At 38.4% G+C, this 67,100-nt stretch overlaps 3 protein-coding genes, 1 long non-coding RNA gene and 3 pseudogenes across 4 annotated transcripts; 2 read left to right on the forward strand and 5 right to left on the reverse strand.

Moving 5' to 3' along the window:
- Positions 1-1,361, forward strand: part of LOC126795778 (uncharacterized) — a 4,137-nt pseudogene extending 2,776 nt beyond the window's left edge.
- A 10,435-nt stretch (positions 1,362-11,796) lies between these two features.
- LOC126796072 (uncharacterized) lies at positions 11,797-14,702 on the forward strand. The gene is made up of 3 exons (XR_007672285.1): positions 11,797-11,840; positions 12,348-12,463; positions 14,661-14,702. It is a non-coding gene; the product is annotated as an uncharacterized LOC126796072 (long non-coding RNA).
- On the reverse strand, positions 13,698-22,715 carry LOC126796057 (12-oxophytodienoate reductase 2-like; annotated as a pseudogene).
- A 4,439-nt stretch (positions 22,716-27,154) lies between these two features.
- Positions 27,155-28,735, reverse strand: LOC126795779 (disease resistance protein RPM1-like). Its single transcript, XM_050522537.1, has one exon. The coding sequence runs from the start codon at positions 28,733-28,735 to the stop codon at positions 27,155-27,157; it is 1,581 nt and encodes a 526-aa protein (XP_050378494.1).
- Positions 28,736-29,877: 1,142 nt separating this feature from the next.
- Positions 29,878-32,375, reverse strand: LOC126796053 (uncharacterized). Its single transcript, XM_050522820.1, has 5 exons — positions 32,127-32,375; positions 31,841-32,042; positions 31,673-31,741; positions 31,456-31,588; positions 29,878-30,923 (listed from the first exon to the last, which is right to left on the reverse strand). The coding sequence occupies exons 1-5, from the start codon at positions 32,347-32,349 to the stop codon at positions 30,471-30,473; spliced, it is 1,080 nt and encodes a 359-aa protein (XP_050378777.1). The 5' UTR covers positions 32,350-32,375; the 3' UTR covers positions 29,878-30,470.
- Positions 32,376-42,058: 9,683 nt separating this feature from the next.
- Positions 42,059-46,434, reverse strand: LOC126796051 (12-oxophytodienoate reductase 1-like; annotated as a pseudogene).
- Positions 46,435-47,233: 799 nt separating this feature from the next.
- Positions 47,234-50,793, reverse strand: LOC126796050 (12-oxophytodienoate reductase 1-like). The gene is made up of 5 exons (XM_050522818.1): positions 50,508-50,793; positions 49,330-49,470; positions 49,093-49,223; positions 48,375-48,551; positions 47,234-48,115 (listed from the first exon to the last, which is right to left on the reverse strand). The coding sequence occupies exons 1-5, from the start codon at positions 50,576-50,578 to the stop codon at positions 47,523-47,525; spliced, it is 1,113 nt and encodes a 370-aa protein (XP_050378775.1). The 5' UTR covers positions 50,579-50,793; the 3' UTR covers positions 47,234-47,522.
- Between the last annotated feature and the right edge of the window lie 16,307 nt (positions 50,794-67,100).

Consider the following 67,100-nt stretch of genomic DNA (forward strand, 5'->3'; position numbering starts at 1 on the left):
ATTGGTGTCTTACGGGGACCAAAATTTGTCCTTGGGTGGAGGATTTTATGGAAGTTATGATTTTGATGCCGACTTGAAAAAAAGGTATAGGGAACAACTCCTACTTTTCAGTCTCATGGCAGAAAAATTTGAGCGCCGGAAGCTGGATATTCTCAGACAGATTGACAACATCTGCCAAGTATCCTTGGCTAATGCTGTATCTACGTTCAGATGCAACAGAAGGACCTAATGGTGGTTATCACTATGATGGCCGTGGCATCATGAGAAAGGTCGGTTCCTCATCTTTAATTTTTCCATGCAAGCATTAGAATTGTTCATTCCAATTCATTCTATTTCAAAGCAACAATTCCTGAATGTTGAATAACTGTAGCTGAAGATTAAATGTCTAATATGGTGTTTGCATTTCTGACTTGTGAAAATGGGTTATATCAGTTATTTAGTTGTAGGAAAAGTAGGAACGGTTTATACGATCTAGATATTTGTTACTAACTCTAGATTTTGCTTATAAGTTGACATCATTTATTCATGAACTATTCCTTACTTGATTCCTTATGGATGAATCATAGATATTTTGATGTTTGAAGTCACACGTCACTATGTCAGCAATATTTTATCTATTTGCTTTTCAGTTGCCAGTCTCCCCAGACTTTAGAGTAAGACTGAGACTTGATGTTAAGCAAGGGGGAGGTTCCAACAGTCAATTTTATCTCCTTGATATAGGAAGCTGCTGGAAGAACGATGGCAAGCCATGCGACGGTAATGTTTTGACAGACGTGACTAGATACAGTGAAATGATTATTAATCCAGCAACTACAAACTGGTGCCGACCAGATGACCTTGTCTCCTGCCCACCTTATCATGTTACTAAAGGTGGTGATAGGATATATAGAAATGAAACATCTCGGTTTCCATATGCTGCTTATCATCTCTACTGTGCTCCTGGTAATGCAAAATACTTGGAGAAACCAAATATGATATATGTGACCCATATAGCAACCCACAAGCACAAGAGTTGGTGCAAATTCTTCCCCACCCTGAGTGGTCTGTACATGGCTATCCTGAAAAGAAAGGAAATGGATGGATTGGAGATCCCAGGACATGGGAGCTTGATGTTGGTGCACTCTCCAGCCGGTCGTATTTCTACCAGGTATTGATTTTGTATTTTCCCTAAAAAGGTTCTTCAATTTTAAGAAGTAAAAAAACTTAACTATCGCCCTATATAACCCGAAATAATGCCAGCGGAAGGTTATATGTTCCTACTTAAGCTCACAAATTATCATTTCCATATCAATGATATAATCTCTTAGGTACTCTTGCTCACTGTACAGGACCCAGGAACAGAACCAGCAAAGAGAGTATAGTCTTTGTAACGTCCCCAAAATTTCGAACCTAAAAACTCAAAATTCTAAAGTCGTTAAACACAAATAATCTCAAATAAATCGAAATCAGTAAAGTGTAACAGCGGATCAATTCTGAGTTCTCAATACAACTCAGACAACCAATTATTACAACCCGAATTATAATCCATACACAAAATGGAAATGTAATAATCCTCACAAATCACTCACAAATCTCACAAATGAAAATACACAAATCCTCACACACGAGTCCATGCTAAAATCTCACCACAAGTAGGATCCGAACGACTTCGAGCCTCTGTAGTAGTCACTCAACCTCCACTAATCAGCACCTGCGGAATTATCCCCTACACCATCGAATTGGTGCACCGGGATTGTAAACACAAACCCGGTAAGCTTATAGCTCGTATGAGTAAAATCAAAAATATAATTCGCATATCAAAATATACGAAAGATCACAAACAACAAATATAAATGCCCTCATGAGTCAATGGTCAGCCCATCTGGTTGACCCAAAGAAATGTGAAACAAAACGCTCATGAGGAAATTAAGTAACCCTTCTGGTTACCCAATGCATTTATAATACGGGTACCAAGAACGCTGGTACACATCCGTTACCCCTCTCGTAATACACCGTTGATATTGGATAGCCACCCGCTACCCAACATCCAAAATAACTGAGTACCCATGAGCAGATAACCACCCGTTACCTCACATGCAGTACTAAGGCAGACAGACTAGAGATCTAACTGTATCGTAACTTTCGCCCGGCCAAAGGCTAGGTTTCGACTTGCCAAACACGTACAATAATCTCACATCATATTGTACCAAAAATCTGGTCCGAAGACAATTCACATTTTAACAATCTCAATGTTAAAAATCACGTACAATAATCTCACATCATATTGTACAATTTCAAATCACATGCTCAATATAATCACAATAAAATCATAACAGTATATTATATAGCAAACTATATATATTCGTACTTATTTACCATTTATACAATATATATATAGTCCACTATATCTTATACATATCATATTTCACCACACATGCTCAATTCACAAACTTCCGTCATCGAAATGACTATTTTTAATGAATTAATAATAGTACGTAATTTAATGAACTATATATATATATATGTACTTATTACCATTATACTGTATATATGTAGTCCACTAAATTATATACATGTTGTAATTCATTTGATAATCACACTTGCAAAAATGTTGAATCACCACGAGGGTAGATTCGTAATTCAGTGAGATTTTACTCACCTTATTGACTTGAGCGTAATCCCACAATTTCCCGAAGGTAATTCCTTTCCTTGATTTAACGATCACCTTGAAAAGATAAGAAAAGAATTTAGAATCGTTTCGTAAACCTTTAAATGCCGAAACAGTAATAATCGGTTACTGTTCAGCAATTTTCGGTTTTACGAAGTGACTGTTCAGTGGTACTATTCACTGTTACTATTCCCGGATACTGTACAAATATGCAATTAATACGTATTTCTGTACGTATAAATATTATATACGTATTTCTGTACGTATAAATATTATATACGTATTTCTGTACGTATAAATATTACTACGTATTTCTGTACGTATAAATATTAATACATATTTCTGTACGTATAAATATTAATACGTATTTCTGTACGTATAAATATTATATACGTATTTCTGTAAGTATAAATATTAATACGTATTTCTGTACGTATAAATATTAATACGTATTTCTGTACGTATACGTACGATTTAAATGTAAATACAAATTCAGTAAATAAAATTTACTAAATTACCCTTTTACAAAATTACTTTTTACATTTACTGAAAGTAATTTATATTTACATTTACCGAAGGTAAAATTTAATTACATTTACCGTAGTAAATAAAAATTACATTTACATTTACCGTACACAGTAAATTACCAAAATACCCTTATGTCAAAACTGTTCTCTCCGGCGGGCTGCGCGTGGGGCCCACGCGCCGAGGCTAACCACGGCGCGTATCACGCCACCGCCGCCTCCATAACCACCCTCTTCCTTCCCTCTCCCTCCCCACGGTTTCCCCGCCGTCCCTACCTCCCGCACGCACCCATACGCGCCACCTCTGGCGGCGGCATCTCCCCCCCAAAACCCTCCCCCTCCGATCTCCTCCAAAACTCCCTCAATCAAACCAAAACCAACTCAATTTCACACAACAAGCATCCAAACATCAAATTCGATGAAAACCTCACCTATTTCGGCCTTGAGAGCGTCGGAGTTCGTCGGAGTGTTTGGACCGACTGGGTTCGATGCTTGCGAGTCGCTCGAGGCTTCACGTCGGCACTGGAGAGCGTGGCTGGCTTGGAGGGGGGCTGCGTCGAGGTCGCGAGGCTGCTGGCGTCGGCGGTGAGGGACACGTCGGCCGGAGTTCGCCGGATTGGATCGACGAATTTTCTGAAGGAAGGGAAGAAGTTTCGGGGTGAGAGAGAGAGAGAGAGAGAGCGGCGGAAATGAAAGGGTTTCCTGTTATGGAAACCCTAATAAAAAAATTCCTTTTTATACTAGTTTCCAAATCGGAAACTAACTTCCGACGAGAATAACTTTTACGTACGATGTCCGTTTCGAACGCGTCACATACTCACGAACTCGTATCGACGAGCTCTACAACTTTCGTGAAGGAAGTTTTCGCGACCGATCGACTAAATAAAAGTCGATAAATTCGTACGGAAACGTAACGTTTTCTTAATAAACGTTCTCGGAACGTTTCCGTTTCCGTTTCGTAACGTTAGCAAACAATCAATTTCCTTTTAATTGAATTTCATAACTTTATAGAATTCAATTCAATTTTCAAATAACGTTTCAAAATCTAGGGTTATTACAATCTACCCCCCTTAAACGAATTTCGCCCCGAAATTCAAGCTCACTCAACAAACAACTGTGGATATCGGGTCATCATGTCTGACTCTAGTTCCCAAGATGCATTTCCCTCATCATGGTGACTCCACAGCACCTTGACTAGCTCAACTTCTCTCCTCCGAAGCTTCTTTGTGGATCTATCCAGGATACGAACCGGTTCGACAACAAAAGTGGCATTTTCCTTCACTTCAATGGTGCTATGATCGATCACATGTGACTCATCTGGTACATACTTCCTCAGCATGGAAATGTGGAAGACGTTGTGTACACCCGACATGCTAGTAGGCAAGGCTAGTCGATAAGCTAGTTCGCCCACCTTCTCAAGTATCTCGAAGGGCCCAACGTACCTTGGTGCCAACTTTCCCTTCTTGCCGAATCTCACAACACCCCTCATAGGCGAAACTTTCAAGAACACGTGATCACCAATCTCAAACTCCACATGTCTCCTCTTCAGGTCCGCATAGCTCTTCTGTCTACTCTGAGCAGTTCGGATTCTATCTCGGATGATCGAGATCTTTTCCGTGGTTTCCTGAACCACCTCTGGACCCATCAGTGCCTCATCACCAACTTCGGCCCAACAGATCGGTGAACGACATGGTCTACCATAAAGTGCCTCATAAGGTGCCATGCCGATGCTAGAATGGTAGCTGTTGTTGTAGGCAAACTCAATCAATCTCAAATGATCTTCCCAGCTACCCTTGAAATCCAACACACATGCTCTCAACATGTCTTCCATCACCTGATTCACCCTCTCTGTCTGTCCATCCGTCTGAGGGTGAAAAGCTGTACTCATATCCAAGGTAGTGCCCATCGCCTTCTGCAAACCACCCCAGAACTTCGAAGAGAAACGTGCATCTCTATCGGAAACAATAGAAACTGGAGCACCATGAAGTCTCACTACCTCATCCACATATAGTTTCCCAACCACGTCCACTGAGTACTTCATCGACACTGGGAGAAAATGAGCCGACTTCGTCAATCGATCGACAATAACCCATATGGCATCGTGACCCTTCTTCGATCTAGGCAACCCGGTCACAAAATCCATAGATATCTGCTCCCACTTCCAAAGAGGAATAATCAGTGGTTTCAACATGCCAGCTGGTCGTTGATGTTCTGCTTTAACTTGCTGACATGTAAGGCACTTCGATACAAACTCTGCTACATCTTTCTTCATACCGTTCCACCAGAATTGTCTGCATAGGTCCTTGTACATCTTAGTGTTCCCTGGATGGACGGTATAGCGTGAACGATGTGTCGTACGAAGTACCTCCTCCCGAAGATCATCACAATCTGGGACACACAATCTTGCCCCAAACCTCAACCCTCCATCGGGTCCAACTCTCCACTCAGAAGGACACTCATCAAGCGTATCAACTACAAGATCCGCCAACTTAGCTCGTGAGTGTCTATCCTGCGCCTGACCCTGTATGATCCTCGTGATCAATGTGGGTTGCACTGTGACACTACCAAGAAAGACCCTTGGTTCTCCTCCCGATGGTACCAAATCAAACTCTGATGCAGCTTCTAGCATGAACCATTCCTGGACCATAAGTGAAGCTACTACGCCTCTCGGTTTCCTGCTTAAGGCATCAGCCACCACATTTGCCTTCCCCGGGTGGTACTCTAATGTGAAGTCATAGTCCTTGAGGAGTTCCATCCATCTCCTCTGCCTCATATTCAGCTCCTTCTGTGAGAACAAGTACTTCAAGCTCTTATGATCTGAAAAGAGTTGAAATTTCTCACCATACAAGTAATGTCTCCAAATCTTCAGGGCAAATACAACTGCCGCAAGCTCTAGGTCGTGTGTCGGATAATTCTTCTCATGAATCTTCAACTGTCTCGAGCCATAAGCAACAACTCCTCCATGCTGCATCAACACACAACCCAAACCTTGGAGCGAAGCATCACTGTAAATGACATAACCACCACCACTAGAAGGAATCGTCAACACTGGAGCTGTGGTCAGTCTAGTCTTTAGTTTGCTGAATGCTTCCTCACATGCATCCGTCCACACGAACGGAGTATCTTTCTTGGTCAACTTGGTCAATGAAGATGCAATACTAGAAAACCCCTCGATAAACCTCCTGTAGTATCCTGCCAAACCGAGGGAACTACGTATCTCTGTAGGGTTCTTTGGACGACTCCAAATCTTTACTGCCTCTACCTTTGCCGGGTCCACTAGTACTCCATCTTTTGAGACAACATGACCGAGGAATTTGACCTCTTCTTTCCAGAACTCACACTTCTCTAGCTTGGCATACAGTCTCGCCTCCTTCAAGGTCTGCAACACTGTTCTCAGGTGCACCACATGTTCTTCTTGTGTCTTGGAGTATATCAGAATGTCATCCACAAACACCACAACAAACTCATCCAAGTACGGGCTAAATACTTGGTTCATCAAACTCATAAAGACAGCTGGTGCATTCGTTAGACCAAATGGCATGACGACAAACTCATAATGTCCATACCGGGTCCTGAAGGCTGTCTTCGATATATCTTCTTCCTTCACTCTGAATTGATGATAACCGGATCTCAAATCAATCTTAGAGAACACCGTAGCACCTTTGAGTTGATCGAACAAGTCATCAATCCTAGGTAAGGGATACCTATTCTTGATGGTCACCTTGTTCAGCTCTCTGTAGTCCACACATAACCGCAGAGAACCATCTTTCTTCTTTACGAACAAAACAGGTGCTCCCCAAGGTGAAACACTAGGTCTAATGAATCCTTGGTCTAATAGCTCATCGATCTGCACCTTCAGCTCCTTAAGTTCATTCTGCCCCATTCTATATGGCGCCTTTGACACAGGTGCTATACCGGGTACTACATCAATGCAGAAATCTACCACTCTTCGAGGAGGTAGCCCCGGTATCTCTTGGAACACTTCACCAAACTCAGATACTACCACAATGTCTGCGATAGATACTTTCTGATCCACTGACTCCACATGTGCCAAAACTCCTGATCTCATGGCGTTATCCGACTTGAGACAACGATAATGAAACACTGGCTCTCCGGGTCTATGAAAGGACACCACCATGTCAAAACAATCAATCACAGCATGCTGTGGTCTCAACCAATCAATCCCCAAGATCACATCATAAGTGTGGTCCGGAATCACAATCAACGAAGCAGAGAACTCTCTACTTCCAATCAAAATAGGACAAGCTTTGCAGATTGTCTCTAACTCAAGTGACACTCTAAGGGGTGAAGTGACACATAAGGCGTCCCCAAGAGGTGTAGGAATCAATCCTAGCATCTCTACTACCGAACTAGCAATGAATGAATGCGATGCTCCCGTATCGAACAGTACTCTAGCAAGGTAGTCAAAAAGTGATAATGTACCTTCCACCCCTGTGTCTCGCTGACCCACTGCGAACACTCTAGCTTGGCCCGCTGGTAGCTGTCTCTGCGGCCGTTCCTGTCTACCCGGAAGTGGTCAGGTATAATCTCGAGCTATGTGTCCCACTTGCCCGCACCGGTGGCAGCCTGCTCTCTTCGGTTTCGGACATGCTGAGGCGTAATGTCCCATCTCATTGCAGCTATAACACCTCACTGCTGCTAATGGTCTGACTGGTGCTGCTCTGATAGCTAGGGATGGCGCCCTTGTCGGGGCCTGATAGTGGGGTCTTGGCCTCTTCCATGACCTATCCTTCGGCCTTGAGTGCTCGCTGCCTGTATAGACCGCCTTGCCTTTCCCCTTTGCATCTCTGTTCCCCACATCACCTGCTTGAGTCTTCTCTGCTTGCTCCAAACTCATAGCACTCTCAAATATCTGCTCCCGTGACGTCAGGCAAAGGACTGATATCATGGTCTTGTACTCTTGTTTCAGCCCACGTAGATACTTCTGAGCTAAAGCAGTCGTACCCATAGGTCTGACATACCGATACAGTTGCGAGAATCGAGCATCATACTCTCTAATGGTCATGTCTCCCTGTATCAATGCCAGAAACTCCAACTCTAAGTCCTCCTGTACTGAGGCTGGAAAATACTTCTCTCGGAATATGGTGGTGAAACCTCCCCATGTGAATGTAGACACATCCACAGTCTGTCTCATGCTCTTCCACCAATCTAGAGCATCACCCTTGAGAAAGAATGTAGCTATCTTTCTCTTCTCAATCTCTGTGCACTCTATCATCTCAAAATAAGTCTCCATACCCTCGATCCAATGGTCAGCTACCATATGATCTAGTCCCCCATGAAATGTCGGAGCTGACAGTGCACTAATATCCTTGATCAGCTTCAACACTCGACCGTCATCTCTAACCGCAGGAGCTGGCTCATCCTGCTCCTCCTGCGGAGCAGCCTCCTCATAGAGGTTCTCCACGTTGCGGACTCGACCTGTGGCCCTACCTCGACCTCGGCCTCTCGCCCGTCCTCGGCCCTTATCAGCGTTCATCACCTTCAAACAACGAAACACTTAGTCAATACTTGTGAAATCTCGAATTCAACTAAAACAGATTCAATAGGTATTAACATGAAACTTCAGAATAAGATGAATCATCGAAGTATCATCACGATACTTCTCGGAGGACCAAACCATTAGGTATGGCTCCTAAAACACTCTCGCGTACCCGACGACATATCTATACCGAGGAGCATGTGATGGGAGCCCGCCTGCAGTCGGATCATCGCTCCCGGATGGTATTGATAATCGCCAAATACGCACTTAGGCTCTGATACCAACTGTAACGTCCCCAAAATTTCGAGCCTAAAAACTCAAAATTATAAAGTCGTTAAACACAAATAATCTCAAATAAATCGAAATCAGTAAAGTGTAACAGCGGATCAATTCTGAGTTCTCAATACAACTCAGACAACCAATTATTACAACCCGAATTATAATCCATACACAAAATAGAAATGTAATAATCCTCACAAATCACTCACAAATCTCACAAATGAAAATACACAAATCCTCACACACGAGTCCATGCTAAAATCTCACCACAAGTAGGATCCGAACGACTTCGAGCCTCTATAGTAGTCACTCAACCTCCACTAATCAGCACCTGCGGAATTATCCCCTACACCATCGAATTGGTGCACCGGGATTGTAAACACAAACCCGGTAAGCTTATAGCTCGTATGAGTAAAATCAAAAATATAATTCGCATATCAAAATATACGAAAGATCACAAACAACAAATATAAATGCCCTCATGAGTCAATGGTCAGCCCATCTGGTTGACCCAAAGAAATGTGAAACAAAACGCTCATGAGGAAATTAAGTAACCCTTCTGGTTACCCAATGCATTTATAATACGGGTACCAAGAACGCTGGTACACATCCGTTACCCCTCTCGTAATACACCGTTGATATTGGATAGCCACCCGCTACCCAACATCCAAAATAACTGAGTACCCATGAGCAGATAACCACCCGTTACCTCACATGCAGTACTAAGGCAGACAGACTAGAGATCTAACTGTATCTTAACTTTCGCCCGGCCAAAGGCTAGGTTTCGACTTGCCAAACACGTACAATAATCTCACATCATATTGTACCAAAAATCTGGTCCGAAGACAATTCACATTTTAACAATCTCAATGTTAAAAATCACGTACAATAATCTCACATCATATTGTACAATTTCAAATCACATGCTCAATATAATCACAATAAAATCATAACAGTATATTATATAGCAAACTATATATATTCGTACTTATTTACCATTTATACAATATATATATAGTCCACTATATCTTATACATATCATATTTCACCACACATGCTCAATTCACAAACTTCCGTCATCGAAATGACTATTTTTAATGAATTAATAATAGTACGTAATTTAATGAACTATATATATATATATGTACTTATTACCATTATACTGTATATATGTAGTCCACTAAATTATATACATGTTGTAATTCATTTGATAATCACACTTGCAAAAATGTTGAATCACCACGAGGGTAGATTCGTAATTCAGTGAGATTTTACTCACCTTATTGACTTGAGCGTAATCCCACAATTTCCCGAAGGTAATTCCTTTCCTTGATTTAACGATCACCTTGAAAAGATAAGAAAAGAATTTAGAATCGTTTCGTAAACCTTTAAATGCCGAAACAGTAATAATCGGTTACTGTTCAGCAATTTTCGGTTTTACGAAGTGACTGTTCAGTGGTACTATTCACTGTTACTATTCCCGGATACTGTACAAATATGCAATTAATACGTATTTCTGTACGTATAAATATTATATACGTATTTCTGTACGTATAAATATTATATACGTATTTCTGTACGTATAAATATTACTACGTATTTCTGTACGTATAAATATTAATACGTATTTCTGTACGTATAAATATTAATACGTATTTCTGTACGTATAAATATTATATACGTATTTCTGTAAGTATAAATATTAATACGTATTTCTGTACGTATAAATATTAATACGTATTTCTGTACGTATACGTACGATTTAAATGTAAATACAAATTCAGTAAATAAAATTTACTAAATTACCCTTTTACAAAATTACTTTTTACATTTACTGAAAGTAATTTATATTTACATTTACCGAAGGTAAAATTTAATTACATTTACCGTAGTAAATAAAAATTACATTTACATTTACCGTACACAGTAAATTACCAAAATACCCTTATGTCAAAACTGTTCTCTCCGGCGGGCTGCGCGTGGGGCCCACGCGCCGAGGCTAACCACGGCGCGTATCACGCCACCGCCGCCTCCATAACCACCCTCTTCCTTCCCTCTCCCTCCCCACGGTTTCCCCGCCGTCCCTACCTCCCGCACGCACCCATACGCGCCACCTCTGGCGGCGGCATCTCCCCCGCAAAACCCTCCCCCTCCGATCTCCTCGAAAACTCCCTCAATCAAACCAAAACCAACTGAATTTCACACAACAAGCATCCAAACATCAAATTCGATGAAAACCTCACCTATTTCGGCCTTGAGAGCGTTGGAGTTCGTCAGAGTGTTTGGACCGACTGGGTTCGATGCTTGCGAGTCGCTCGAGGCTTCACGTCGGCACTGGAGAGCGTGGCTGGCTTGGAGGGGGGCTGCGTCGAGGTCGCGAGGCTGCTGGCGTCGGCGGTGAGGGACACGTCGGCCGGAGTTCGCCGGATTGGATCGACGAATTTTCTGAAGGAAGGGAAGAAGTTTCGGGGTGAGAGAGAGAGAGAGAGAGCGGCGGAAATGAAAGGGTTTCCATAACCTTTTTATACTAGTTTCCAAATCGGAAACTAACTTCCGACGAGAATAACTTTTACGTACGATGTCCATTTCGAACGCGTCACATACTCACGAACTCGTATCGACGAGCTCTACAACTTTCGTGAAGGAAGTTTTCGCGACCGATCGACCAAATAAAAGTCGATAAATTCGTACGGAAACGTAACGTTTTCTTAATAAACGTTCTCGGAACGTTTCCGTTTCCGTTTCGTAACGTTAGCAAACAATCAATTTCCTTTTAATTGAATTTCATAACTTTATAGAATTCAATTCAATTTTCAAATAACGTTTCAAAATCTAGGGTTATTACAGTCTTCACTTAATGTGGGTACAGAAATACATGTCAGTCACCCAGGTGAGACCGCGGAATGGACTGTAAGTGAATTTGATGTATTAGTTCCTGGAGGTGTTGGAGATATTACTGGCACTATGCTTTATTGAATCTCTCTTAAGTTTTAGAAGATAAACATGTGCATACATAGATATCTATAAGGTGTTACAAATGATGTATGACCTGCATTAGTTTATCATACATGAGTTTATTGTTTTCATTGTAGTAACTTAATACTGGAGAGCACAAACAACATGATTCTGATTTCTCATTCATGGAATCATAGATTCGTCTTATTTCTCTTCTGATTGCTTAAACTGAATTTTCGTTACCTTAAAACAAACAAAAAAACAAAGAGTAACAGCACAGCTGTCTTGAAACATAGTAATTGTGAGTTCATCTCAGTTCTGTAGAAGATCCCTCGATCTACAACACTTATGCTACATAACAGATTAACAGTACTCTCTTAGATTGGTTTTGTTAAACATACAGTTTCTGTGTAATATTCATTTGATTGAAAATTCATTACAGGTGGCTCGGTTCAATTCAATCTATCCAGGTGGTCTGGCATAACACATCAAAATTGCTAGAGAATAATTAGCTGATTCAAAAGGAGTCCATGAAATAATTTGATGGCTTTACATTCTGTAAGTCAATAAAGGTCTCATATGTTTGTGAATGAATTTATATGAATTTGTGTGTGTTCGCATTGAATCAAGGTGATATATGCATCCCCATCATTCCATTTCATGCCTAACTTATGGTATTTTGACTAATCAGTTCCCTAAGCACGTACAATACTATTTTCATATAAAGTTTATTTAAAGTGTTTCTGTTCATAAAGTTTTTTTGTTTTGGTTTTTTTGTTCATGAAGTCATGTTCAAATAATTCATTTGGTAGTTGAGTGTAATCTTCTAGTTTAACCTGGGAATGAAGTCTTTTTTTATTTCCATACACTTGATTTATAGGAAAATCTTAAGAATGGTACATCAAGTTTCTTCCATTGATGATTAAGGTGTCACAACTTTCTCAAATAACACATTAGTACATGAAATATCAATTCCGATATCTTATGTGTACATCGTTAACTCCTTAACAGAGTTAAATGAAGGAGGGTAAATTAGTATTTTCCAATAATCTCATCCTTATCAAGATATTTAAGAGAATACTACCGGGTAGTACAAATGCTTTTCTCTTATCTTTTTTTGAAGGGGAATGAAAAATACATTGGCAATATCGCCATCATAGACACACTAAATGCATGTTAAAACTAAACACATGTAATGCGAAAAAAGACGCTTATTAAATAGATAAAAAACTAAATCAAAGTTTGTAAAAAAATAAAAAGTCCAAACAAAGATGACCTAAACAACTCACTTCCTAAACCCTACAAAGATCAACACATTATTGGAATGCCTCACGCATCAGTTGTGTACTCTCAAAGAATGAATTAATCAAAACAGGGTTTAAGAAGGTTCTTTCCTGAAGCAACTAGGAGATAGTACGTACTCCCCCACTACCTCGTCAACGAGGCCTATCGCATCACCATCTGAAGCACCTACCAAAACCTCCGAATCTGCATGCCGTTCAGCCCCTGGCTTTGATCCCGACCCAATCAGCCAATTCAAAGTCATATCAAACTTCGCCGAAGTCTCCATATAGAGCAGTTTAACTCGTCCATAATAAACAAAGGAGACAACTATCACTTGTTTGCCAACCTCACGCTCTACTAAAACTTTGCTTCACTTTTATCCGATCTAAGTATCCATATCTATGCTGACTATGCATAGTTGCATACCACATAACAAAAGTAATTCTGTCATACTTGAGCAGATTGTACTCATACAAGTCTATTGAAGCCTCCAAAGACTGCTGCAGTGTTAAGCAGGGGAGTCGAGAAATGGATAATCAGTGTAACCAACAACTGGATCAGAAGTATAGAAAGTACTTCTGTCATACTTGTTTAAAGGAGCATTGAGCTCAAATCTCTTTGGCAAATCTGGATTTGCCAAGAACCAACGACCATAAGCTATAAGATCTGCACGACCCTCAGCAACTGCATTGTTCCCATCTTCTCTGTCAAAACCACCACTAGCAATGAAGGTACCACCAAAAGTTTCTCTCATTGGAAGAAGACTGAAGGCAGTGTCACTTTTTACTGCAACTTCCTTCATTCTTGGCTCAATAACATGGCAGTACAGAATCCCATATTTGTTTAAGGATTGAACCATATAAAGGCCTAATGCTTCAGGGTTTGAATCACCTGATTCCATATAGTCGCCAAATGGAGATAGTCTGATTCCAACTCTATCTGCTCCTATTCGGTTTACAACAGCTTCAGTAATTTTCAGAGCAAATCGGTGGCGATTCTCTAGTGATCCACCATACTGGTCTGTCCGATCATTCACTTGGTCTTTGAGGAATTGATCAATAAGGTAACCATATGCTCCATGAATTTCGACCCCATCAAAACCAATACATACAAATAAAGTACAAATTATATCAGCTACTTAAAGTTTATATGATCGATTAGCATATAAACCATGCTTGTAATACACTTACACAAGGAAAGAGTTACAACTCCTGATTCTATTTTCAAAGGGTGGGAACAAAGATACACGTTTCTTCTTTCTCATGGGAAGAGTCGAATATAATTGATGCCATTTTGTGTTTATGTAGTTTCAACTTTCTACTAGACCTATGGGACTAATCTGCATGTAACTATTTGAGTAAGTTGATCCAATAATTACATTGTAAATGTTTATTGAGCTTAAATCAATATCCTGAGTGCGTTTACATAATCAAGTTGGAGGAATATTAAGCTTCAATTGCGTTTTTCGCAGCAAGTCTAAAGTCGTTGACAATCTGTGGGATTTCATCTGTCCTTAATCGCCTTGGAGGTGTGTAATCAGCATCATCAAGAGTATTAGTTAGATAGTACTTGAGGGGTTAGCGGCTTGTCAGTACAAGAGATTGGAGCTTGTCCATTTCGTTGAAAAGCTGAAAGAGTAAGAGATTTTGAAAATAAGAGTCTGAACACGTACGGAAGATTACTTAAACATATGCAAGGATCTCTGGAGAGGATTACTTGAACATATCCATGTTTTATTTATTCCAATGCTTCAGTGCTCTAATTTATGTTCACAATTGTTTCTATATATGATGAAATATAAAAGTAAAATGATAACTTTCTGTGTGAACTTGTGAATTGTACGCACTGCTGTTTGAAACTCTTCCTGCAGGCCATATCTGACAGAAGAATATGTAAGATTTGATTGAACTAGATATCAGCATTTTGATTAAGCTGATATATGTAACGAGTTTTAGAGTTCAATATATAACATCGGTGAATTAAATAATGTTTGTAATCAAAAATAACTTTATTTAATGTAACGACCCCAAAATTTCAAGCATAAAAACTCAAATTTCAAAGTCGTGAAACACCAAAACAATCTCAATGAATCGAAATCATTTTAAATGCCACAATGGATCATCTCTGAGTTCAAAATACAACTCAGTCAAACCGATTATTACAACCAAATTATAATTCGACATTATAACAAATGGAAATGTATAATCCTCACAAAAACCTCACAAGAAAATCACACAAAATCCTCACACAAGCTGGAACTAAATATCTTCGAGTCCTCTGAGCGGTCCATCAATTCCCGCTAATCCACACATGCGGAGTCATCCACTACACCATCGAATTGGTGCACCGGGATTGTAAACACAAACCCGGTAAGCTTTACAGCTCGTATGAGTAAAAACAACAATAAAACTCACATATCAATATATACGGAAATCCACAACACATCAAATATAAATGCACTCATGAGTCGATGGACGGCCCGTCTGGTTGTCCAAAATATGAAAATGAAAATGCTCATGAGAAATCGGGCAACCCTTCTGGTTACCCAAATGCATTTATAATACGGGTACTAATGAACGCTGGTACACATCTGTTACCCCTCACGTAGTACACCGCCGATATTGGGCAACCTTCTGCTACATAACATCCAAAAATATGAGTACTCATGAGCCGATAACCCATCTGATACCTCTCATGCAGTACTCCGGCAGACAGATTAGAGCTCTAACTGTATCGTAACTTTCGCCCGGCCAAAGGCTAGGTTCCGACATGCCAAACACGTCCGAAGACTGGTTCGAAGACATAAACACGTCCGAAGACTGGTCCGAAGACATAAACACGTCCGAAGACAAAAACTCGTCCGAAGACAAAACGTTTTAACAAACTCCATGTTAAAACCACGTACAATAATCATCACCTCATATTGTACAAATCAAATCACATGCTCGATATATAAATCTCGTCATCCAAATGACATAATCACGATAAAATCATAACAGTATATAGCAAACTATATATATATATATATGTACCTATTTACTATTTATACAATATATATATAATCCACTATATCATATACATGTCATATTTCATAAACACGTCCGAAGACAAAACGTTTTAACAAACTCCATGTTAAAACCACGTACAATAATCATCACCTCATATTGTACAAATTAAATCACATGCTCGATATATAAATCTCGTCATCAAAATAACATACTCACGATAAAATCATAACAGTATATTATATAGAAAACTATATATATATGTACCTATTTACCATTTATACAATATATATATAATCCACTATATCAAATACATGTCATATTCCATTCTTAAAAATTCTGCAAAATCTTGAATCTCCGCAAGGGTAGATTCGTAAATATGTGAGATTTTACTCACCTTATCAACTCGAGCGTAAATCCACAATTTCTTAAGGTAAAAAAGAATTTATCGATCACCTTGAAAAGATAAAAAAAAGAATTTAGAATCGTTACGTAAACCTTTAAATGCCGAAACAGTAATAATCTGTTACTGTTAAGCAATTTATGGTTTTACGAATTTACTGTTCACTGAATATTATTCACTATGTACTATTTACGTATTTACTATTCATGTATTATTGTACAAATGCACATCCATTACGTATTTTTGTACGAGTACATACTGTTTACGTATTTATGTACATATAAATACTATTCAAATGTAAATACTGTCTCAATAAATATTAATTACTGATTTACCCTTCTGAAATTACTTTTTATATTTATTGAAAGTAATTTACATTTACATTTACCATACATAAATAAAATTTACTTTTACTGTACGTAAATTACTTTTTACATTCACCGTACGTAAAAATAAAATTTTACAATTTACTGTGTCGAACTGACTGCTCACGCGCCGCCGCACGTGGGGGCGCGTGGGGTACACGCACCACCTCCGGTAGGCCGCGCGTGGCGCTCACGCACCACTAACTGTGGAAAGTTATCTCACTGTTGATGCTTTACTTAATAGTTTTGGTTACAATAGTTGATATAGATCTTTATCTTCAAGTTATTCCATATATTTTGATCATTTATCATATTGAGCATATGTTGTGCATTATGTAGTATTCTGATTATTTCTAAAACTGTGGAAAGTTATTGTTTCTTCTCACATTACCATACCAGAAGATGTGTCAATTAGTTAAGACAAAATGTAGTGATGCATCGTCAATTGATCATATACTATCTAGTTATGCATCAGTACCTTGACAATTGAGAACTTAAGTTTCTTGAACTATGTCTATTGAACTTGGTCACTATCCAACTATAGGGTACTAGAGCATAATTGTGTTTATTTGCACATTACTAAGTATCTTGATCATTCTTGTGTATACTCATCAGTAGTCATTATTGAGATTATGTATGTAAACTTGTGGTGCTTTTGTATCAATTGCTTAGTATTATTGAATAATGAATATAGATTTTTAGTTAATCAGTCATTTGGTTTATCATCTGACTTTTGTCATTTGAATTAAGTTTTTTGTCAACACTTAGTTGCTGCATAGGTTGATATATGTACATATCCAGAACTTGCAGATACTGATATGCCCAGTAATATAGTGCAGCTCTCCATCATGTTGAAAATTGGATCAGGCATGTTTTTCTTTTTACAAGTCGATTACTGTAAATAAAGTTAGACAAGCACAAATTCATACTTGGGGTAGTTTCATGTGATTTTACTAGCCGTATTGTGATTATAGAAGACTAATGATTTTCTACTTTATTATACTTTTCTATAGTTCAATGCAGTTTAGTGAAGTTGACTGGAACTTTGAAAAATAGATGATGTGTTCTTGAACTCTGGTGCACACTTAAGGAAACTCGTCATTACAAATTATTTTTGCATGATATCTAGTTCAGTGGGAGATTGTAAGATTTTATTGAACTAGATATCATCATTTTGATTAAGCTGATATATGTAACGAGTTTTAGAGTTTAATATATAACATCGGTGAATTAAATAATGTTTGTAATTGAAAGTAGCTTTATTTAATGCAATATGTTTTTGAATTTGAATTCAAAGGTGTATGGTTACTGTAGAATGATACATTAAGATAAAAGAAGTTATAAAACAGTTTCCTTGATGGAAGGAACTACCTTAACCGCCATTCTGATATAAAGTACATTACCTTCATTGATCCCTGCTAGAGCACCACACCTCAATTTTATCAGTCCCATCAACGATATGAGATCAAGGGTGAATCTAGGAGAAGAACAATGAAAAGAGACCGTCTATCTAGTTTGCATCTCTATACTTTTTTGTATTTGATTCAATTTATCTTATATATGTATCGATTCTAGATTTGTCATAGTTGATTTTGTTTATATAATCTTACATCTTATTAAGTTTAATTCTAGCAGAATACACCACCGTTAGCATGAACTGCATCGACAATGGGTTTCCATGCTTCAACTTGTTCCTTTGTCCATAAACCGGGCGTATCGGGGTGAAACGACCCCAAAATTTCGAGCATCAAAACTCAAATTCAAAGTCGTTAAACACTAAACAATTCCAATAAAATCGAAATCATTTAAATGCACACAGCGGATCATTACTGAGTTCATGATACAAATCAGACAAACCAATTATTACAACCCAAATTTATAATCCATATTACATAAAAATGGAAATGTAATAATCCTCATAATTTCTCACAAAACCATAAATAAATCCTCACAAGTTCTCACACAAATCCACAATAGAACCTCACCACAAGCAGGATAATGAACGACTTCAAGTCACCAGAGATGTCCTTCGATTCCCACTAATCGACACCTGCAGTAGTATCCCCTACACCATCGAATTAGTGCACCAGGATTGTAAACACAAACCCGGTAAGCTTTACAGCTTGTATGAGTAAAATAAAAAATATATAACTCGTATAACAATATATATGTCAATCCACAATTAACAAATATAAATGCATTCATGAGTCAATGGACGGCCCATCTGGTTGTCCCGAAAATATAAAAATGAAAATACTCATGAGAAATTGGGCAACCCCTCTGTTTGCCCAAATGCATTTATAATACGAGTACTAATGAGCGTTGGTACGCCTCTGTTACCCCTCATATAGTACACCGCCGACGTTGGGTAACTTCCTCGCTACCCAACGCCCGGCATAGGGCAACCTCCTCGCTACCCTACGCCCGACATAGGACAACCTCCTCGCTACCCTATGTCCAACATCGGGCAACCTCCTCGCTACCCGATGTCCGGCAGACAGACTAAAGCTCTAACTGTATCGTAACTTTCGCCCGGCCAAAGGCTAGGTTCCGACTTGCCAAACACGTACAATAATCTCACATCATTTGTACCAAAAATCAAGTCTAAAGACAATTCACATTTTAACAATCTCCATGTTAGAATCACGTACAATAATCACACATCATATTGTACCAAAAATCACATGCTCGATAAAATCTTGTCATCAAAATGACATCATCACAATAAAATCATAACAGTATATTATATAGCAAACTATATATATATGTATTTATTTACCATTTATACGATACATATATAATCCACTATATCATATACATGTCATAATTTATCAACACGTCCGAAGACAAAACGTTTAACAAACTCCATATTAAATCACATGATTGTCATCGAAATGACCTATTTCAAATGAATTCATAACAGTATATATTATAGCAAACTATATATATATGTACTTATTACCATTTATACAATACATATATAATCCACTATATTGTATACATTTCGTATTTCAATATTTAAAACTCTTGCAAAAATTTTGAAATCACCGCAAGGGTAGATTCGTAAATATGTGAGATTTTACTCACTTTATCGACTCGAGCGTAAATCCACAATTTCCGAAGATAATTCCTTTCTTTGATTTATCGATCACCTTGAAAAGATAAGAAAAGAATTTAGAAACGTTTCGTAAACCTTTAAATGCCGAAACAGTAATAATCGGTTACTGTTCAGCAATTTTCGGTTTTACGAAATTACTGTTCACTGTTACTATTCACTATTTGTGTATCACTGTTCATGTATTTACTATTTGTGTATTACTGTATAAATACACATCCAATACGTATCTCTGTACAAGTACATACTGTTTACGTATTTCTGTACGTATAAATACTATTCAAAATGTACGTACTGTCTCAGTAAATAATAATTACCGAATTACCCTTCCAAAATTACTTTTACCTTTACTAAAAGTAATTTACATTTACAATTACCACACGTAAATAAAATTTACTTTTACTGTACGTAAATTACTTTTTACATTCACCGTACGTAAAAATAAAATTAACAATTTACTGTGTCGGAGTCACTGTTTACGCGCCGCCGCACGTGGCGGCGCGTGGGGTACACGCGCCACTAGCCGGCGACCGCGCGTGGGGCCCACGCGCCTACTCCGACACCGAAGCGTATCACGTCACCTCCGCCCCAAAAACCATCCTCTCCTCCTCCTCCACCTTCCTACGGTCTCCGACCACCCATAGACCGCCCCATGCTCCCACACGCACCGCCTAAGGCGGCGGTGTTCATCAATTCCCCCCCCCCCTCCGATCCCACTCTGATCTCCTCCACAAATCATCCACAACATCCACAATACACACAACAACAATCACAACATCATATATAGTCGAAACCTCACCTATTTTCGGTCTTAGGAGCACCGGAGCTCGTCGGAGAGCTTGGTCCAGTCGTGCGGGTCCGGTGCGACGCGAGGAGCTTCACGGCGGCGAGCTGGCTTGCGTCTTGCTCGGTGGTGCGTCGCGTCGTGCCTGTGAGGTCGCTGGTGCCGGCGGTGAGGAGCACCTCCCTCGGAGGAGGGAGATCGGGGTGCAAGCCGAGAGGGAGAAGAAAGGGTCGGGTGAGAGGGAGAGGGAGGCGGAGAGAAATGAGAGAGAAGGGTTTCCTGAAATGGAAACCCTAATCTCAAAAATACGCTTTTTATACTTGCTTCTAAAATTAGAAACTAACTTCCGACGTTAATAACGTTTACGTACATCGTCCGATCAGAACGCGTCACATATCCACAAACGCGTATCGACGAGCCCTACAACTTTCGTGAAGGACGTTTTCGCAAACGAGCGACGGAATAAAAGTCGATAATTTCGTTCGGAAACGTAACGTTTTTCTAATTAAACGTTCCGAGAACGTTTCCGTTTTTCGTTTCGTAACATCGCAAACAATCACATTCGTTTTAATTGAATTTCACAACTTTATAGAATTCAAATCAAACCAAATATTGTTTTGAAAATTAGGGTTATTACACGGGGTACCTTCACATATGAGAAACAGTAAACTGTCAAGGGGATCGATGTCTGTCATTTAATTGATATGGAAATCACTAACAAAACGAGAATGCCATTCTAGCTCACTAAATTTACCCTTGAGCTGTGTCAGAAACTGCAGAGGCTTCAGCTATTGAAAGACCCCCGTTGGTTGTTCTCGGAGAGTAATATAAGATAGCGTGTGGTTGGGGAAGATTGTTGTATGATCTACGTCTAGTCAATGGTGCCAAAACAACGGAGGAGGCAGATATATGAATGATGTGTTCGAGCGTATTATGAAAATTCTTAGGTAGAAAGCAACTATCTGAAGTCTCATCGCACAATGAATTGAAGTTACAAAACAATCAAGATTGAAGAGAAACATCATTCATCCTCAACTAGTTGACGAATCACATCTAATACCTAAAGTTAGTTCATAAACTCGAGGCCAGTGTCAGGGAAATACTATCGTGTAAATCCTTCATATGAATCAAACCCCATGAACGTTCATCCATGTCATGGGGAAGTCAAACGATGTGTTCGTCACTCAGTCCTAGCTAGCTAGACAAAATTTAGACACATCTTGCATCCACATTGTTGGTGCTACTTGATGTGCGCTTATTATGTCTGTTGTTTCCAAATTATACTATATCAAATCTTACTTAATTAAAGAGATATAGTTACACCAGCAGAGAAAGTGTTGACAAATAATTCCCAGATAATAGGCGTGAAAGACCAACTATGAATGGACTCAATACAGTTCGACCTGTAATGATTAATGAGTGCGGGTGTTGATACTGTAAGAGGCTTTTTCCAAGAAAAGTATACAGAGCACAGAGCATGCAGAAGTAAGAGCATCAAATACAACATTATCTGGCAATGCTTAGAGAGAAATATGGACTGCATCACAATGCTTCACACTAAAATTACCCAATATACTAAATTGTGGAAAACAGAAGCAGATTTTTCTTGTAAGCCAACTGGGACCTAATACTATGTGGACAAGAACCAGTTTAAAGCAGAACTTAATATAAGGCCCCTGCTATAGTGCTATATACAAAATAAACTACGTAACTAAAATTCTCGGGCTCTTAGCCATCGTGATCAATGAAATTTATGGTAATACTGGAACAGGGATCAGGAAAGTACCTGTGTGAAAGATTGAAGTTTCCAAGTTAAGGAGAGAAAAGAGGGATGGTGAGAGCTGAAGCAGACATAGTAGAGCTAGCCACTATTTAGTATCTAGGGTTGTGTTTTTAGATGATGTTGTTGTCGGTGTGAATCACGGATTATTTTATAGGTAGATTAGGCTATATAAAGGATTGATATGTGTATGAATGTATAACAAGCAATAAGCAATATTATTCTTCTTGGTATCAGAGCACGAAGAAATTGTTCTGTTTTTTCTGGGATTTTTTCCCTCTTTCCTTTCTCCGGCTGCAAGCCCTGCCGACAACCTATCTGTCACCGCCAGCTCGGAGCCGACGACCTCGCTGTCTCTGTCACCGCCAACAACCGCCTGCTCGGAGGAACCACGACATACCGGCTGTGAATACCGGAACCATCTCCTACTGGAACCCGCGCCTTCTGCGAGGTCATCACGACCGGCTTCTCTCCAGCGAGCTCCTCCATCTCACACGAGCGCCATCTCCGGCGAGCTCCTCCATCTCAACGAGTGCCATCTCCGGCGAACTCCTCCATTTTGGTATGGCTTTCAATATTTCTCACTCTGTTAGTTTTGATACATGGATTATTGATTCTGGTGCATCTGATCATATAACTTATGACCAATCTTATTTTACCGTATTGTCCCCTCCCCCCGTATCCTGTGTTACTAATGCTAATGGTGAGGCATTCCCCGTGTTAGGGACATGGTCCGTTCGTATTACTCCCACCATAGAGCTTCACAATGTACTTTATGTACCTGCTTTATCTCATCATTTGATATCTGTTCTCCAATTGAACGCTGACGCTCAGTGTTCTATGACTTTTTTTCCTATGTATATGATATTTCAGGATCTTCTCACCGGGAGGGTAATTGGTCGGGGGTCTCTGAGGGGCCGGTTGTTTCATCTAGATCTGACATACGCCGGGGAAAAACCAAAGGGACAGCCTCGGACCATTTTACTCTCCACTTCTAACAAGCTAAGTGAAGTTTGGTTATGACATCGTCGCTTATGGTATCCATCTTTTAGTGTTATGAAAAAATCCATGCCTACTTTGTTTATTAGTGTGGACGAGTCTTTATTATGTTGTGAGACATGTATTTTGGGCAAGAGTCATCGATCTACTTATTCCCCTAGTACTTCTACTAAAAATTTTCTTCCTTTTGAATTAATTCATTCTGATGTTTGGGGACCCTCTAAAGAGTCTATTGTGGCAGGAATGCGATATTTTGTGTCATTTATTGATGATTGCACACGTCTTTCATGGATTGTTCTTCTTAAACATAAAGATGAGGTTTTTCCAGCTTTTCGTGCCTTACCTTTGTCCAAACACAATATAATGCCACCATTCAAGTTTTTTGTTCTGATAATAGGGGGGAATATGTGAATCATGTGTTTCAGGAGTTCTTTAACACACACGAAATTATTTATCAAACAACGTGTCCTTACACACCTGAGCAAAATGGGGTTTCTGAACGGAAAAATCAGCATTTACTTGATATGGCTCGGTGTATTCTTTTTAGTACTCATATGCCTAAATACCTTTGGGGTGATGCTGTCATTACTTCCGCCCACCTCATTAATCGTCTTCCATCTCGTGTCCTCCTGAGGAAAGTTCCCTATGAGGTGCTTGCATCTCATGTCTCATTACCCTCTTTTCATAATCTTCATGCCCGTGTTTTCTTGTGTTGCTTTTGTTCATCTTCCACAACATCAGTGGTCTAAGTTGGATGCCCGGGCAGTTAAATGTGTGTTTGTTGGGTACGGCGGACATCAGAAAGGGTACCGGTGCTATCATCCTCCTACCCGGAAGTACTATGTCACTATGGATGTTACCTTTTTTTAGGACATGAGTTATTTTACCTCTTCTGATACTGCTCTTCAGGGGGAGAATTCATATTTTGAAGAGTTGTATCATGGAGAGGGGGAGACAAATGAGCCAGTCAATATGGTAACAGGTTCCGTTGAGATTACCAATGTGTCAGCTACACAGGCACCACCGGATGTCGTCACTCCAGAGATTCAGGCACCAGAAGCTAAAGCTGACAACACAACTATCCCTCATGTATCCCATACAACTGTTTATACCCGGGACCAATGATCTCCTGGTACAGAAGATCACTCATCTGAGGTTAGTCATTCTATTGGGGCTAATACTAGTGAGGCTAATAGTAGACAATATGTCTTGCCAAATAGGACTACTCGGGGTCAACCAACAAAAAAATATGAAACTACCCTTCAGACTAAAGCTAAGTATCATGTGGCAAATTTTATATCTACCAAAAGATTATCTAAATCATATGAGTCATTTGTGAATTAAATATCTACTGTATCAGTACCTAACAAAGTGCATGATGCATTGGGAGATCCAAAATAGAGGAAAGCAATGCTTACAAAAGAACAATACTTGGGAGCTTGTACCTCCACGACATGGCAAGAAGGTTGTAGGATGTCGTTGGGTGTTTACCGTGAAGCATAATCCAGATGGGTCAGTAAGCCAGTATAAAGCACGCCTAGTAGCGAAGGGGTTCACCCAGGCACATGGCATAGACTATGATGAGACATTTGCACATGTTGCAAAGATAAACATTATCTGAGTATTGCTCTCTGTCGCTGCTAACTTAAACTGGCCACTTAGGCAATTTGATGTTAAGAATACATTCCTTCATGGAGAACTAACAGAGGAAGTATACATGGATCTTCCGCCTGGATATGTGGCCGCTTCTCCAAGTAACTCCGTATGCAGATTGAGAAAGTTTTTGTATGGTCTTAAACAGTCACCTCGTGCTTGGTTTGGAAGATTCTCACAATTCATGAGGAAAATTGGCTACAGACAGAGTAATTCAGACCACACGTTATTTCTCAAACATCAACAAGGGAGGGTAACAGCTCTAATTATATATGTTGATGATATGGTAGTTACTGGAAATGATACTGTTGAGGTGGATAGATTACAGAAACAACTGGCCACAGAGTTTGAGATGAAGGACCTAGGTACACTCAAGTACTTCTTAGGCATTGAAGTAGCCCGGGGAAGTGATGGTATTTATCTGTGTCGGAGGAAGTACATCATTGATCTACTAATAGAGACCGGTATGCTGGATTGCACTCCCATTGATACTCCTATTGAGCAGAACCATCGGTTAGCAGAGTACCCAGATCAAGTGCCCACTGATAAAACTCGTTACCAGAAGCTAGTTGGACGCTTGATTTATTTGTCACATACCAGACCAGATGTTGCCTATGCAGTAAGTATAGTGAGTCAGTTCATGCATAATCCCAGTGAGGACCACATGGATGCTGTTGTAAGGATCTTGAGGTACTTGAAGTCAGCTCCAGGGAGAGGAGTATTGTTCTCTAATCATAATAATATCTTTAAAACTTGTGGCTTCACAGATGCAGACTGGGCTGGAAATATTACAGATTGAAGATCCACATCAGGGTACTTTACCTTTGTTGGGGGTAATCTTGTTACATAGAAAAGTAAGAAACAAAATGTGGTAGCTCGATCTAGTGCTGAAGCAGAATACAGAGGTATGGCTCAGGGAGTGTGCGAATTGTTATGGCTTAGAAATTTGCTACAAGATTTGGGTATTAAGCCTAAATGTGATAATCCTGTGCAACATGATCGTACAAAACATGTGGAGGTTGATCATCATTTTACAAAAGAGAAGCTGGACGCGAAGATCATTAGTTTTTCTTTTGTTTCTACAGAAGAGCAACTTGCCAATATGCTCACAAAATGAGTGTCTAAAAAAGTCTTTTATGATTCACTTAACAAGTTGGGCATGGTTGATATGTATGCACCAACTTGAGAGAGAGTGTCGGCGTGAATCACGGATTTTTTTATAAGTAGATTAGGCTATATAAAGGATTGATACGTGTATGAATGTATAACAAGCAATAAGCAATATTATTCTTCTGTTGTTGTAGTTGAGAATGGAGGCAGAACCAAAACGCTAAGGTAGGAACAAAAAGGACCATGTCCTGTATTCATGATTATATGGAGTGATGGAGTGAGACCACTGCTTCCATCTGTGATTGGACCATATCCAGTATTCATAATTAAGATAGACCATATCCAGTATTCATTATTAAGATAATGTCATTTATTAAAAAAAGCAAACGAAAAAGAAGGAAGAATACCAATTCAAGTGTTAGGCTTTGAAGATATATAGGGCAGAATCTGATATGCTCATCTGGTGAGATTCTTCAGATGGAAGGCATGGTTTAAGCTTCTTAAAATCTGATCTTGTCATTTCACTCATTTGAGAATGATGAGCCCTTTTATCATGTTGTGATGAGCTCGCAGAAATTATGACTCAGAAGCTCTCTCATTATGGGAGGTGGAATTTACACACTAAAAATTGTAATCCACACTCCCTTTTTTTATTTTTTATTATTAACTCGGAAAAGATGTGCTTACAATAAAGAACATAATTACATAAACTATGCTTACAAGATACAGTGAAAGTCATACGTGGAGAATCTTAACCTTGCAACATTTCTATTCCTCCTTTCCCAGTTGTCACATATTCTTGTACCATCGAGTTTGTAATGTATGATATCTCTGGAATGTGCTTAATTTTGTAATACTCCTCTCCACCATCAGGTTTCAGCCGTCCTGCATGATCATCCAGCAGAGGCAGTAAATGCAACTGCTCCAGTGTGGAGAGGGATTGCAAACCTTCAGGTAACATTTTCAGCCGCATACAACTGTGCAAGTGGAGGTACTTCAAGCTAGGTAGTGCTCCCTCTTCAAGTTCTGTCCACTCCTCGAGAACACCAGAAGCGATGATGAGAATCTCAAGCTTTAAAAATCCACCAGCACTACAGAACTCTTTTCCCATTTGCTTTACATCATAAGCCTCCCAAAGAGTTAAGCTTTGTAAGTTGGGTAGGGCTTGAAGTACCATTGATGGGTTCTCACACAAATGGGAGGAACCTAATCTTAACCTTGTGAGCCTATCCAAGGAACCAAACCAAGCAGGTAGCTTTTCTAGGATGCCCTCAAGGCGAAGCTTTCGAAGAAACGGCGGAGGTGAGAATGACTCCAAGATGACAAGTTTTCTCCCAGGGTAACTGTATTTTGCTTCCAAGGACAAGGATAGAAGGCCCGCCATCTTCATAATAGAGTCAAATAGCTCAGTGATACTTTCCTCATCCACGTCCATCACTCCAAGTCTTCTGAGCCCTGTCAGGTTACCTAGTTCAGCTGCAATACCACCACCCGCATATATACCTGTCAAGGTCAGAAGATCGGTGAGTCTTCCTATTCCTGCAGGTAGCTTCATCCCACAAACGCCACTGGTCTTGAACATTTTGAGGTGCCTCAATCTTACAAGCTTGAGTATCTCATCTGACAAGCCTGTTAAATCCCTACACCATCTAATATCCAAGGTTTGCAGGGCTTGTAATCTGCCTAGCCCCCCTGGGAGCTCATTGATATCCGTGCTTTTCAAGCCAAGATACCTGAGGTTTACTAGGTCTCCCACTTCAGCTGGTAACTTTTTGATTTTGCTATCTTTCAGCTCAAGCACTCTTAAAGTGCTCACATCATCAAATTGTAGCCAACTACCATCATTTTGAGATAGATCTTCATGTGCTAGCAGAAATAAACCAGTTACTTGAAGATTGTTCATTTGCGATTTCAGTTGTGAGATGTCTGAACAAATGAAAACTTTAAAGGCTGCAAATTTTCCTTCCATGAGTTGGTTAACACAGAACTTTTGAAGTTGACAGGGGACCCTTAATTGAGTCCCTCTACTCCGGTTGTATTTATCTTTTACCCGAAGCAGTCTCTGGTTGATCAATTCACAGACATATTCCTCTGCTACATCCTCCATAATCCTCCCTGCTTTTTCCTGTATCAGTCCTTGGGCTACTAGTAACCGGATAAGTGCCGCTTTTGAAAGCAGGTAGCTCTCGGGGAATATGGAACAGTACATCAAACAATGTTGAAGGTGATAAGGTAACTCTTTGAAACGTAACTGTAATGGACAAGATGGAGAAGACGGATCAGCTGATGTCTCACCTTGTTCATCCTCATGGCTGTCCTTGCTCTCTTCCATCTCTCTTTCACTGGCACTTCTATATAGAGCTCTATGACTATATATAAAAGGAAAAGGTAGCAATATATATACGCTGATAAACCTTATGCGAGATAGTGTATGTTAAAGGAAGCTCACATATGAAATTGCCTTCTTTAATTAATTTCCGGCCAGATGCGGTTTGTTGGCCGGCAACCGGTTTTAGTCTTGTAAGCTATTTCCAAGAAAAATGTTATGTAAACTAAGCATATTGAAAACTAGTTTATTGATGACGAATCTGAACAATGCTACTTGATGTGACTATGATTGTAACAGATACGTACATATATATGTGAAATAGTTTCTTGCTTAACTAGACAAAAACCTCCACATCCTAATAGAACAAGTAATTTGCTTCTGTCACTGCAGTAAAGACCAGTAGACTCACCTGCATTCTCTTTCAGCTTCCCCTCTCTCGTCTTCAACCTTTCTCATCTTTTCCCGTTCTCCAGGATTATTGCTCGTAAAGCACATGGGACTCTGACTTGGGAGAAAGTGTTCACTGGCAAAATATGATGACAGTGTGATGTTTGCTATCACAGTTCTCTGAAATTCGCATATCGCATATTTTTTGGGTGTGTGTTTATTACGAAATTGACCAGTTCGCATGCCTGGAATTGATCTCGTCATAAGCCCAGAAAAGATGATAGAAAAGTATCAGATGAATATCTTGTAATCAGAGTTGATCTCTTATTAAGGGTTAAGAAACTTGGTTGAAACATGTAGCCATCCTTGAAATCAAGTAAACCAACATAGATTACTACAAAGCAAGTATCTTCCTTGGATGAAAAATCCAGTAAGAAATTTAGTAAGCGGTCACGAAATTAAAGACTTACTTTGTGGCCCTTTGAATAAATGACAGATGATCGGCAATTCAGCATACTAGGGAAATCTATCATTAAAGGGCCAATCATCTCCTGCATTGAGAATACAAAAACAGTTGATAGTCATTGTCCTAGGTATCAGATTTTGGATTGATTAATAAGGTTGATCATTAAGGGCAGAGAGGAACCTGAACACAAACACCATACAAATCTCTGTATGACTAGACATAGAATGATTGTGGGAGGTGATGAACAAATTGATTTCTTCATTCACTCATTTCATCCAAACGATTACACATCCAATCTATGTCTAAAGTCACAATAAAGTGCAGGAGAACGGAACTCAAGTCCCTGAACAATTACAGATTTAATAAATAAAAGCTTACAACAAACATCAGATGATCTGTATAGGTGCCACGCTGTTGCAAAGATATCCAATTTCTTAGTTGCAACAAGCTGGAGGAGGAATCAGAGTCCAACCAGGATACAAACCAATTTCGGGGGACTTCAAGTTCGACACGTGATAGACGATGGAACCGGTAGGAGTACAATACCTGGTTGTGTGTACACACACAACGAAATCATATGTTTCCAGATATTATCAGAAATTGCTCAGAAGTACTTAGAATAAGCTAGTTCAATGTCATGAAAGGCACTACACTTGTAATTGCCAGCAAACTCTAGGGATTGATGCTCCTCAGAACTTCCGCCTTTTTTTATGCCATTCAAGGAATCTAACGAGTCCCATCATTCTAATATTTCCCCTTCTTCTATGTCATTGTCTGATAATAAGAAACTCCTTATACCTGAAAGATTTGTTTCTATCCCTTCACCATCCAAATCAAGAAAATCATCAGGATTAATTTCAGCAATAAGGTCTGAATACGAGTCTATTAAGCCTTGATCAAAATCAAACTCCATGTCTTCAAAAGTCCTTTTTCCTTATCCTTGGAGATGGTTTGTGAACCATTTCCTGCTGCTATTGTTGCAGACAAAGATCTATCAGATGAATTGTCTATTCCTTTCTCAAACCTGCTGTTGTTGGAAATATGAGGCATGGAAACTGAAGTCTCATGTCCCATTAGATCCAAAACCTTAGGGCAGCTGTTGTCCTCTTCTATTTCCTCCTCCTTAAAGGGTAAACCTACTGCACTTGGGTCATTGCTTCCATAAATCTCAACCTCTTGTTTGTGAACGTTACGGTTGACATCTTTAACTACTTCAAAATCAAAACTGTGTGAAGGAAGAAAAACATATATGACAGGGTATTCCAAAATATCTAGGTTGGCTAACTGCTGCCTGATTGGAACTCGTAAATCCAACTCACGGAATGGTGACCTATTGCCCTGTAAAAAGCGAAGGCGAAAGAATAAAATCAGAACTTTTTAGAAGGTGGCATTTTTATCATAGGTATATTAGCCTTAAAACACAGCTCCAGTGTGACCCAATGAACAACATATTTTCACCATATCCCAACCTGAATATCTCTATACACATTGACTTCAAACATACCCACATATAGCATACAATTAGGGTTATAAATGTGTATGCATATAATCTCCTGAAAACCCAAATGATTGCAAGTTCAGCAGCAAGTTGGGTGAAGCTTATGTAACACTAAAAGATCCAGAACTGGTAGAAAGATGAAGCACCATAAGTAAAAGCAGATATAAGGACACATATCAGTCATGAGCCAGGGCTCGGACAAGATTGCAGTAAAACGAAACCCAAAATGTAATTGTGCTACATTAAAGTTGGGTCTTGGCCAGAGTAAACAGTGATTGATTCATCCTGCAGTAATTATATTCATTTTTCAACCTTATGATCTAGACGTTCACAGAAAATTATTAAACATCAACAAGAAACAAAAGGACAAACCGTGGGGCGTGTTCGGATAAAAAGTTTGAGACAATCCAGCCGCTCTGTACAGAAAGGCCTCAACTGATGATTCCACGGCCCAGGCTGTAAATGTTCTTCAAGAACAGCGGAGAGCTTCATGTTTTCATTCACTCTGTCATCGACATAATACATTCATCAGTTGTCAAAATACATCCCCAAAACCTAGACGATTAAACTAAATCATCAGTAGACCCACCCATGATCAATTAGAACAACATCTGTCGAATGAAACCGCCACTCAATCGTCCATGAGATGCATTTCGTCCTGCAGAAGCAGACAACGCATGCCACATTGCAATCAAAAAACACAAATGCACTACTTCAAAAAAAAAACAAAACCATCAGCATGAAAATTGAAACAAACCTCGTATCGTATCGGGTCTGATTCTTGTCCCTCTTAGACATCCCATTAGACAGAAACAAGAGCTTTGTTCTGCGGCTGTAGGCAGCACTCCGGAGGCACTTAAGATGAAAGGGCAGCTTAAAGTTGTTATATCTACACAACTTGTTTCTCAATCTCTGAGCAGAATCGGCAACCCTCTTCACTTCCTCAAGCAGATTGTAATCTAATCCAGACAAAGATTTGATACATCAAACAGAAAGACAAGACACTGAGATAGTGGTTTGAGATTGAAAACTGAGGTGGGTACCAGAGAGGAGGGTATTGTCGTCCATCTGAGAGACAGGGACGTAGTGGGTTAGGCTTCTTTTGCCGGAACAAGAGGTGCGAGACTTGTGAGCTTTAACGCAGGGGAGGCTGCAGGAGCGGATGGAGCAACCGGGGCATTGGTACTTGGAGGGTTTGGCTTGGCACTCTTGGCATAATATTTCATTTGGTTTTGAGTTTGCTTCGTGAACGTCCACCTCCGTCATTCTGATCAGAGCAGCTGCCGCACCGCAAAGGCGTCAGGGTTATAACACAGCACCAGGGTTTGGGTTTTCGGCGGGCACCAGCCACCAGCTGATATATATATAAATGAGGGTCGGCTGTTATTTCTTTTTTCTCTCTCTTTTTCATTTCCTAAAAAAAAAAAAACTAATGAGCTTCTATTTGATGCCGGTCAATTCCAAATCAAACATAAGTTCTATTTTTGTTTGATGGGGTTATTACAGCATTAGACATTGTTTTCTATATTTCCTAGCTAATCTTAAATCATATGCTTAGAGCAAAAAATACAGATAAACCAAACAAAATATACATGTATGTTATGTAAATGACTGATGTATAGTATGAATTTTAGTGTAACAATTTTGTGGTAAGCCTTAAAAAGGCTTTGATTCCACTTGGGTTAAACAGTTAAACTAACAGTAACTAAAGTTAAAAACCTAAATTAAAATGAAATCTACGTATTTTATTTCTAATCAGACCAAGGTCGTACTCTATCCTCAGTCCTATATATGACCTGATATGATGTCGTATTTAGCCTATCAACATTAAGTTGTTGTAGGAGAATTAATATAGGTTACTCTAGATAAAGAATTATATATAATCTCGTATTCTATGAGATACTTAATGTAATGTCTATATATAAGACATTCTTATCAATTAATAAAGATGATGTTTCTCCCTATTTTGATGCGTATTACATTCTTCTATAACATGTTATCAGCACGTAGTTCTAATCCTGAGTTCCTAGGTCTAGAACCCTAATTTTTGAAGAAAACAATAGCAGAAGAAGACGAAAAAATTTCTTATGCCATGAAAAATTCGACAAAAGATGACTGAAAAAAGATTGTTCTGCGGAAAAAATAATAGAAAAGACGAAAAAAAACCAGCAAATCGAATCTTCAACTAGGCACCCATAAAACTTTTCTAGGCACCCCATCATCTCATTCGATTTGCCATCATCGGGTTTCTTCCTCCGGTGTTAGAAACTCCCATGCCGTCGTCTTCTTCACTACGTGGCCGCCTCCGTGCGCTGGACCTCGAAGCTCATTGAGCCTTCGTGCGTTGTTGCCTTTGCTCCAAGACGTGGATTGTTCAACCTGGTTCTGTTAGCCTCGATGATGTCTGCTTTACCAATGACAGTGACCCGTGCCTCGAAGCTTCGACGGCCGTGCTCCTACACGTCAAGAATCCAGTGCCAAACCCAAGCGCGGATTCTGCGCAAGCAACTCCTTGTTGCCGACTTTCGTGAACAAGCCTTCGACCCGGATTGAATGGCCTGACCCAATTTGGTTAAGATGTTTTCTTACCTCTCGGTAAATTGGTAATTTGGGGCATGGTAATTTTACCCTAGGTAAAAAATGCTTTACCACCACACTGTAGACATATGAAATTTAATGAAGTAAATTATCTTCATTAAATAATTAAATCGACCAAGGACACGATAAAATTGCACACGTGGCCCAAAAGTCAATAAAGTTGGTGCGGATCCGAATAAAACTCGTGTGAGCACATAAACAGATGATCGTAATCAAAGCTACGTGATTCCGAAAATTGAATGTCATTGACGATTCGAAATGGTAATAGGACATTTGATTAAATTAATAAATTCTTTAAAGGTTATAATTAAGTCAATTATTTTCTGTTTAATTTAGTTATAAAAATAACTAATTTTAAATTAATTGGAAAATACATATTGATTTAATTATACAATTAAAGAAATTTATTATTTTAGTGTCATTAAATATTCTACAAAATAGAAACCTTGACACTATAAATACCACTTTCAACATGAAGAGGGGACGTGAGAAGAGGAGAGAAAATCACTTGAGCAATATCACTCTCGACAAATCTCGAAGTCTCTCAAGTCCACGAAGATCATCAAATCCACGAAGAATTATCAAGCCACTAAATCGCTCGTTTTTCATCAAATCCAAATCTAAACTCAAGTCCACAAAGAATCATCAAACGGCCAAATCGCTCGTTCTTCATCAAATCCAAATCCAAACTCAAGTCCACGAAGAATCATCAAGCGGCCAAATCGCTCGTTCTTCATCAAATCCAAATCCAAACTCAAGTCCACGAAGAATCATGAAGCGGTCAAATCGCTCGTTCTTCATCAAATCCAAATCCTAACTCAAGTCCACGAAGAATCATGAAGCGGCCAAATCGCTCGTTCTTCATCAAATCTAAATCCAAATCAAACTCAAATTCTCAAGATCAAGTGCACGTCACCCTTGAGCCAAGTCATATACGGAGATAGAATCAGAGGAGTTCACAAAGATTATAACCCCGCGCTTGATATTCGATAAATCACATTTTATTTGTACACGTGTCTGTATTCTCTTATTGGTTTTCAGATTCCCGTTCTACACACACTTCCAGTAATTTTATTTTAATATTTCTATTTTTGTTTATGTGATGAATTTAAACTAACCATGTGTTTTCAATTTGGTGAAATTTATCACATGACGATACGAAATTGAATGGGCAGAGTTATTTCACGACGTATATTCGTGGAATCAAGTATGATTGTGGAATCAAGTAAGAGCAACTTATACGCTGTTTATTTGGCAAACAACCAAGTATGTATTATTTAACGTTGCCACTTTCATGGAAATTTAAATTCTTCTGAATTTTGTCTTTCATCGGGGACTTTCAGCCTCTCTTTCCTTTACAACCCGATTATTTCGCTTCTCGAGTGGTATACAGGAATATGATTTCCTTGGCACTAAGTTTTAGGAGCGGATGGGAGTGCCGATGTTACCATTTGTAGCCGTTGTGTGTAGCTACACGTTTGAAAAAAATGGGACAACCATTAGTTTGCGACGGAAATTGTCACTTATACCACCGGTTTGTGACTGAAATTGTCACTTATAGCATTGTGACGGAATTTGTCACGGTTTATTGAATTGAGTTACCATACTATGGGACTTGACCTCCAATTCAGTATTTGGAAGTTGTATCATATATTGATACATAACGAATCTTCCCTCTTGTTGACCGCAACATGCGTCTGAAATTTGACATTTTCATGTTGGATGTCTTATGCACCTAGTCGGGATTCATTCTTTTGATCGTTTCATTGAAAGACATAAACATTATGGTCAAAATATACAAGAGGGAGATATGAGAAGTTCTTGAAACACGACACTCATTATATGAAAAGAACATGAGAATATCTTCTCACTATTATGGATTTCAAAGCAATTATATATTGCGGTTATTAAAAGAAAATAATGAAGCATAAATGCTTCGGTTAATAGTCTGAATGCCTACATATTTGGTTATTCCCAAGTTTCTGTGACTTATTTACTTAGCTGATGCATTTGTTTTAAAATTGGTTCATGGTCAAGATCTCAATCCAATTGTTGGCTATAAAATTCTCATGTAGTTCAAATAAACGAACATACGAGAATGTCTCGATGCATTTATGGTTTCATTACCAAAAGAAATATGTTAATGCAAGTAATGCATTTTATACTACATGACACTACCTACATAAGCCCATAGTTTTAATTGTAGCATAAGTCAGACTTACACGATCTTTGTGTGGCGCAATGCACATTTATATGATCTTTGATGTTGTTATTATACATATGTTTCGGTTCTCCATAATTTTTGACGGATTAGGTCATCATCTATTGATTTTGATCAACACTTTGCAAACTAGCATTGCAAAAAGCTGAAGAATTCAGAGCCATGAGCGTTTGCTCTCGGCTTTATTTCGAACCGACAATGCTTGTTGTAGCATATTTATATCTCGTTGGCATGATGAAGCCTTGATTGATGTCTTGTTATGACATGTTTCCACCTTGTTTTGGTGATGACTTGTAGTGTTACATGTTATGTAATGCACTTTATATCCCACCGTTTCAAAATATAGTGATGTTTTTTACAAATTTCAAATTGAACTAACGCTCGTACAAGATTATGGGAGTGGTAAACTATAACAGGTTCGCGAGTTACGGCCTTGGTAGTATCACCAAGATGTTCCATTTGCGGCATAAAAAATTGGCTGAGCTAAGAGGTCATTGGCAGCAGCCCTACAACCCCCCCCCCTACCGAGACCCTGCAGCCCCCCATGTACGCCCCCTCTACAGCCCCGCGCACGGCCTCCGCAGCCTCCTCGCACGGTCTCTTCACAAACTCCTAACCTTTTTGGCTCTATTTTTTTTACGCCGACAACCTTTTTTGGGTATGCCTAGGCAACACCGATTCTTGTATTTGGATATATGGTGTATATGCATGATATTTGCATGTCAAAATCACTCGTGAATGACGTTTGAGTGTCTAAAACCCTTAAGTAATGTTATGCAGCCATTTGGGACTATATCAGTACACTTGCCGAGCTTTAATTTTTGATATTTATATATCTTGACCTAAGACTACTTGTCTCTATATTCTTGTTTATAAATATGTTAAAGAGACGTTGAGTGCATAACTAAATGAAAGTTATTAATGGATTTAGTATTTTAATTCATTGTGACTACGATGACTAGATCATCACAAAAGAATCAAAGAGTGGTTTAGTGCTCAAGTTTATATGCATTATGAAGTTATGATTTAAGTCACATGCTTTTATGCATCAAGAGAGAAATTGAACCTATGAAAATGGTTTTTGTCATAGTAGTTGTCTACATTGATGAATTCACAACGATACCATACATAAAAATTGGTGAGACGATAAGCTACTTGAACGCAATCCTTGTGCCAACATTATTTATCACCTACAAACTCATTGTAAAAGAGTTCTTATGTATCACTTCTAATGATGTATCGCATCTCATGAGTCGAAATAGTGTGAATTATATTCTCTCACGATACTATGATTCAGAAAAATGAATCGATGACTCATATAGGCTATTCTTTTGAGCAAAAAAGTTAAACGGATCAATAAAATTCCTCCAAAGTCATGGAGATGTAATCTATGCATTAACAAGTGCATCAGTCCCCTCTATGATCCTTCATTGACCATGCTCAATCTCCTAGCCTATTCTTTAGCAAAGTTCAGGAGTGGCATACACCATCCTACTCTAAAGAGAATGCGATATATGATGGAACCTCAGATCGGCTTATTATGATTCACTTTAAGGATAAAATATATTGTGGAGATACAAATATCATAATTAAACTCAAACCATAACACTTAGATGCTATGGAGCACCCAAGACAATGACAAAAGTTGAAAAAGCCTAAAATTTCAGGATTTACAGATTGCGGACTTGTCATTGTGAGGACCAGTTCACCTAAGTTTCGGTGACTATTGAGGTGCTACTTGCGGCCACTGATTCCTAACATCCAAGGCTACATACTCACAAAATTTGAGACCATTTGGAGACCTGGAACATGGTGAAACGCTCAACATAATTGGTCACTGACCTTCGGCAAGTATTCCGGCCGGTTCGGTGCTTTTACGACCGGTTCCGGCAATGAGACCAGTGGCATTGGATTCCTAACACCCATGCTTGCTCCTAAAATTCCGTAGCATTCGTGGTTTGGAAAGTCAATGAACCATTTTAAGGAAATGTAAAATAAAAGTTCGCTATTGATTGTTGATGTGCCTAGGCTTCCAACGAACCAACAATTCGAACCATAAGCTACGGCTTGTAGCGTGTCTTATTTACAGTATCCATCGATACCTCCATCATTGGAGTTACGGTTGTAACGGTTCGCATGTTAGTGTTTCAAATCTAACAATATGCATGTTTGTTAACAGATTTAACGGTTTATCATCCACATATTTTATGTGACAAATTGCGCCTCCACAAGCGCATAATCATGGGTTATTTGATGTTAAATTTTGTCTTTGAATAAGACATGAACTTCCACCTATGTCCGCTTATATAAAGATTTTAACAGGTGATCTCGTTTGGTCACATTTGATGAGCCAGTCTCCATGTCGTTAGGGGGAGAGAAGAACAAGTTTGTTCAAATTCAACAACTTGGTTTTGTCGTGATTTGTCCCACTGTGCCTCATCATGTTCCTAGTAGTCTTATAAATTGAAGTTACGAGATTAGAGATACATGTTGCAACTATGCATGTAAGGATTGATGTCCAATAAATGGATATGTAGTCACTCTTTGTTGGTGACGTGGTGACTTCACAAATGTGGTAGATGTGTCACCAGGCCGTGGCTCTTACGAAAGTGTAGAGAGACCACTTTGTTCAATAATACTTGTTGATTGCGAGTTATGACATAACTTGATCTATGATAAATCATACTCACTCGTATGTTTTTTTTTGGATGATAATTATCATTGGGGGACGTCTCAATATCAATACTAATCCAAATGAGAGATCTCAAAGAATGCCGATATTGAATGAGTTTGATGTCGAACCATACATACTCTGTTGAAGAAAAATTCCAACATTGTAGATTGACCTACACAGAAAGTGTTATCCGGCAGGAATTGATGGAGATGATCGACCCATGTCGCCGCCACAGTCTCTTGGAAAGCCGTAGTATCCAATTTTACCAAAGAGATATGTCATTAGTTAGGTAATGTCAACACCGCATATGTAAATCCTATCGGTTATACATTTGTTAGGCGTAGTGAGAAAGAGAAGAGTTTAGACTCACCTTAAGGCGCAAACTCTTTGACAAAACGCATTGGAATCAAATATGAGACAGTTTGTCCTCATAATATCTTGTCAGTTAGGTGTTTTCCAAAATAATTGAATTTGCAGCTTGTGGTCACATATCATCTCTGTTGGGACTAAGTTAAGAGATGTAGATAAAGATCCTGAATGGATTGGTTTTAACCTTATTCAAGTGCCTCTAGACCACGGAGCACGTTAACTTGATAAAGGTATAGATATTAAAATGAAGTGTGATGGACTCTTGATAAACTAAAAGTCAAATGCTGCAATTCCGAAGCTCCTTGCTTAAAACATGGCTCACCACCTTGACCATCCAATCAAATTTTGTTAACTGGATTATGCAGGAGAATTCACTTCGAAGGTTTTTTATTGCATAGCTGGGATAGATGTTGAGCATCCCGTAACCCTATGTTTATTCTATAGAATGGATGAGCAGGAGCGACAATTAAGCGGTTATAACTTATAGCTAGGGCCCTAATTACACATAAGTAATTTTACCCATAACTGTCTAGGGATATGCAATATTGCATGCAGTTGTACTTAGAATGAAATGATCTTGAGAATACTAGGTCTCGGAAGTGATGATTGTTATTGATGATGTTATTCATCGTTTGGGTAAAGGCAATAAGAACGTTAAACCGATGCTTACAAGTATTCCATAAATCAGTCAAAGTCATGAGAAGACATGCTTCCGCCGAATGAGTGACGATAAGTCTTAAGAGATGAAACTCTCACATTTAAGTACGATATGTGTATGCATGTACTTGTTGTAATATATTTGACTCGACATCTCATTCGGTTTAAACTCGTAAGGTCAAAATGATGGTCGAGTACACCCACACATATGTCAATTTTTTATCACAGCACGTTATGACATCAAATCATATATCCCAACATAAAAGACATTTTAATGAAATGATGTCAGAATTTGCCCATATTCGTAAGTCAACTTCCACAGGACCTATAGGGCAGCTCACTTGTTGGAAAATTGTGAATTTAGTACCATTGGAAAACTCTATGTCTCTATTTTCCAGGGACACCAACCATTTGACCATATCAATTAAATTGAGTGAGTTATAGCTGTTCTAATAAAATAGAACGGATATGTCCAGAACCTGCAGCTAAGTCAACTTCGACAGATATTTGTGATCAGTTCAGAATGAACTAGGTTGTGAACCATAAATCACTAGAATGCCACGGGTGTGTACTTTCCAGAAAGTTATACGGTTCATTTATATCTATTGTATCGAAGAAGTTATGACTATTTAAGTGCATGAAGGTCATACTATGCGTGAATCTGATTTTCTTTGCATACTCTTGTTTTGAGTTGTTATGCAATTCTCTTTCTTTTGATCCATGTACGGATAAGTGTACATGTTTGATTTAAGAATGTTTGGCGAGATTTAATATTTAAATCATTGACCCATTGCTACTTTTGAAGAATGTAAATAGCATTCATATATGTTATTTATCTAAACTCCGAGATTGAGTTACCGATCATGGGGAGTTGTTTGCAGACTTCAGGGAGAGTCTATTCTACGTGTTATCTTCAACTGTAGTTGGTGTGCTCTTTTTCCCTTAAACCAAGCTTTTTAATTTACCCAAGAGGTTTTTATTTTGCTTGGCAAGGTTTTTACCGAGACAAAGGTTATGCACCATGACTCAGTAGGATCGCGATACAAGAGGGAGTGTTGTAGGAGAATTACTCTCCATAATCTTCTGGTGTATCTTGTCCTAATTAGTATAGGTTAGTCTAGATAAGGAATGATATATAATCCTTTATTCTACGAGATACTCAATGTAATGCCTATATATAAGGTCTACTTATCAATGAATAAAGATGATGTTTTCCCTTATTTTGATGCGTATTACATTCTTCTGTAACAAGGCTTATATTAAGCTTGTGGAATATAATTAAGGAGCCAAAGAACATATCAATGACAATTAAAATTTTTTGAGATAAAAAAGGAAGTGCATAAGGTATGAGTAATATGCTATGAGAGCTGCCGCTCTCCTATTAGGGTTTCAAAACCTTAACTCCATAATACACTGATCGTCGTTTCCCTCTCCATACCCTCCTTCTACTCCCATATCTGCCTCCCCACTCAAGCCCTCAACATTGTCTTCAACCTTGGACAATGGTTATTTGGGTCAGTTTCGGTGGTGGCATAGTTGTTCTTGGATGATAATTCGACGGAACCTGTGTCAGATTTCGGGGTTGCGGTTCTTGACGGCAGTGGCTAAGGGCTTTATTCAGCGAGGCCGAATGTATCTGGGTTCAGTGGTGGCTTCAAGCGGAGCTCTTTCGATAGGCGTGCATATTGGTAGCCAATATGGTCAGATCTATTTGTGCTCGGCGGAGTCTGGGTTCTTGGGGCGGCTCCTATGCTTGGAGGTTGGCGGCATAGAGAATATCTGATCTTCTCCAATTGGTGATGGTTGGAAGCGGGGGAGGAGCTTGATTGGAGCACTGAAATTTGGCAGCCGATGTTTTCCCAGGTGGTGTTGGGCCTCTTGGATCCGAGCTGGAACCAAGGTTTTTGGGCCTGGGCTAGTTGGGTTGGGTGTTGGGCCCAACTTTTTTGCTTGATCTCTTTAGTTTGGCATTCTGCCTAGATTTACACATGTTTTGTAGATCATAGGCAAACAAATAAGGGATTTCATTCTCAATGTGTGGTCTATCCAATGTACCATTGTGAGAGCATGTTCTCACAACTTCTTGTTTCGTCTGTAAGATGGCGGTGGAAGGATATGTAATGGCTGCATGTAGCCTTAATTGTACTCGTTCCTAATTAATTTTAAAACCGTAATGGTATTTGATTCAAAAAAATGACAATTAATTATACAAAATCATTTACCATTATTGCTTCTCCTTTTGAAATCCTACAAGGAGTACAAGGCTACAATGAGTTTAAATTTTCACGTAGCCACAAAGCTACAGTAGGACTCGACAGGACACAACTTATAAGTTACAATATCAAACATGTAGCTACACAGCCTACACTACCAAAATTGAGAACCACTCAGCCTGGTTAAGCAGCCTCTGCAATTTGGTTTTTATTTTTCTTATTGAAGTGTAGATACCGTGAAAGAAAAGTAAAGTAGACCAATATAATACAGGAATATGATACAAGAACGAGTTCAACTGTTCAAGCATTCATACTCGGCAGTTGGACACTCAAGCAGTGCTGTCAAGAAATGGATAGTCAGTGTATCCAAGTACTGGATCAGATGTGTAGAAAGTCTCTCTGATATACTTATTCAGAGGAGCATTAAGCTCAAATCTCTTTGGCAAATCTGGATTCGATAAGAACCAACGGCCGTAAGCAATAAGATCTGCATCACCCTCAGCAACAGCCTTGCTCCCGTCTTCCCTGACAAAGCCTGGCAGCAATGAAGGTACCATTGAAAGCCTTTCTTATGGGCACAAGACTGTGGGAACATTCAAATTTTTCTCCTTGTTTCTTCATTCTCGGCTCAATCATGTGGCAGTAGAGGATTCCATATTTGTTCAAGGATTTTACCAGATAAAGGGCCAATTCCTCTGGATTAGAATCTCCTGATTCCATATAGTCCGCAAATGGAGAAAATCTAATTCCAACTCTATCTGCTCCTATCTCCTTTACAACAGCTTCAGTAATGTCTAGTGCAAATCGGCAACGGTTTTCTAGAGATCCACCGTACTGGTCTGTTCGATCATTTACTCCATCTTTTAGAAACTGATCGATAAGGTAGCCATTGGCGCCATGAATTTCAACCCCATCAAAGCCTTTAAAATCGACAAAAATTAATACAATTAGTCTAATGATAATTTTGAGACTTGTCCATTACCCAAAACCAAAAGGAAGAGACCATGATAACTTAGAAACATATATATATGACACATTTGCAGCCTGAAACAAGGCATTCTATGCTGCACTCCACTTTGATTTGATACGTTTCTGTAAGATGACATGTAAATTGCTTCCATATTTACTTGAAAAAAGAAAGGAAAAATTACCAGCTTCAATCGCATTCCTTGCAGCAAGTCTAAAATCATTAACGATTTGAGGAATTTCTTCCGTCTTTAATCGTCTTGAAGGTGTGAATTCCACAACATCAATGCCATTAGATCCTATTTGGGGTTTTAGGGGCTTGTCAGTTGAAGAGACTGGAGCTTGCCCTGGCTGCAAGCCTATCACCAGAGAAGAACAGAGTTACCGTGAGACACAATAGATTATATTAAAGGAATATTATCAAATGCACTGATCAACAACCCCATCGGCCATAGCAGAAGCAACATTTATAAATAATAACATGGCTGCAACATTTATAATAGGATAGCTAGCTTAAATCATTCATAAATATACAGTTACAAGCAATATATTCATCTTTCATAATATTCACCAGGTTGACATGGCAACAAATGCATCTGAGACTTTAAGAAACCATACTAAATTTCCAACAATGAAATAAGATGTCATTACTCATCAGCCTGAGTCATTCACTTGTTACGAGGCATAAGAGCGAAACTAGTTCTCAATTTTCAATTATATAATGAATCAATCTTCTTCCACGTCGAAATTTTATGTTTTCCTAATGTTCTGGAAGAATAATTAGCCTTCAAATGATTCACTAGTCGAATATGTCACTTTACTAGCAGAGTTTCTGTACAAATGAAAAACTCACTACAATTTGAGACCCTCCCCGCATGCCAAATCTGACAGAAGAAGACACCTCCTTTAGCATGTACTGCATTGACAATGGGTTTCCATGCTTCAACTTGCTCCTTTGTCCATATACCAGGAGTATCTGAATACCTTCACATACGAACGAAAGAAAAAGCATCTAATTTAGGAATGAGAAAGTTGCAAATTCTACTGCATCTTGTGATTTAAAATTTTACAATAGGAAATTTGATAGCTATTCTTAAGTTACCCTTGTGCTGTGTTAGATATATCAGTGGCTTCAGTTATGAGAAGACCTCCTTTGGTAGTTCTCTGAGAGTAATATAAGATGGCATGTGGCTGGGGAACATTTCCATATGATCTCTGTCTAGTCAATGGTGCTAAAACAACTCTGAGATAGATAAACAAATCAAACACAAGCTTACTAGTACAGGCAGCAAATCTATCTCACTAACCAGTATCTATTTGAAATTGGAATCACACTTAACGAGTTTGGAAGACATAACGCTAGTTATCTCTAAAAGATTATCATTACCAAACAAAATGTGGAAACATTACCAAACATGAAATTGATTATGAACTGATCAAGGCAGAAATGATACATACTTTTCCTAATCAACTGGAACTAAAATAATAAAGAATACAATACATTCAATGCAACAAAAAATTCAGTTGCAATAAACTCTTCTGGATCACACCCCAGACATGTACCATCCCCGTCTGGAGCAAACATCGATTGCTAATTGTCGGTGCTACTTATCGTATATGCGTACAATTTGTGTCAAAATTGAAGGTTATTAATTATGATTCCTGAAGATATACTACTCCTAGGCTCCTAGCTACAAAGATATAACAATGAAAATGGCTTCTGAAGTGTTCAAAGTTTGAAATTATCGCCTCTGTTGTTTATTCAAAAAACTGAATGTTGGAAGAAGATGCTGGATTACCAGTAAAACAACACCATTTAAAATATACAAAAAAGCAGCAAACCTCATTCCAAAATCTCTCAATTCGGACTTTCCTCAACACCTGGTCTGCTAAGTTTACATAACCATACTCAGATCATATCATGGCTAACCCGACACTCAAATTCATCCAAAGATCTAAGGGGGGTGTATTTTATATGAAATTAGTGGGAGTTTTAAAGAAATCTATGGAATTCAAAAGTCTATGTGTATTCAATATAGACTTTTAATTATCAATACAAGTATAAGTGTATTCAATTATGATTTTTAAAAGTTATTATGGAATCCATAAAAGTCTGGAGGTATTCAATCCGGACTTTTAAAAATGAATATAATTATGTAGGTATTTAAAATATCATTCATACTTATGGAATTATAAACTCATGGAATCTCATGGACTTTATAATATTAATTATACACACCACAATCCAAAAATTGTCTAGTCTCTAGACCAAAAATTTTCATGGACTTTATTATTGTATTTAAAAACATTCATTTTTCATCATTTTTTTAATTTTCTTTTTGTCTTTTCTTTACTAGTTTGTTTCCTACAACCTAACATGTTTATACCCATGTTTATTCCTATGATCTCATGATTGTTATTCTTCTTCTTTATGTATGTTCTTACCTTGTATCTTTACACTTATTAAACCATATTCTCATATGTGAACATATGTTCAATGCTAACAATAAAAATGATGATGATAAAAGAAATACATAAGAAGAAAAAAAATAATAATCATATCAATGTGTCATGAACACCGACTTCTTTAGCTTGAAATTGTCTAAACAATTTATTTATTTCCATTTCTTTAGTACCTATTTGTCGATAGATTAATTTTGAAGAGTTTTTTTTAAATTTTCTTAAATCATTGAGATTCTCTAATGACTTTGTATTTTTGTAATAGACACAACCAATAAGAAAAAAAATAATTTGCTTAGAAAAAAAATTATTCCGTATAAAATTTTCTATGGTGCATTAATTTTCGTCCAATAGCACCCACGAGGCGTCAGAGAACCCATAGGGACTTAGATACTTAGGACGCACCCGGGCACCCGGGAATGAAGCAAATTATCACGGAACCGTGAACTTGTAGTTTAGAGACATGGTATGCATATTATTCAGTTCTCATACGTTATTTTCATAACTAACAAAAAAAAGTAGTTTCAATTGTTTTTGTGAGTATTGAGAAATCTATGAGAGTTGATCAATATCAGTTATGTGAATTTCACGAATCAATAAAAGTCGTGGTTGACATGAGTGATTTTGATAATTCTATGAAAGTCTGTAGTTTTTAAAGAGTCTGTGGAGTTTCTAAAAAATTTGTCAATTAAAATAAGTTCATACAAAACTATATACAATACACCTCCCTAAACCCAAGATTATTTGGGTCTCAACAACATCATCATTATAATATAGAGTAAGACTAAGCAAAATATCTAGCTAACAAGATCAATCAATCACAACATGCAAGACATCTTTTCGACAAAAAAACGGTAAACTTTTACATGTTCATTTGGGAACTGCCACAAACACTATTACATCTTCTGAGTTTGGTAGCCCAAATCATATTCATGCACAAACAAAATTACCCAACTTCAAATTTGGCAGATGATTGCCGTTTAAAACCTGTTCTTGTTCTGTTAGCAATATTAGCCAATGTGACAATACAGAGACAAAGACCAAGCAAGTTTACCTGTGAGAAATATCAAACTTTCCCATTTGGTAAGGAGTAAGAAGAGGAAGTGTGGAAGTTTGGTCAGCCATATTTGATCTCCCAAGCTCTTGGAGTTATAGTTTGTTCAAGTCTGGAAATACATGGAAGACAAAATTGGGTCTTTATACAACTGAGAGTGAGGTACAATACAAACCCCGGCTGCTCGGAAAACAATATTAATGTTGTCAATGGGTTACATCGTCACTTTCACTTCTTTACTGTACCCTCGTTATGGCTAATGCGTATTTAGAGCAATTGTTTTATGAGGATCAAAATTATTGAGGGGAATGCTCAGTGACGTTTGCGATTACGTTGGTTCGTGTTTCTAGGGGTTTAACGTACCAGGCTACGAATTGGGACTCTGGGAGGTTATATGAATTATGGAATTATTATTGAGAGGCTCAGTGACGTTTGCGATTACGCTAGTTTTAGGGTAAAACAGTTCAATGACTTCAATCAATGAGTAGACTTAGTAGAGAGTGAAGAGAAACATTACCCTACTCAGACTGGTTCATGTGTGTCTGGAATCTGGAAGATTTCATGCTTCCATCCCCATCTACACAGTCTAGACCTGCCCAAATTCATTCTTTCCAAGTTAAACTTCAATAACTTAGCTACAAAGCTCACCAATCACCAGGAAAGATAAAATTTCAACTTTAAACAGGGCTTTGAACTAATATGATGATGAATAATCACGATCATGCAAGCGTAGGATTGGAATGGATTCTTAATGTTTAGTTTTCATGTACTTTCAATTTATGGGCAATGCGAACAACGAAAATTCCAGATGACCACAGTAGATATATAGCAGAGTTCAGAAGCCATAGCTCCCTTGGGTTACTCAGGTTCCCTCATTAAAGACAAAAAAAAAAAAAACAAGAACCGGAGATCCAGCAGATTTGGTACAACCATACAAGTCAAATGAGAGGAAAGGTTTATTGAATACATCTTGTACAAGGCTACATTCAGTTTGCATCTTAACATAGCCAAGAGAGACCATAGAGACACTTTACACCACACTTGCTAAACACCACAACTTTCAATATACACATACCAATTGAGAATTCTAAAGTCTGGTTAACCAGCCTCTGCAACTTGGCATCTTAAGTGTAGATACCGATAAAGATAAGTAACTAAAAAACTTAAAAGGAGACCAATGCAAGAATAAAATGTAAAGAGAGTTCAAGCTTCCATACTCAATTGACATCAGTCAGTGCTGTCAAGAAATGGATAATCAGTGTAACCAACAACTGCATCAGAAGTGTAGAAAGTACTTCTGTCATACTTGTTTAGTGGAGCATTAAGCTCAAATCTCTTTGGTAAATCTGGATTAGCCAAGAACCAACGACCAAAAGCAACAAGATCTGCATGGCCCTCAGCCACAGCATTGTTCCCATCTTCCCTGTCATAACCACCAGCTGCAATGAAGGTACCATTAAAAGCCTTTCTCATGGGTACAAGACTGTCGGGACCTTCAATCGTTTTTCCAAATTTCTTCATTCTTGGCTCAACCATGTGGCAGTACAGGATTCCATATTTATTCAGGGCATTGGCTAGATAGAGTCCCAATTCCTTTGGACTAGAATCTCCAGATTCCATAAAGTCTGCAAATGGAGAAAATCTAATTCCAACTTTATCTGCTCCTATCTCATTAGCAATAGCTTCAACAATGTCTAGTGCAAATCGGCAACGGTTTTCTAGAGATCCACCATATTGGTCTGTTCGATCATTTACTTCATCTTTCAAAAATTGATCGATTAGGTAGCCATGGGCGCCATGAATTTCAACCCCATCAAAGCCTAGAAATTGACAAAACAAACAATAACGTTAGAAAATTTTAGAAACCTTATATCACCCAAAACAAAACAAAGAGACCATGATAACTTATTGATCCTATAACATTGTCAGTCTAAGACATGTATATTCCTGGAAGACTTGTACTTTATAGTTTTTACCACAACCTTTTTCTCTTCGAACAAAATATGCTTGGCTCCCCACTTTTATATAATTTGAGTAAAAAGACATAGAAATTTACTATATTCAACTTAAAAATATTACCAGCTTCCATAGCATTCCTTGCTGCAAGTCTAAAATCATTGACAATTTGAGGAATCTCATCCGTCATCAGTCGTCTTGGAGGAGTGAATTGTGCAACATCGATGCCATTAGATTGTATTTGGGGGGTTAAGGGCTTGTCAGTTGAAGATATTGGAGCTTGCCCATTTGGCTGAAAGCCTATTAACAAAGGAATAAACACCATGAGACCAGAGAAGATTATATTGAAGAAATTCTGATCACTGATCTATAATAGCCCCATAGCAGATAAAAAATTGATAAATAATGATAATGATGAAAAAACAAATTATAATAGAACAAAAAATTGATCATTCAGTACAATACAGATGCTATGAAAGCAGGTTCGTGGGACCCAATCCAACATATCCCATCTTTCATATTATTCTCCGAGTTAACTTCGCATAAAATGGTTAAGATGTTGATTTAAAATGATAATCTAAATTCTTTAGAAACCGTGATATGTTGTCAACAAAGAAACAGGATTTCATCAGCCATAATAATTAGCTTCCTTTATAAGGCATAGTACATGCTACACTAGTTCTGAATTCAGGGTTATTTCAATGTATCAAACTTCTTCCATGTCATAACTTTATGTATTACTAATAGTATGGAAGATCATTTAGTTTTCAAATGTTTCACTAGTCATTAGTCACATATTCTCACAAGTAATTCTATAATAAAGTTAAGTCATAAAACACACCACTTTTTGAAACCCTGCCCGCGTGCCAAATTTGACAGAAGAAGACACCCCCTTTAGCATGCACAGTATTCACAATGGGTTTCCATGCTTCAACTTGCTCCTTTGTCCATATACCAGGAGTATCTGGATACCTTCACAGATGAAAGAAAGAAAGAAAAAGCGTCAAATCTTGAAATAGCGAACCTGCAAATCCTTGTTAATTATAAGTTTACAAAACGAAGGATATTCTCTTAGTACCCTTGTGCTGTGTCAGAAACTCCAGTGGCTTCAGTTAATAGAAAACCCCCATTGGATGTTCTCTGAGAGTAATATAAGATGGCATGTGGCTGGGGAACATTTCCATATGATCTCTGTCTGGTCAATGGGGCTAAGACAACTCTGGAATGGATACACGAAATAAACACTCATTAACACAATCATCGATACTTTCTTACTAAGCATAGGCAGTACCTATGGAATTACAATTACATGACCAGTAACAAGTTTGGAAGAGAAAAAATAAATAGCTCTTGAAAATATTATCATAGTATCGAAAATAAACAAACTATGAAACATCACCTAACATAAAATGATTGGATATCAAGGCTTTAAGGACACATACTTTTCTTAATCAGTTGCTACTAAACTAGAAACTCAACAATGAAGTCCAAGTTATATAGTTCAGTTTTAACATGCCCTTCTGCTTCCAAACCCACACACTAGCATTCCCTTCTGGCAGACATTGATTGATCATGGCCAAAAATGCTAAACTACTAGTAAACAATACCTTTGAAGTATCACAAGCAAAGCTACAAGAAATATGCAAAGATAAAATAACTTGCCAAAAAAAAACAGTCATTTTTCTTCTGCTTGTTCCCAAATTGGGACTTGCTGCAAACAAACTGGTCATCCAAGTTTAGAAGTGATGAGAATATGCTAATGCTACATAGCAACAGTACAAACCCAGCCAATCAAGGTTCAAGATTAGCATCTCCATTGTTTACTCAAATCAAAAGAGGGTAGATGTTAGAGCTACCAGTATAACATTGGATTTACATTTTACAATACACAAAAAGCAGTACTTAAACTTTTTCCATTTCCTACTTCTCTCAATTGGGACTTTCCACAAACACCTGGGCTGCTACGGTTACAGAACCAGACCCAGATAATATCGTGGCAATTCATAACCCCCACACACAAATTCATCGAAACCCAACATTCTTTGGGTCTTAGAAAACATCATCATCACATAGTTGTAGAGTAATAAAGAGATAAACCAATCATATATAAGTAATCAATTGTAACATTCGGCCAGCAAAATCTTCTGAGTTCACAAACCAAAACCCAGCTCATATTATGTCCATTACTCCATTAATTCACAAACTATATGAGAAAGATCAACACACAATGTAACAATGCAGGGAGAGAAAGATTACCTATGAGAAAGATCAAACTTTCCCAACTTGTGGGGAGTAAGAAGAGGAAGTGTGGAAGCTTGGTCAGCCATGTAACTAATCTTGCAATCTTGAAAGTAAGTTCAACTTGTTGGAGTTGTAGTTGTCCTGGTCTGATAATAAATGGAAGACGAAACTGGGGTATTTATACGTTTGAGAGTGAGGTACAAGAAAAAGCCGGCTAGTTGAATTGGAAGCAATTTTAGTCTTGAAAGGGACCATGGTTGTCTCTCTGCTACTGCTTGGGGGTGCTCTGATTGTAAAAGGGCAATCAGATATGAACGACGACGTAAGAACTTACGTATTCTTCACTTACAGAGCTGCCGGTGTTGACGACCTCTGGCCCTCACAATCTTTATTATATACTTTTATGCGTTTATGTTTTCTTCTTCTTCTTTTCTTCTGTTTTTTTTATTTACCATGTTCTTAACTTCTTATTCAGTTCGTAGAGCTCTTACACACATTTGCACGTTCAATTGTTTTTTTTATTGGCGAAAATATTAGAATTTTATGTATTAAAGTTAAACTCTCTTTCTAAATTTCTCACCATAGCTCTTATCAATTTCTCACTATACTACTCGTCATATAAATCGACTCAAAAAGTCGCATACCATTTTTTACTAATCCATTTTGATCTCCTGGGAGGGGCTTTATGTTTTAGTTACTGAGTTTCTTATATAAAACTTATAAAATTACCAGGAGATACATATTTAGCTCTTTATTTACCAACATCAGACCTGGTTTTTCTCTTTCCCGTGTGGTACACAAACTTAACAGTCGCCTAATTCGGATCAATTTTGTTAAGTGGTATTTTTTCAAAAGTACCCTTTATTAATTATTATGGAGATTGAACATATCTAAAAGAACTGGGGCTGGAGTTATGTCGAATCTTTCTCGTGGCTAGGAGTGGAATTCGGTCAAAACGGTTCGGTTTTAGGCTTAAATCGGAAATCAAACTGAAATTAAACTTCAGTTTAGATTGGTTCGATTCGCGGTTATTTGATATATCAAACTGAAAACTTAACCGATTAATTCAGTTCGATTCGGTTCGGTTTTTTCGGTTTTTTTTAAACCGAACTAAATCTAGGGCTCGTCAACGGGATTTGCGGGCTTGTATAGAAAAAAATATAATACTCTAATTTAAGGGTTTTAAACAATAAAATAATTATTATAAAACATTCTAAAAAAAATCACAAATAAATTTTAGTTTCGAAATATTTTCAATCGACACCAATAGATAGATGTGATCGATATATATATTTAGGGACCATGTAAAAGTTTCATCCGTTTTGAACATGATTTGACCGTCCGTACCAACGGTCAACCAAAAAAGATTTGTTTTCACATAACAAAACCCCATTGACCGGGGCTTTGCCAAATGAGTTTCTTCGTTGCAACCACGCACGATCGATGACAAAAATTATGTGATTTCAAATATGTAAACAGCTTTCCGCATTCGCATCTTGGTAATGGGTCCCCCCTTAGGGCATATTAGTGTTGTTTTTAGTTTATCGGAAATTCCGACGGTCAAACGAGGTTCGAATTGGATGATATTTTAAAATGATCACTAAATATATATACTGATCACATCGGATAGTGTCGATCAATTCTGAGAAGTTTTCTTCATATAGTCGCTTCATAATGTGATAGTTTTATTATAAACCTAATATAAAGGTTATGATACATTAGTTGACACTTCGGCGATTGACAACTCCAGTTTGAAATATGGTCGATCGACACCAATAGATGTGATCGATTTATATATTTAGGGACCATGTAAAAATTTCATCCATTTTGAACATGGTTTGACCGTCCGTACCAACGTCAACCAAAAAAGAGGAGTTTTCACATAATAAACCCCCATTGACCGGGGCTTTGCCAAATGAGTTTCCTCGTTGCGACAACGCACGATCGATGACAAAAATTAGGTGATTTCAAATATGTAAACAGATTTCCGCATTCGCATCTTGGTAATGGGTACCCCCTTAGGGCATATTAGTGTTGTTTTTGGTTTACCGGAAATTCCGACGGTCAAACGAGATTCGAATTGGATGATATTTTAAAATGATCACTAAATATATATACTGATCACATCGGATGGTGTCGATCAATTCTGAGAAGTTTCTTTCATACAGTCGCTTCATAATGTGATAGTTTTACTATAAACCTAATATAAAGGTTATGACAAATTAATGGACACTTCGGCGATCGACAACTCCAGTTTGAAATATGGTCGATCGACACCAGTAGATGTGATCTCTTTATATATTTAGGGACCATGTAAATAATTCATCCGTTTTGAACAGGGTTTGACCGTCCGTACCAACGGTCAACCAAAAAAGAGGCGTTTTCACATAATAAATCTTTATTGACCGGGGCTTTGCCAAATGAGTTTCCTCGTTGCGACCACGCACGATCGATGACAAAAATTAGGTGATTTCAAATATGTAAACATCTTTCCGCATTCGCATCTTGGTAATAGGTCATCTCTTAGGGCATATTACTGATGTTTTCGATTTACCGAAAATGCTGACAGTTAAATGAGGTCCGAATTGGATGAAATTTTTATAGGGTCACTAAACATATATACCTATCAGATCGGCTGGTGTCGATCGATCCCGAGAAGTTTTCTTCATATAGCCGCTTCATAATGTGATAGTTTTATTTTAAACCTAATATAAAGGCTATGATACATTAGTTGACACTTCGGCGATCGCCAACTCTAGTTCGAAATATGGTCGATTGACACTAGAAGATGTGATCGGTATATATATTTAGGGACCATGTAAAAATTTCATCCATTTTGGACATGGTTTGACCGTCTGTACCAACGGTCAACCAAAAATGAGGCGTTTTCACATAATAAACCCCCATTGTCCGGGGCTTTGCCAAATGAGTTTCCTCATTGCGACCACGCATGATCGATGACAAAAATTAGGTGATTTTAAATATGTAAACAGCTTTCCGCATTCGCATCTTGGTAATAGGTCATCTCTTAGGGCATATTAGTGGTGTTTTCGATTTACTGAAAATGCCGACGGTTAAACGAGGTCCAAATTGGATGAAATTTTTATAGGGTCACTAAATAGATATATCTATCTAATCGGCTAGTGTTGATCGGTCCCGAGAAGTTTCCTTCATATAGTCGCTTCATAATGTGATAGTTTTATTTTAAACCTAATATAAAGGTTATGATACATTAGTTGACACTTACGCGATCGCCAACTCTAGTTCGAAATATCGTTGATCGACACTAGAAGATGTGATCGGTATATATATTTAGGGACCCCGTTAAAATTTCGTCCCTTTTTGGACATGGTTTGACCGTTCGTATCAACGGTCAAATAAAAAAGAAGCGTTTTGACATATTAAAATCCTCATTGACCGGGGCTTTCTTAAATGGGTTTCCTTGGTGCGACCGCACACAACTGGTGACAAAAATTAGGTGATTTCAGATATGCAAACGGCTTTCGGTGTTCGAATTTAGGTAATAGGTCTTTCCTTATGACATATTAGTGTTGTTTTCGGTTTACCGGAAATTCCGACGGTCAAAAGAGGTCCAAATTGGATGAAATTTTTACATGGTCACTAAATATATATATATATTAATCATATTGTCTGGTGTCGATCGATCCTGAGAAATTTCCTTCATATAGTTGCTTCATATTGAGGCGGATTTAGTAATTATATATATATATATATGTTTGTTTTAGTAAACTTTTTTGAAACATACATATATGGGCATATATATATACATAGATAATTATATATACATATATAACACTACAAAAGAGAAACATATAATTATATATGATATATGACATTAATCAAATCAAATATTCGGTAAGATAAATGTAAAATGACATTGTTTTATGAATAGTTCGGTTTTTCGGTTCGATTCGGTTTCTTATGTGCCCAAACCGATTGATTCGGTTCGGTTTTCTAAATTTCGATTCGGTTTGTGTTCGGTTCGGTTTTTTTCGACTTCGGTTTGATTTTTTCGACTCGGTTTTTTGTTTTTCGGTCGGAAATGCCACCTCTACTCTTGGCTGTGTAAACTAAATTTTATTATTATTCTTGGAGTGGAGATATTTAGTTAAATTAAAGCGTGACTCTAAGAACATAGGTGATAACCGTGAGATTACATGTTGAGGTATAATAGTTTAATGTCATTGGATGTTCAATATCATCATTAGAGATGCTTCGATTTTGTCTTCTAATTTGAAATATGGTCTATGTCTTCCTTCTCTTCGATGTTTGCTGGTGCATCTTCCTTGACAATTGCAGCTTGCTTCATCTTTACCATTTTTGTGTTCAATCTATGTACAAAGTATACAAATATATGAGAACTTCTAAAGCTACTGACCTCAATAAAGTAGGTAAATGAATTCTTACGAAAATACAATTGGAAGTTTAAACTAAAACACTGATATTGAGGCATAATAAGATAACTATCTCACATTCACAAAAGAAAATACATTACATATCCTCAACATCATACGTACATTCATGAGTGAAAGACACAAATTATATACATATATTAGAGATTGAGTATGCTCTTAACAATTGAATATATCTGAAAGACACAAATCCACCAATTGAAATACTAATATTAATCAAGTTTATAACTCAGATCCAACAACCAAATATATATACATTAAGTAATCAATAACATCAACTCAACATCCCTCTCTTACCACATAATACATCAAAGTAAAAGTCATTACTGACATCTTAAGATACTACTGAGGTTCAATAAGGTGCACTACTAAGATTTAGTAGCAAATAATGTATAATTATCACATTTTCACAATTTCACAGCCTATATAGTAAAATAATGCTACTAATGATAATAACAACTTATACTATTGAGATTAAGTAGCAAATAATGATCAAGTACAATCTTAGAGTTTCACATCCTACCAAAAAGAATGCTAATAAGGATCATTAGCAAGTAAAGCAACTGAGATTCAAGCAAAAATGATGCATATTGTTGGCATATGCATAACCCCGTAGCCCAAATGATCATTATAGTAAAAATAATTAGCGCGACTATTAACACACTTAGGCTCAAAAACAGACCAACCCTGTAGTATCGGCATAGAGCCAGTTATGCCAGCTGTGCAATGAGCCACCCCATGGCTCAAACCAACGATGAAGGCGCCCACACGCGCATTTCAAAGGAAGCTCAAGAGAACACTTTAACTAGACCAAGTCCCACATCGAAGGATGAGTGAATGATATACCTCAACTCAACTATTAAAGGTCAAACCGTTGACCTCATAAGGGAATCAATCTTGACCACTTACTCTCTCCTTCGTGGTCTCCACTCTAACGAGGTATACTGTTTGTGACAGGCAAGAAGCATGATGCAATAGAGATCAGCGTAGTGGAGTATATTGCCTCAGCGCAGTATAAAACATTAACATTGGTGTCGTCTGTGGGAATCGCTACAAAAATGTTTTTGTTGCTCGCCACCCAAATTATCAACATTCCCAAAGATTTGTCATCTTGCGGGGACTCTCATAGCTTATCAATGATCCTTCTTGCGGCGGTAGAGTCGGCAAATCCACATTGAAGGAGAAGCTTAATTAAACAAGCAGTGTTCTCTGATCTACGTAGCAAAGTCAAGCTACATCAGCACTATGCAAAAAAAAAAAAAGCAACAAGCGCGCGTAGCAGGCCAAGGCACCAACCCCCATGTGTGCATCACCCTCTCGCGGTGCATGATCTCCCGCATCGCACAGCCCTCCCATGGTGCAAGACTTCCCACGGTGCAAGGCCTCTGTAGTAGCCCTTCATAGTGGCCTCCACAGTAACCCCTTACGGTACCCTCTTCAGTAGCCCGTCGCGGTGACATTTGCGGTGCAAAAAGCTGATTTGATTTTGGGTATAATCATCACCTCTAGGTCCATTATTACCTAGTCATCCATCCACTTTCTTATTTATCACTCACTTCTTCCATGACCACATACTTTTTCTATAACCACCTACTTCCTCCTTTATCACCCACTTCCTCTTTTATCATCCGCTTCTTTCATAACTAACCACCCCACTCACTACATCATTATCTCTCACTTTTCTCTACTTTTTCCACCTCCATTCTCCTCTAAAAAAACCTCTATCACAACCATCTCCACCACCAAGAGAAAGGAAGGAAGAGAACATTTCCATCTACCTATCTCATTCCAAAAACACCAAGTTTCATCATCTCATCATTCACTATTTTTCATACACCATCATCAAGCAAGGAGGAAGAAGAAGAGTCTAGCATCATTTGAGGATCTCCATCACCACCACCTTCACCACCACCATGTCAAGACCTCCATGAGTTCATCCACATCATCCTCAAATTGAGATTCACTAGTCACCTCTATACTCTCTCTTTACTTTGATGTTCATAAACATGGTGAAGCTTGTGTATTTGGTTATGACTGAGTAGTTAGTTTGTTGGGGCTAGGGTGAAATCCCTAGCCAATCTTGTATGACATTGATATAAATATTGTTTGATGCACTTTTCATTAGCACTCTAATATGCTAGTTCAAAAGTTGAACATTCATGCTTAAACTTAATCAATTTGGGTATGATTGTTTGCCATGACATGATGAATGATTAAGACTTGATTAACCTTAGTTGTTTGAAACATGATAGCATATCATATGTGCATATTAGAGTTATGAACTACAATCACTTAGAGATAAGCATAGTTGGTTTGCTTGATTTCTTCATCTCCAAACTTTATGCACTTAGGGTAATGCATTTGATACTTAACCAGATTCATATGCATGACTTGAGTAGTTAAGTACTACACCCGACAGGGGTTGCTTGATACCAACAAAAAAGATTGTCCATTGTCATACCCGAAAGGGATATAAGGAGAGAAATTGGCTAGTTAGATTGACATCAGTCAATTTAGTAACATCATTGTTCACAAGAGAAGCTAGAGGTGGAAACCTTAAGTCCTAATTCCCATCTATTTCATCACATCTAGTTTAGCATAGTCTAGTTTACATTTTAAGTGGTTATTTAGTTTTTATAAGTAACTCCACATCCGAACTAAATTTAAATCACTACACTATCTTACATATATCCACCATGAATTTGGGTTCACTTGTGAGCCTTGATTTGTGACTTGTACATTTGCAATCCCTTAGGTTCTCCTAGATAGAGAGAGTTTTTCCAATCCCTTGGGTACGACATTCCCTACTCACAATCCAACTACACTATAACTTGACCCTTATACTTGAGGGTGACCTTTGAGTCGACAACATTCAAAGCCAACTTACGCACACTGCGCTAAGAAGTCACACTCGCCTTCATAGGTTCGAAGCCATCCTACGCACGCTGCCCTCATAAGACGCACTCGCCTTCATAGGCTCAAGGTCATCCTACGCGCATTAGGCTCAAAGGACGCATTGTGTTCAAAGGCCAGAACCATCTCTCCGCCAACTACCCTAGTTAGACAACACACATGCCATGGACATTTCCCTATGCACCCTGCAACAAGGACGCACCATTCCTTACCCGGGGAGTGTGGGGGGGGGGGGGGGGGATCCGAGTGGTGCCAAAGCCTACCTACGTGCATTGTGCTTAGAGATCGCACTTGCCAAAGTCGCCCTACGCGTATCGCGCACAAAGGACGCATCACACCCTCAAAGGTTCACAACCTTCCTACGCGCGCTGCACTCAAAGAACACATTTTTCCTAGGCGCATTGCGCTCAAAGGTTACAATACTATCTCCAATGCGCACTCTGACATTCTGACACCCCGCAATTGAGAGAGTCATTTCTTAACCGGGGAGTGGGGGGACTGTGGGTGGGGCCAGCGGGCCCCGCATCGCTGATTATGTCAAAGCACTTATTTTAACTCCCCAGTCAAGAAATTTCCTCTTAGACTGGGAAGTTGGGGGGACTTGTTGGCATAGGCTTATGCCTGACCATAATCAACATGACTATTAGCACACTTAGGCTCAAAAGCAGCCTAACCCCGTAGTACGGGCATGGAGCCATCTATGCCAGCTGTGCAATGAGCCGCCCCGCAACTCAAACCAACGACGGACGTGTCCGCATGCGTATCTCAAAGGAAGCTCCAGAGAACATCTCAACTGGACCAAACATCAGAGGATAAGTGAATGATCTACCTCAACTCAACTATTAAAGGTCAAACCCTTAACCTCATAAGGAAAGCAATATTGACCACTTACAGTTACTATGCTAAAATTACTATTCACCTGACTTAGGCATTGGAGAGTCGAAGACCACGCCGCCATGGTCTCTACTCTAACGAGCTATATTGTTTGTGACAGTCAAGAGAGCAAGAAGCATGACGCAGTACAGATCAGCGTAGTGGAGTATATTGCCTCACCGTAGTATACAACATTAACACATATGATGAATTAAATTCCATATTTCACTTCCTACATAGCAAAACAATGTTATTGATGTTCAATAACAAGTAAAACCACTGAGATTCAGTAGCTGACTAGACAAAAATAGCACTATTGTGGTTCAGTAGAAAATCATTGAGCTACTAATCTTTAGTAGAAAACTATCAAATGAAGAAAAACACATAAATTAAAATTTCATAGTCACTATTGAGTTACTGATATGGACAATTTTGATAACAATATCAAAACCAGCAAACATCAAATTAACTCACCCTTATATCCAGTGCAATCAAGCTCAATATATATAAATCCATTACATCTAAATTATGAACTATTCATAGAACTGCTTCCAACTAACCAAACATGCTAACAAAGCCTCAATAACAAATAACACTATAGAGACTCTATAGCAAATAATGATACATATATAATGATCAAATTTCATAGTAAAATACTACTAGGGTTTAATAGCAAGTAATATTACTGAGATGCAGTAGCAAGATAGACATCAAAATGATAGCGCTTCGTACATGATGTAGTGAAAACCATTACACTACATCAAAGAAAACCTATGAATCAAAATTTCACACAATTTCCTTAATCAACAATCTCACACAATGCGACACAGTCCAAGTAATTCACAACTCATAAAGCAATGATATTGAAGCTCAATAACAAGCAACATTACTTATTTCAGTGGCAAATAATGAGACATGGTCTAAACAATTTCATAGTCCGCATAGCAATAGTAACATTGAAGCTCAATAACTTTTCAAATTTTCTGAAATGAAATAATGGGAGCCAAACAATGAAAATCATGCATGTATAATGCCACTGAGCCTCAATAACAACATTAAACCATGAATTAAAGACAAAACAATTGAATTTAAGTACAACTAATGCTACTGACTTTTAGATCTCGATACTCTGCCGTGCTCCGCCGCTCGCCAAAGTCACTGAACCTCAACTCTTAGCCTCAGTCGTGCTCCTCCGCTCTCCAAAGCCACTGCACCTCAAATCTCAGGCCTCCGTAGCGCGCCAAGGCCACTAAACCTCATAAATCAGCCTCTGTCGTGCTCCCCCCTGCGCGCTAAAGCCACTGAACCTCAGATTTCAAGCCTCCGTCATGCTCCTCCTGCGCCAAAGCCACTGAACCTTAGATCTCAGGCCTACATCATGGCTCTCTTCACTCGTGGTGCCCATTCATCGTCAGCGTGCTCGAGATCAGATTTTATTCTTTGGAAATGAAATAGAGAATAGCAATATTTTTGTGATTTAAGAAACTTTAAGGGGTAGTTGTTTTTCAGATTTGAGTGAAGTTGACGGCTCATTTTTGTCCGTTTGATCCACATGAGATATAGAATTAGGTTTTATTATTGGTAAATATTACTACCAAATTGTAGTTATGGGTAAAAAAACCCTAAAAACCTATGTTGCACGGACACGCCATTGTAGTGGCGTATCGCGTGTCCGACACAGACACACACACGGACATGCCGGACACACCCCAATACGCGCCGGAAACGCGAACTACAATTGGACATGGCTCGGGCACGTTTCAATACGAAAAGGACACGTGCGTGTCCAGTTAGACACACAATTAAAGAGGACACATGAGGGTATTTTTGTCCTAAAATTTTTTTTCGACCTAAGCCTCCTGCCTCCTGCCTCCTTGCCTCATTGAATTCATTGCTCTCAGTCCCTCTCAATCCCTCTCAGGCTCTCACACAGACAACGCAACCCCAACCCCGACCACTTCGCCCCACCGTTGTCGTCGTCGCTGAGGCTCTTCCTTTTGTCGCCACCACCGCAGTGACGTTCTCCTTAGTGAGGTAAGTCCAAAGTCCAAACTCTCTCCTTAACGCAATTACAAAGAAGTAAAATTAAGGGAGAGTCAGAGGAGCAATTTCTGGTTGTAAACACATTTGGGTCTCCTCCTTCTTCATCAGAGACCACTAGGGCTTCTGGTAATCTCTAGCTTTAGCTTACAAATACATACGAGAGATAAGTGATAGCCTATAGCCAGAATCTATTAGAAATGGAGGATATGTGATGCGTCTGTAGGTAGCCCATGTTTTAGAAAGGTATCTAATAGTGTAGTACCCTCGGTCGATTTTGCCTCTGTGCTAATGACTCATAAGTTACTTTCTGAATAGATAGATTCTGCCTAAGTTCTTACAGATATAGCAGTTGTAGAATTCCCTCATTCAATTTTTTTTCTATATTTTACCATATTCAGAGAGACTTTTCCATAGCAATGGTCCTTCGAGTTAACCATGACGTTTACTTTTAAGACAGAGTGAATCATCTTACGGGTAGTCTTGATCCTTCAATTTTTTTTTTGCGAAATCATTTTACTGAATAGGTCAGCAGCAGCTGCATGTTATGGTTATTGTGAAAATATCTTTGAATTCATATCGATCCGGTTGATAAACATTATTGGCTTAGTACACCTGTTGATTGGATTCATTCAATAAGTTGATGGTTCTCTAGAGAGGAATTTGATTTTGGCATTTTGTAGTATATTGTAGAATTTTAGATGAGGTTTATGGTTTCTTCTTGCACGATTGTAGAATGGATTGTAAATCCTTGTATCTTGTTTGCTATGAGGTGCAAGGAGCATTGTTATGTTATAGATTTGTTGCTTGATTTCTAAAATCTACTATATTTATGATTAATTAAGAACAAAAGAGGACATATATAGTGTACCAAAACAGACGGGATGGATCAACAGGTTGCGAGATTTGAAGAGTGCTTGATCAAATGTCGATGTCGAACTGGTGTGGTTGCACTTTAGGTCTACAAGTGCTCAGACCTTTGCAAGTTCGAGTGGATAAGTGATGATCCTCTATGGCTCTATGTGGCTTCTGCTTCCTGATTTATTAAGGGAGCATAGGCGATGAGCTTTGCGAATTGTAACTACTGCTTGAGTACCTACAAGTACAACAGTTGTAGAAATCTGCATTACATAAAAAATAATTCCAGATACAAAGAGAACGGTTTCCACAACACTGGTTAATTCAACCATGCTATTTGCTTTTAAGACATAATTCAGTCTCTTATAGGGAGTTAGGAGCAGTACAAGTAATATCTAGTGATCACTTTGGTTTTGAAACTATGTATCAATAAGTTGATCTTATGTTATTTTCTCATATAGATATTTAAGAATGTTTTCTTCTGATTTAAAAGATGGTTAAGCTACTTGGAATATATACATAATGAGATGATAACACTTATGATGACAGATGACATGGGCTGCACTGCTAGAAATAAGTACCCTGCCCAAGATTTTAATTATGGAAGCCACAAACTCAAGTTGTATGGTCGAAATTTCAGGTTCAAGGAGCTGCTAATAATTGTGGACAATTGCCAAGCTGCCACTCTCTTCTCAGGTTTGCCATTTGCTCTACCAGTGCATGAATCCTAGATACTTTACAATTTTTCTCCCTATCATCTAGGAATGGATCAACATAGTTACTGCTATGGGACTGTGTGTGATCAGAAAGGGAGTTCTGGGGTTTATTTGTATATGTGGAGAGTTGGTATCATAACTAAGATTGGTGCTTTATTTCATGCACAAGCTTGTTGTTTAGTATGTGAGTGGGTAGAGTTAATAAGATAAAAATTAAATAAAGGGATGCAAGCTTTGTACAGAAAGTTAAAGAAATGATATTTTCATTCATGATTTGATTTATTCTTAGTTCTAGTGCTGATGGTAATAGTGGGGATGGAGGTGGTCAAGAAGATCGTATAATAGATGATAAAACTCCATTGTGGGCATTTGTCAAGAAGATTAGCAAGCCTCCAAGTGATGGTTGGTCCGATGCACAAAGAAGACCATTGATTAATGTGATTGCTATTTCTGAGAGTGGTCCGATGATGTTGAGAGCTATGAATTGTCAAGGAGAATACAAGGACTCGGATTTAATTGCAAACTTGATTATTAAATCAATCAAAAAAGTTGGATATGAAAATGTAGTGCAAGTGATTACCGACAATGTTCTCGTTTGTGCAAACGCCGGTGCAACGATAGCAAGTAAGTATTCTACTATTTTTTAGACACCATCTGTAGTTCACACATTAAATCTTGCTTTGAAGAATATTTACACACCTTCTAATTGCTTGAGCAATCTAGATGTGTATGAGCCATGTTCTTGGATACAACCTATTGCGGAGCATCTTATGTATATTAAAAACTTCATAATGAATCATGGAATGAGATTAGTTATGTTCAATGATCAGTGCCCTTTGAAGTTGCTTTCGGTTGATCCCACAAGGTTTGCATCTACGGTTATTATGTTTAAGAGATTTAAGGCAATCAAGAACGGTTTGCAACAAATGGTGATTAGTACAAAGTGGGATGATTATAGATTAGATGATAAACCTAAGGCGGCTAGGGTAAATGAGATGTTGTTGGATGATTTAATGTGGGATGATATTGATTACATTCTTGATTTTACCGAACCTATGTATGAGATAATTAGGAAGGCGGATACCGACAAGCCTTGTCTTCATTTGATGTATGAATGATGGGATAATATGATTGTTCAAGTGAAGAAAGTTCTCTATAGGAAAGAAAGAAAAGAACTTCAAGAAGAATCTCTCTTTTAGAATGCAGTTCATAAAGTGTTGATGGCTCGTTGGACTAAGAGCAACACGCCACTTCATTGCTTGGCTCATTCTTTGAATCCCAAGTAAGTCGTAATTGTTATCTATCTTAATTAGTACACTTTATATTCTTGTTTGGTAATTTTATAAAATATATTAGTTAGTTATAAAAACTTATAGATATTTATATTTCAATGTTTAGGTATTATAGTTCGGAATGGCTTAGTGAAGCTACTCATCGTGTTGCTCCTCACAAAGATTTGGAGATTACAAGAGAAAGGAAAACATGTCTCATGCGGTATTTTGCCGATGAAGATGAGAGGAGAAAGGTTAACATAGAATTTGCCAATTTTTCTATGTGTATGCAAGAGTTTGGAAGTGGAGATGCTATGAAGGATAGATACTTATTAGAGCCAATTACATGGTGGGCAATCCATGGAGCTTCAGCACCTACTCTTCAAGGTATAACCTTCAAGCTTCTAGATCAACCTAGTTCTTCATCTTATTGTGAAAGAAATTGGAGCACATACAATTTCATTCATTCTTTAAAGAGGAACAAACTACTTCCACAAAGAATGGAAGATTTGGTATTTGTGCATATCAATCTTCGCCTCTTATCTAGGAAAAGCCCAATTTACAGTAGTAGTGCAACTCTTATGTGAGATGTAGGAGGTGATCAATTTGAATCCTTAGAAGACATTAATGTTGGAAGACTTGAGATAGCTAACCTTACACTTGATGAACCACAATTGGAGGGATACTTATTTGATGATGTTGATGATGATGATGATGCTATAGGAATGGAGAACATTGTGGAGGATGACATTGGAGTTGAATGAAGTTATTAATTATTTGTATTTGAATTTCATTATGTATTTTATTAAAAGTTTGAAACTTTGTTGGACTTGTATTTGTATTTGGCATTTGTGTTGATCTTGTTCTAATTTAAGAAAACTATGTTTGTGGATACTTTTTTTATTAGGTATATATATTTAAAATAATATTTAATTAATGTGTCCGTGTCTAATAAAAATTTCGAATCGTGTCCAATACGGACACTCGTGTCCGTATCCGTACAATTTAGCTAAAAACTTGCCTAAAGCCGGTGATTCAGTATTTCAATATAAACAAGCCAATTTTATTGAATTCATCTTGTACAAGGCTACATTTAGTGTCCAATACTTACAATATCAAATACTACACTAATTCAGAACACTTCAGTCTGGTTAATTGTCACGACCCCAAAATTTCGAGCATGAAACTCAAATTTCGAAGTCATGAAAAAAAAAGCACTAAAACAATCTCAATGAATCGAAATCATTTTAAATGCCACAGCGGATCATCTCTGAGTTCAAAATACAACTCAGTCAAACCGATTATTACAAATCAAATTTATAATTCGACATTATAACAAATGGAAATGTATAATCCTCACAAAATCCTCACAAAGAAAACCACACAAAATCCTCACCATAAGATGGAAATAAATAACTTCAAGTCCTCTGAGCGGCCCGTCGATTTCCGCTAATCAACACCTGCGGAGTTATCCCCTACAGCATCGAATAGGTGCACCGGGATTGTAAACACAAACCCGGTAAGTTTTACAGCTCGTATGAGTAAAACAACAATATAACTCGCATATAAATATATACGAAAATCCACAACTCAACAAATATAAATGCACTCATGACTCATTAGACGGCCCATCTGGTTGTCTAATAATGTGAAAATATATGTACTCATGAGAATTGGGAAACCCCTCTATTTACCCAAATGCATTTATAATACGGGTACTCATGAGCGCTCGTACACCTCTGTTACCCCTCATGTAGTACGCCGCCGACATTGGACAACCATCTGTCATCCAATATCAAAAATATATGGGTACTCATAAGTCGATAACCCATCTGTTACCTCATATGCAGTACCCCGGCAAACAGACTAGAGCTCTAACTGTATCGTAACTTTCGCCCGGCCAAAGGGTAGGTTCCGACATGTCAACACGTCCGAAGATTGGTCCGAAGACATAAACACGTCCGAAGACAAAAATCACGTCCAAAGACAAAATCACGTCCGAAGACATAAACATGTCCGAAGACAAAACTCGTCCGAAGACAAACACGTTTTAACAACACTCAATGTTAAAACCACGTACAATAATCATCATGTCATATTGTACAAATCAAATCACATGCTCGATATACAAATCTCATCACCAACATGAGCATATCCACAACGAAATCCTGACAGTATATAATATAGCAAACTATATATATGTACCTATTTACCATTTATACAAATATATATTCCACCATATCATATACATGTCATATTTCATTCTTTAAAATTTTGCATAATCTTGAATCTCCGCAAGGGTAGATTCGTAAATGTGAGATTTTACTCACCTTATAATCTCGAGCGTAATTCCACAATTCCGAAAATAATTTTTTTTCTTGAATTATCGATCACTTTGAAAAGATAAGAAAAGAATTTAGACTCGTTACGTAAACCTTAGATGCCGAAACAGTAATAATATGTTACTTTTCAGCAATTTCTGATTTTATGAAATTATTGTTCACGGAGTTACTATTCACATATTATGTACAAATACACATCAATTACGTATTCATGTACGTGTAATACTGTTTACGTATTTTTGTACGTATGCATACTGTTCAAATGTAAATACTATCTCAGTAAATAATAATTACCGATTTACCCTTTCAAAATTACTTTTACATTTACTGAAAGTAATTCACATTTACATTTACCGTATGTAAATAAAATTTACATTTACTGTACGTAATTTACTTTTTACAAATTTACTGTTTCGAAAACACTATTCACGCGCCACCTCCGGCGACCGCGCCACTCACTGTGGCAACGCGTAGGACGCCACTGCCGCCCCAAATCCTCTCCATTTCTTCTCCTCCACCCCTACACGGCCCAAGGCTGCCTCCATACCACCTCACACGCGCCGCCTAAGGCGGCGGTGTTCACCGCTCCACCTCCTCCGATCCTCTCCAAATCTTCCTCAAACAATCCCAAAAATAATCCACAATAACACAATCATCGAATTGAACACAACCTTACCTAGATGGCGCCCTAGAACGACCGGAGACCGCCGCACTCGCTGCCGCAAGGTCTCGGATTCGAGAGGAGAAGATCGCTGACGTTGCCGCTCGAATTAAGTCTCACCATGGGTCGATTCGTGTCGAGGAGGAAGAGGGTGAGCTTGTGGTGGTGGCTCCGAGCTCCTGCGATGCCGGCAACGTCGGAATCGGCGAACCCAAGGTCGAGCTCCGTTGGCGCTTCTCGATCTCCGCTTGGGGTGCGTCGCCGTTACCACCGGTCGCTGCGTCGTCATGCAGTCTCAATGACACTGGCGGTGTCGAGCACCGAGGCCGGTGGAGGGAGATCGCCGGCGTGGGAGGTGAGGTTCGATGAGAGAGAAAATCGCGAGGGGAGAGAGAGAGAAAAGGGGGCGGATGAAGTGTTCTCAGAAATGGAAACCCTAATCCCTAAAATTTTCTATTTATACTCGTTTTCAAAATCGGAAAATACTTCCGTTGTTAATAA

Source organism: Argentina anserina, chromosome 5, assembly GCF_933775445.1.
Source record: "Argentina anserina chromosome 5, drPotAnse1.1, whole genome shotgun sequence".
Taxonomy (NCBI): Eukaryota; Viridiplantae; Streptophyta; class Magnoliopsida; order Rosales; family Rosaceae; genus Argentina; species Argentina anserina.

What these genes read in the sequence shown, in the direction of transcription:
- LOC126795779 (XM_050522537.1), bottom strand. Translation starts at nt 28,735, where the DNA reads ATGGAAGAGAGCAAGGACAGCCATGAGGATGAACAAGGTGAGACATCA.
- LOC126796053 (XM_050522820.1), bottom strand. Translation starts at nt 32,349, where the DNA reads ATGACGGAGGTGGACGTTCACGAAGCAAACTCAAAACCAAATGAAATA. An exon ending in CAGACCCGATACGATACGAG is followed by an intron (nt 31,742 to 31,840) that starts GTTTGTTTCAAT and finishes CTGCTTCTGCAG; the next exon opens with GACGAAATGCATCTCATGGA. An exon ending in TTATCCGAACACGCCCCACG is followed by an intron (nt 30,924 to 31,455) that starts GTTTGTCCTTTT and finishes CGCTTTTTACAG; the next exon opens with GGCAATAGGTCACCATTCCG.
- LOC126796050 (XM_050522818.1), bottom strand. Translation starts at nt 50,578, where the DNA reads ATGGCTGACCAAGCTTCCACACTTCCTCTTCTTACTCCCCACAAGTTG. An exon ending in GGGCAGGGTTTCAAAAAGTG is followed by an intron (nt 48,552 to 49,092) that starts GTGTGTTTTATG and finishes CTTTGTTAATAG; the next exon opens with GCTTTCAGCCAAATGGGCAA. An exon ending in AAGGAATGCTATGGAAGCTG is followed by an intron (nt 48,116 to 48,374) that starts GTAATATTTTTA and finishes GTCAATTTCTAG; the next exon opens with GCTTTGATGGGGTTGAAATT.